Source organism: Mustela lutreola, chromosome 13 (genome assembly GCF_030435805.1).
Source record: "Mustela lutreola isolate mMusLut2 chromosome 13, mMusLut2.pri, whole genome shotgun sequence".
Lineage (NCBI taxonomy): Eukaryota > Metazoa > Chordata > Mammalia > Carnivora > Mustelidae > Mustela > Mustela lutreola.
This window is the reverse complement of record NC_081302.1, coordinates 52,039,020-52,111,108: the sequence shown is the minus strand read 5'-3', so window position 1 is coordinate 52,111,108 and position 72,089 is coordinate 52,039,020. Positions and strand designations below refer to the sequence as shown.

The 72,089-nt window shown below is 38.2% G+C and overlaps 1 long non-coding RNA gene across 1 annotated transcript; it reads left to right on the top strand.

Annotated features, from left to right (window-relative positions):
• Nucleotides 1–19,646: 19,646 nt before the first annotated feature.
• LOC131813581 (uncharacterized) lies at nucleotides 19,647–44,228 on the top strand. The gene is made up of 3 exons (XR_009346880.1): nucleotides 19,647–19,736; nucleotides 32,646–32,694; nucleotides 44,105–44,228. It is a non-coding gene; the product is annotated as an uncharacterized LOC131813581 (long non-coding RNA).
• The last annotated feature ends 27,861 nt before the right edge of the window (nucleotides 44,229–72,089 follow it).

Here is a 72,089-nt window from a genome sequence, read left to right as displayed (position 1 = left end):
AACAAAGTGGAGGAAGATTTGTATTTCCAAGTATCAATACTTGATATAAAGATATAGCAACTGAGACCGTGTGTTTTTTTGGCACAGGACAGATAAATAGGTCACTGGAATAAAGGAAAAAAAAAATACCTCTCATATTTGACAAAGGAGAAGATAGTGGGGAAAGTGGCCTTAATAATTAGTGGTCTGGGCCAATTGGATATTCGCACTAAAAAAAAAAAATGAAACCTGATCCTTATTTCTCACTATACAGAAAAATAATTTCGGGTAGAGTGTAGACTTCAATGGCAAAACAATTAAGTTTTAGAAGATAGTATAGGAAAATACCTTCATTATCTCAGGGATAGGGTAATGGTTTTTAAACAGAGTAACCATATGGGAAAAGATTGATAAGTCTGACTACTTCAGGTCTTTGGAGGAAACCATAAAGGGAGTTAAAAGGCAACTTAAAGAGGGCAAGAACTTATTTGTAATCATATTTATGATGCAGTGTCATAGATATTAATAAGGAATTATAAAAATGGACAAGAGGCTCAAATAGGCATTTCAGAAATTTGATATCCTAATACCTAGCACACATATTAAAAGATGTCAACCTCATTAGTAATCAGGAAAATGAAAGTATGACATATCCCATCTGCTTGCATGGCTTAAAGGAAAAAGACTGAGAATACCAAGTGCGTTAAGGGTGTAAAGCACCAGGAACTGTCTAGCACTGTTGATGGGGATAGGTATATCATTTGAAGAACAGGTTTTTCCTATTTGCTAGGTTGAAGATGTAACTTATGATCACCCCTGATTCTACCACTAGGGATATAACATACAGAAATTCATACCCATGTGCCTCAAAAAACATGCATAAGAATGGTCATAGCAAATTATTCATAGTAGTTCTAATCCAAAGCCCGTCAGTAATAGAATGGATAAATACATTGTGATATAGTCCTAGAACATAATATGTGTGATATGATAGCAGCGAAACCAACAGACTGTAGTCACGGACAAAAACATGATCGTCATAAGCATAACTTCGTATTGAATGGAAGAAGCCAGATACAGAAGGTTCTGTGCTGCATTATTCCATTTATATGTAGTTTAGAAACAAGCGCAAGAGACTATAGTGTTTTGAAATGCGTGCTTATGTGGGAAACCTACAAAGTGAAACTGGCATTGCCCAAGGTGGAGCCCAACTTTAAGTGGGGAGTGGGCATTCAGAGGCGGGAGTATGCAGTGGCCTCCGGAGGTCTTGACAGTCTTTTTATTTTATGGCCTGGGCCGAGTTTAGAGAAATTTTCTTTGTCTCTACCTTTCTTTAATAATGTGGAATTCCACAGTAAAAGTGTCTTCTTTCTTTCCTGTTTTAAAGGAATGTATGTAAAATTCCAGGTCCCTAGTAGGTGCCGCATCCACCAGTAGCTACTTAATAAGCATTCTACCTCCCTCTTCCCCTGATGAGCTCTGCACACCCAGTCTTAAAAAGCAATGAATAGTGTCGGTGTGCATGCACAACATAGACACCATTCCCGCAAGACAAGTTGCGCGGAGCATCCGTAGATTGCAAAGGTGCAAGAGGTTCCCCGGCTGCCTCGTCTGATTGCCTTTTCTGCCTGCACCAGAGTTGTCGCGCCCGGGACTGTGCCTTTACAGAGCCAGAGAGCACATGCTTCATAATTACTGAAACACATGTGCTAAGTCACTTTTTGCTAAGCTGCGATGAGAATTCTCAGTGTTCAATCGTCCTCAAAATTTCTCATCTCTTCCCTAGGGTGAGCTGCTTTGGTTTAACAGCTGCACATGGGGATTGCATTTAAATCATTTAAGGTCTGAAGTTCAGTATCTCCTAAAAGCAGCCACCATTCACCATTCTCTCTGCATTCCTCTGCAGGCACACCTGGATTTCCCCCCCCCCCTTTTTTTCTTTTTAACTTCAAAGTGAGGAATATCCTCCCAAGGGGAAAGAAGGCTTTGGAAACATGTTAACTCTTCAGATCCACAGGGGTACTGCATGGCCCCTTCTGCTTGCTTCTTCCCAAATGGTGAGGCATTCCTTGGCAGTGGCTCTTTTTAGGTCATTAGCCATCCAGTTCACATCCGAGCGTCCAGAGTGGTGACACATGCAGTGGGGCGTGTGGGTAGTGGAAGGTCAAGAGCAGCGGAAGAGAGTCCAGGAAAGTCAGGGCCTATTTTACTTTTAGGCAATGTTGCCCTTATGATAGACCATACAGGCCTTCTCCCTGAAACCTCCGATTGCTCAGTTGTTGGTACAGGTGGCTCAGCTTATCATGAAACCATTAGAGTTATGCCTTAGGATAGTAATTTCCTCAGAATCTCATCACACTGACGCACTTACACTGTGCCACACACGAGGGCCCCCAGAGCCTTTCGTGAAAACACATTTTTGCTGCGAGATGAGAGAAAGCAGCCGCCACTGGTCTTCGTGGCTGAAACTGAAGGGAAATATTTTGGATGCCACAAACAAATTTCACCACTTAAGGATCACACTCCAGCCCTGCTGCTGTTATTTTTTTTTTACTTCCCGTTACCCCAGCTGTGCTGGCAGTAGGCGAGGTGATTGTCAGTTTGCTCAGAATTGAACCGGGAATTGGGGACGATGGAAGGGGTCTTGGAACAACAGAGACAATCGGACTGAGTCGGATTTAGACTTTTAGACGAACAAGTCCTAATTTTCAGAAAATACTGTGTTGAGGGGAATGGCTTTTCCATGCAAGCTGTTTTGATAAGCATTTAATAAGCATTCTAAGTGTCCACTGTGGGTCTGATACTCACTGCTGCTGTATCGGGACTTCTGGAAGGAGGGCTGGTCTGAGGCATGGTGCTGCCTCAGTTATCACTGTGCATGGAGCACCTAGGACAGGAGGGACTGTGCAGTACTAAGCACCACAGGCCCGTGGGAGTTTGGATGGAGATTGTTGGAAAGCAGAGAAGATGCTGGACTCTTCTCTGAAGTGGATCCACAGGTCTTGCTCCTAGCATAGGCAGAGGGCTCATTCCTCTCAGGATCTTGAGAATAGTTTGCCAGTCACTGAAACCCCCCTGCCTTTCTCGTTTGTTTGTTTGTTTTCCACAGAGCCATCTGCAGCTGGTGAAAAATGACCCACTGAAACAGGTGAACATTTCTCACCGCTTTTTCCTCTGACGCCACACAGCTGTGACAGACGGTGTCCCAGCAGGGTCTGTGCTGCTCATCTGCCAAGGGGGAGTGCAGTCATGATGGTCCTGACTTAAGTCTGGGGCTCAGCTTCTGTTTGCTCTAACCACCTCTTACCCCCTCAGTATCTACACCCGGTTGGAACTTGGCAATGGAAGTTATCGACTGAAGGACTGGAGAATCTTTTACTTGCTAATGTTAAAAATCTAAATGGGGCTTGAAGGATTGTCCTTCTAAGACAACCTTTAAGGAGAGGGAATCTAAAGACCAAAAATTTAAGGTCAAGGAGGAGTTAAGACTAGGGCTCCAGGTCCTGTATTTTACTGGTTACCTATGGAATTTGTGGAGGAAACGTCATCTGCTTTGGGGAGAGTTTCCACTTAGTGCTTAGTCCTATTTAATACTCATGGTGGTTACTAGTGTAGACATTTGATCTGTTGTGTTAAAAATCTTCTTAGGCTTCTTTAGATACAGATGCTGTTTTACTCTGTGTTTCCAACCAAACTACCTTATCCAAGAGAAGTACAAGAGGCTGCACAGAGTAATGGAAAAGGCTTTGGGTTTTAGAGCCTGACATACTTAAAGTAGAATTCTGATTTCTTATTTACCAGTTAGGTGTAGGACCTTTACCTATCTTTCAAAGAGCAAAAGTTTTTAATTTTTCTGAAGTTCCATTTATCATTATTTTATAGTTTTTGTTTTCTGTGTCGTGTGTAAGAAATTTTTGTGTAGCCCAAGATCACAAAGATTTTCTTTTATGTTTTCTTCTAGAAGTTAATAGTCTTCCCTCTTATGTTTAGGTCTGTTATCCTTTTGGAGTTAACATTCATATATAACGATTGAGGTTTATGTTTTTTCCCCTACAGCAACCTAGTTGTTCCAAGTCATTTATAGAACAGACAATCTTTTACTCATTTGATTATCTTGGCACCTTTGTTGCAAGTCACTTGACCATACTTGTGTGGGTCTATTTTTGGACTTTCTACTTGTGCCAGTGCCCCACTCTCATGATTATGATAGCTTTGCTGTGAGTCTTGAAAGGAGGTAGTGTAAGTTCTTCAAACTTATTCTTGATTTCATGACTATTTTTGCCTATTCTAGGTGATTTTCCCTGGTCATATAATTTTAAAAATTAGCTTGTCAGTTTCTTCAGTGAAGTCTCTTAGGATATTACTGAGATTAAATCAGACATGTGGATCCGGTTTGTGGAGCATTGCCATCTTGCTGTTATGTGCCTTCTGAATCAGGATGATGTTATATTTAAGTTTAGTTAGGTCTTCTTTCATTTTCATCTGCACTGTTTTGTAGTTTTCAGTGTTCAGTTCTTATACGTTTAGTTCCATTTATTCCTAAATATTTTTATACTGTTGAAAGAGTTAATTTCTTAATGTTTAATTTCTAATTGCTCATTTCTAGTACATAAAACTTGAGTTGATGTTGGCATATTAACCACATTATGTCCTAAGACTCAATTCATTTGTTAGTTCTAGTAGGGTTGTTTTTTTTTTTTTTTTTGGTAATTCTTTAGGGTTTTCTATGAACACAACTGTGTCTTCTATACATACAGTTCACTTTGTTCCTTCCAATATTTATGTTTTCATTACTTTTTCCTGTCTTATTGAACTAACTAGGCTTTCCATTGCAATACTGAAGAGAAGTAGGAGAACAGATATGCTTGCTTTGTTCCTGATCTTTGCTAAAAATGATTGAGCCTTTTGTAATTGAGAGTGAGGTTAGCTGTAGTTTTTCGTAGATGTCTTCAGTATAGAAACATGCCTCCTATTCCTAGTTTTTGAAGTTTTTATCATAATTCTTCTCAACGGCATTTTCTACATCTATTGAAAAGATCATATAGTTTCTCTGTTTTATGTTATTTATGTGGTGAGCTACATTGACCGTCATTTTACCAACCATTCTTACCACTTGACCATGCTGTGTTACATATTTTTTAGTATCATTGGATTATATTTGTTAAATTTTGTTAGAACTTTTGCACTCATGCTCATAATGGAAGTTGATTTATGGTTCTCTATTCTTGCGATGTTTTTGTTTGGTTTTGGTATCTGAGTGATTTTGAACATATCAAAAGATTTGGAAGTATTCCTTTCTGTACTGTTTCTGCATAGAATTGGTATTAGTTTTTCTTAATGTGTGATATAATTCATCAGTAGAGCTATTTAGGCCTGAAGTTTTCTTTGTGGGAAGGTATTTAAATTACAAGTTCAGTTCTTTAATTGATAAAGGGTATTCAAGTTTTCTATTTTCTTCTCGGGTCGAATTTTGTACTTTCTGTATTATAAGGAGTTTATTCAATTTATTTAGGTTATTAAATGTATTAGCATATTAAGTTCATAAAATTCCATTGTTATCCTTTCTTTTTAAAATGTATTTTATTTTTTTTAAAGATTTTATTTATTTATTTGAGAGAAAAATTACAAATAGGCAGAGAGGCAGGCGGGGGAGGAGGGAAGCAGGCTCCCTGCTGAGCAGAGATTCCTTGATGCCGGGCTCAATCCCAGGACCCTGAGATCATGACCTGAGCTGAAGGCAGAGGCTAAACCAACTCTGAGCCACCCAGGCACCCCCATTATTATCCTTTCAATGTATATAGGATCTGTAGTGATATACCATTTTTCAATGTTGATATTTTGTTGTGTTTCTCTCTTTTTTTTTCCATGATTAGTGCATATAAATGCTTATTCCTTTTACATATGTTTGAAGTAACTGGTTTTTGGTGACATAAATTTTTGTATATTATTTTCCTGTTTTCCTTTTTATTGTGTTATTACTTTATCTTTATTATTTTCTCCCTTCTACTTAATTTAGATTCATTTTTCTCTTTGTCTTTTTTTTTAAGATGAAAACTCAGATAATTTTTAGATTTTTATTTCTAACTTAGGCATACAGGTATAAATGTCCCTCTAAACACTACTTAACCGCATCTTATAAATTTTGATATCTTGTACTTTTATATTTCTCTGCAATTTTTGAGATGGTTGTCCTGGGTATTACTATGTATATCATTAACTTCATATATCACTACAAATGATACTATCACTTTCTATGAAATATTTAATATTTTTCTACCTATAGATATATATTCTTTCCCTCATGTTTTAGGATACTCTTATGTAGGAAGCAGAATTATAGCCCCTTAAAATGCCCATTCTCTGTGCATATGTCAACTAATATGACAAAAGATACTTTATAGATGTGTTTGAGAAGAGGACCTTATCTTTGATTATAATAAAAGTAGGCCAGAGCTAATCACATGAGTCCTTAAAAAAAGAGAACCTTTTTCTTCTGGGTCATAGAAATGAGATGGAAGACGGAGGAGAAAAGAGATAAAAAGTGACTTGCCCTGCCATTTCCTGGGAGATGGAGAAAGAGGTTCATGTGGCAAAGGATGAGGATGGCCTCTAAAAGCTAAGAACAACACATAGCTGACAGCCAACAAGGAAATGGGGTCTCGATCCTGAAAATGTAAGGGACTAAATTCTACCAACACCCTAAATGATCAAGGAGGCATAAACTCCCCTAAAGCCTCCAGAAAAAAATAAATCCTGACACCCTGATTTTACCTCCATTAAATTCATCATGGATTTATGACCTATAGAATTGTAAAATAATAAGCTTTTATTATTTAATCCATTAAAAGTTGGTAATTTGTTATGAAATTAACACATTAAAGAACTTCCTTCAGCAGTTATTTTAAGCACATTTATGTTGACAACAAATTCTTTTAGTTTTATTTTGTAAATATGTCTATTTTTCTCTCGTTTTTGAAGAATATTTTCACTGATTGGAGAAATTTTGGCTGACATATTGCTTCAGCTCTTTTAAGATGTTGTTCCAATTTCTTTTGGCCTCCATGGTGTTCATGATAAGTCAGCTGTTAAATTAGATTGTTGTTTCCCTTTATGTGATATCATTTTTTTCTTGCTGATGATTTGCCCTTTGTCTTTAGTTTTCAACATTTGACATAGGCTCTGACATGGGCTTCTCCATTTTTGTTCTGCTTGGTGATCTTTTTTCTTTTTTTAAAGATTTTATTTATTTATTAGACAGAGAGAGAGAGAGAGCGAGCATGCGTGAGAGTTCACAAGCAGGTGCAGGGGTGGAGGGAAAGGGAGAAGCTGAGCAGGGAGCCTGATGTGGGGCTTGATCCCAGGACCCTGAGATCATGACTGGAGTCAATGGCAGATGCTTAACAGACTGAGCCACCCAGGTGCGCTTGCTTGGTCGTCTTTACATATTTTGTATGAGGTGTGATTTATCTTTTTCAAATTTGGGAAATTTTTAGCTATTATTTTTTCAAATATTTTTGTCTTTTCTGGGATTCCAGGTAAACATAAGTTTGACAATTTGATGTTATCTAGGAAGTCCCTAAGGGTAATTCCTATTGATGTCCATTTATTCTCTCTCGTTCATTTACTCTCTCTTCTGTCATATTCGTTTGATTGTTAAGTCCATCTTGTGATTTTTTAAAAAAAATTCATACATTGTATTTTTTAGTTCTCAACTTCTCATTTGACTCTTCTTTATGTTTTCTATTTCTTTACTGGGACATTATATTTTTTCCATTTATTGCAAGCTTATTTTGTTTGGTTTTATTTTGGATAATAATACATGATAGTAATCTGTCATATTAATAATTAATTTATTGTTTCATAATTCCAGCATCTTATTCATTTAAGACTCAAGCTAGGTTGATTTTGTTTTCTGTTGAGAATGTCCTACATTGTCTTGACTCTTCAAATATCAGGTAATTTTGGATCATATCCCAGACAATACGAATGTCAAGTTTTGGATATTCTGGGTTACATTATTTTTTTCTCCAATCAGTGTTGTTTCTTTTATTTTTGGGGGCATTAAAAAAAATCTAGATAGGAAATGAAAACCCTACTTCTGAACTGGTAACTCTGATTTCACTTCATATTTTTCTTCTTTGACTGAGCTGCATTGATATCTGTTAATAAATATTTATGGTCCAGGCCTCAGTTAGACATGTGGAGTAATAAAAATGAAGGATCCTTTCTTTTCCTTTGGGTTTTCACCATTGTTTTCAACAGCCATGTTTCACCTGGCTTCAGGTTTCCTGCTGCATGGGCTCAACTCCTTTGTTGGAGATTAACTGGCCATATAGTTGTGGGTTTATTTCTGGGCTGTCTATTCTGTTCTGTTGATCTATGTGTTTGCTTTTTTTTTTTTTAAATTTTTAATTTTTTATAAACATATATTTTTATCCCCAGGAGTACAGGTCTGTGAATCACCAGGTTTACACACTTCACAGCACTCACCAAAGCACATACCCTCCCCAATGTCCATAATCCCACTCCCTTCTCCCAAACCCCCTCCCCCCAGCAACCCTCAGTTTGTTTTTGCTTTTATACCAGTAGTAACATACTGTTTTGATTACTACAGCTTTGTATTATATCTTGAAATCTGGGATTGTGATACTTCCAGTTTTGTTCTTCCTTTTCCAAGACTGCTTTGGCTAGTTGGGATCTCTTGTGGTTCCATACAAACTTTAGGATTGTTTTTTCTAGTTCTGTGAAAAATGCTTTTGGTATTTTGATAAAGATTGCATTAAATATGTAGATTACTTTGGGTAGTATGGAAATGTTAACAATATTTGTTCTTCTAATCTCTGGGTGTGGAATATATATATATATATATATATATATATATTTTTTTTTTAAGATTTAATTTATTTATTTGACAGACAGAAATCACAAGTAGGCAGAGAGGCAGGCAGAGAGAGAGAGAGAAGCAGGCTCCCTGCTGAGCAGAGAACCCGATGCGGGATTCGATCCTAGGACTCTGGGATCATGACCTGAGCCGAAGGCAGAGGCTTTAACCCACTGAGCCACCCAGGCACTCCCTGGAATATATTTTTATTAGTTTGTGTCATCTTCTGTTACTTTCATCAGTGTTTTATGGTTTTCAGAGTATAGGTCTTTCACCTCCTTTGTTATTCCCAGGTATTTTATTATTTTCAGTGCAATTATAAATGGGATGGCTTTTTTTTTTTTAAGATTTTATTTACTTATCTGAGAGAGAGACAGTGAGAGAGAGTTTGAGAGAGGAGAAGGTCAGAGGGAGAAGCAGACTCGCCGTGGAGATGGGAGCCCAACGAGGGACTTGTTCTGGACTCCGGAATCATGACCTGTGCCAAAGGCAGTTGCTTAAACAACTGGGTCACCCAGGCGCCCTGGGATTGTTTTCTTAATTTCTCTTTGCTACTTCATTATTCTTTGTCTTTTTTTTTTTTACAGTCTGTGTTTTAAAGTCTAGTTTGTCTAAGTATTGCTACCTCAGTTTTTTTTTTTTTTTTCACCTTCTTATGCATGATAGATACTTTTCCATCCCTTCACTTTGAGTTTGCATGTGTCTTTAGGTCTCAAATGAGTCTCTCATAGAGACATATAGATGGGTCTTGCTTTTCCATCCAACCTGTCACCCTGTGTCTTTTGATTGGAGCGTTTAGTCCCTTTACATTCAAATAATTATTGATAGATGTTATTTATTGCCATTTTACTTGTTTTATGATTGTTTATGCAGTTCTTCTGTGCCTTCCTTCTCTTGTTCTCTTCTTGCATGTTTTATTGGCTCACTTTAGTGATATATTTGGATTCCTTTCTCTTGATTTTTTTGTATTTCTGTTACTGGTTTTTGATTTGTGGTTACCATTCGGTTTGTATGTAACATCTTCTGCATATAACAGTCTATATTAAGTTGATGTTTGCTGAAGTTTAAACCTTACATTCTTTACTCCTCTCTTTCCTACATTTTAGATATATGGTATAAAGGATTATGTTCTTTTATTTTGTGACTCCCTTGACTAATTTTTACACATATACTTATTTTTACTGCATTTGTGCTTTCTATTTTTCTTCATTTAATCAATCAATCAATTCAAAGAGTTCCCTTTAACATTTCTTGTAGGGCTGATTAAATGGTGATGAAGTCCTCTAATTTCTGTTTGTCTGGAAAACCCTTTATCTCTCCTTCCATTCTGAATGATAGACTTGATGTATAGAGTATTGGCTGCAGGTGTTTTCCCTTCAGCACTTTGCATATATAATGGGCGCTCTCTTCAAGCCTATAACGTTTCTCCTGAAAAATCCACTAATAGCATTATGAAGTTTCCCTTGTATGTAAATTTTCTTTTCTCTTGCTGCTTTAAAAATTCTGTCTTTATCATTACTTTTTGCCATTTTAATTACTGTGTTTCTTGGTGTGGACCTTGTAGGGTTGATTTTGTTGGGAGCTCTCTGTGCCTTCTGGATCTGGATTTCTCTTTCCTTCCCTAGATTTAGGAAGTTTGTAGCTTTTTTCTTTAATTTATTTCTTTAAATAAATTTTCCACCCCGTTTTCTCTCCCTTCTTCTTTTGGGATCCCTATAAAGTGAATATTTGCTTGATGGTGTTGCTGAGTTCCCCACATCCATTTTCATTTTTATTATTATTTTTCTTTCCTCTGTTCAACTTAATCACTTTCCATACTCTCTGCCTTCTAGGCTGGTGATCCTTTCTTATGCTTTCTCTAGTCTGTTATTGATTCCATCTAGTTTATTTTTTATCTTGACCGTTGAGTTCTTCATCTCCATTTAGTTCTTTTTAATGTTTTTTAATCTCATTGTTAAAGGTTTCACTGAGGTCTTTCTTTAAGTCTAGTGAGTATCTTTGTGACCATTACTTTATCTTCTCCATTGGGCATTTTCCTTATGTCTGTTTCATTTAGGTCTCTTGCTGTAACTTTGTCTTGTGCTTTCATATGGGATGTAGTCTTCTGTCTCCACATTTTTAACTATCTGGGTCTGTTTCTGTATGTTAAAAAAAAAATCCAAAGGGGCACGTGCACCCGAATGTTTATAGCAGCAATGTCCACAATAGCCAAACTATGGAAAGAACCTAGATGCCCATCAACAGATGAATGGATCAAGAAGATGTGGTATATATACACAATGGAATACTATGCAGCCATCAAAAGAAATGAAATCTTGCCATTTGCGACAACATGGATGGAACTAGAGCGTATCATGCTTAGCGAAATAAGTCAAGCAGAGAAAGACAACTATCATATGATCTCCCTGATATGAGGAAGTGGTGATGCAACATGGAGGCTTAAGTGGGTAGAAGAAGAATAAATGAAACAAGATGGGATTGGGAGGGAGACAAACCATAAGTGACTCTTAATCTCACAAAACAAACTGAGGGTTGCCGGGGGGAGGGGGTTTGGGAGAAGGGGGTGGGATTATGGACATTGGGGAGGGTATGTGATTTGGTGAGTGCTGTGAAGTGTGTAAACCTGGTGATTCACAGACCTGTACCCCTGGGGATAAAAATATATGTTTATAAAAAATAAATAATTAAAAAAAAAAGAAAAATAAAAAAAAAAAAAAAGAAAATAAGATTACTAAAAAAAAGAGAGAAAAAAGAAAGAAAGAAAAGATGACAAGATTACAAAAAAACAAAAAAAAAAAAGTCAGCTATGTCTCCTGCTCTTGAAAGTAGTGGCCTTCTGAAGATGTAGTGCCCTGTAGTCCAATGTCCCCTGTTCAGCAGAATCTTAGATTTCAGGGGTGCCTCCTGTGTGTGTCTTGTGTGCCCTACTGTTGTGGCTGAGCCACGTTTGCTTTTAGTTGGTCATCTGCAATGGCTCTCTTTGTCTGTCATAGGCAAGATTTGGTCCCTATGTTGTTAGTGGGCCATCTGGGCCTTGGGATGAGTTGAATCAGATAAGGCATTTTCCAAAGATGCAGTAGCACCTAACTACAGGGCACTTTATCTGTGTTGTCCTGTGAGGAGCTTTGGTTGTGGATGGGGCCTGTAGTCAGACCCGATGTCTGCCCCCCAGTGTACTTCTTGGGCCACAGACTGGTGTGTGTGGCGTTATCTTCCCCTTTCCATGGGGCAGGAGTTGCTTTGGTGTGTGTTGGCCTTTATCAGGGCTGCTTGCACATTGTCAGTCTTGAAGTGCCGCTTTGGATGGGTTCTCGCCAAGAGCATATTGGAGAGGGCAGGTCCATAGGAGACTGTCAGGGCAGGACATGAAGTGTTGGCAAGGTTTGTATTGGTCTGTTGTGGGAGGGGACCTGCAGTCACAGGGGCTCGGGCTGATGAGATTGAATGGGGTGGATCTCCAGAAGCACATAGGGTGGTATGCCTGGTGTTAGCTAGGTTTGCATGGATCTGCTGTGCAAGGAGACCTGTGTGTGTGTAATTACACACAACAAGGAGACCTGTGACCTGTCACAGACTTGGCTGGGGAGACATGTCCGTAGAAGAACATGAGGATAGGTTGTGCCATGAGGAGTTAAGTAGCAAGTGTTGGAACTATCCACTGGTTCCTGCAGGTGTCTATGGGTCTAGGCTGGGGTGTGGGGGAGGGGAATGGTGCCTGCCAGCTCTTTTGTTCCTGCAGAAGTCTCCCAATGATCCCTGCCCTTCTCTCCCCTTTCGACATTCATAGTGTCCCTCCATCCTGTGGACTGTCCCATGGGTTTGATTATCTCCTGATTGTGTCTCTATCCTTCATACCCTCTTCAATATGGCCTCATGTCAACATATTGTTGTGAAGTCTGTTCTGCCAGTCTTCAGGTTATTTTCTGAATTATTTACACTGATTTGGGTGTTATCTAGTTGTATCCTTAGGAGAAGGTGAACTCATGGTCCTCCTACTCCACCATCTTCCCTGCATGTCCTGAAAAGTCACTCTTGGCATCCTCACTGATAAGACTGATTTATCTTGTTGATAAATTCTGTAGAAAGAACTGATCTTGCCGTGCTCTGTGGCTTCTGGGTCCCTCTTATGTAGCTCACAGGTGTTCAAGACACAGGTGTGATCTTCCATTTAAGTAGCTCTGGACTAAATCCCAGTTATTAAGGTCTATCCTACTCTACTTTGAGTGGAGGAATAATTACATCCATTTTTGGAGCAATTTAGGGAGCCCGACTGAAGTCATGGTCCTCAATCAGTTTTATCTATATATTAAGCGCTACAGTAGGGATTGGACCTTATGTCAATTTTTTCATTGGTTCTAAATTCAAGTGGAAGATAAGGTGGCAATAATTGGTGTTCCCAAATCGAAATGAATACATAATAATATGTATTCATAATATACATAATAATATCTTATTTTCTACATGAATTAACTGAAACTTGCAGAGAGTTAGATTTTTTTTTTCCCCATGTTTGCACTGTTAGTAAATGACACAACTTCGATTTGAATCTAGTTGACTGTTTTTTAAAACTTTTCAGTACTTCATACCACAGTGTCTCAACAGAGTGGGAATGGTGAAACTTCACTCTTTGCAAATGAGTTTTGGGTAAACTAATTAGCTGTCACCTAGCAGACAAGTCAGTTTGGGTGTTCTGTCATTCAATGGGCTGAGTATAGGAATCAAAGGAAATAATTTGAACTCTTCGTGGCATCTAAAAAAAACCTTATGAGTTTGGTTGTGAATTACACACAACAAGGCACCTCTCTGTAATGTCTGTAGGGTCTTTCCAGTCCATACATCCACCTTCGGTCAGTTCTTTCATTTGAATGTCAAGAGGGTCATCTGAATTCAAAAAAGAGCGCATGGAAATGGTGGATCTGCTTTTTGCCACTGCTGGTTAACGCTGGATGTTGATAGTTGAAAAGTATTTCTCTTAGAATTAAACTTTAGTCTCCTAGAATTAAATTTCAGAATAATTTATTAGAGTATGTTATGGGTATCATACAATTCATTAGAATATCTTTAATGAAGAGAGTGTAATTAAAGTAGAAAGAACATGCATGCTATAGGCAAATAGCTCAGGTTGTACCTGGATGGCGATAGTTAAGATATTTGACTTCTCTGAACTTTAGCTTCTTCATTCAGAAAATGGGGGGCAATGCTCCCCATGTTATTATTTAAAATATTTTGCTATAGTTTAGGTATTGGATATACATGTGACAAAACAGCTATTTTGTTGTGGAAATTTCGAGCTCAATTTTTATACTTGCCTGCTTTTAAGCCATCTCTGCTGTGTTGAAATTTTTAAGTGACTGTCTCTTCAGGGGTGAATCCATAATGGTACACTCAGGAGTGAATTGCAAACCCAGAAGACAAGCTGTTTGGTTATACGAGATGACAGTGTTTTCCAGAAGCCACTGGGGAATTGTCATGGTGGGAAGGCAGCTTGGTGGAAGGGTTAAGGGTAGGGCAGCTAGAGCCAAGTTTGAAGCTGCCTTGGCAAGTTACTGTCTCTTTGACCTTGCACAAGTGTCTGTTCTCTTTCTGCCTCAGATTCCTTGTCTGTAAGATGAGGATAATACTATCACCCTCCTTATTAGGTTGTTGCAAGGATTAAATAAATTAGTAGATGTAAAGCAGATATATTAACGCTTGGCACATAGTAGGCACTATATAATTGTTAGAGATGATGACGATGAGGAGGAGGAGATGATGGAATATTTATATTGTTTGGTTATAAGTTTTTTGTTTTTGTTTTTTTAAAATTTTATTTGTTTATTTGACAGAAACCATCAGCAGGCAGAGGAAGAGGGAGCAGGGAGCCTGATGTGGGCCTTGATCCCAGGACCCTGGGATCATGACCTGAGCTGAGGGCAGACTCTTAACTGACTGAACCTCCCAGGTGCCCTTAGGGTTTTTTCCTTTCATATATGCTTCAAACGTTCAGCTAGTTTTTCTCGTCAAAAGAGTAGATCATGCGAGAGGCAAGTAAAATAAGAGAAACCTGTGTGTGCCTTTTTAGAGACATCCTTGACTTTTGGCTGGTGGGATCTGAAAGTGAACGAAGTATGGAGCTGTACTGGCCGTGAGGAGAGGCCTGTCCAACTAACGCAAAAGTGTGGCCACAAACAGCTGGTTCAGAAATAGGATTGCTCGTGGAGCTGGCATATTTGTGACAGCTTTAATATTAGTTGAGAAACTCTACTAGCAGAGGGATGAAGGGTCTTTGTTATAGCTCTCTCTACCCCAAAGAGAAGAGCTGGAAAATGAGGCAAAAAGGCTTAAAGGCTTCCCTTCATTTCCGAGGGGTTCAGTTTCTTACTCAGCTTTAAGGTCTTGGGTCTTGTGCAATGCGTGGCCTTGAGACCCAAAAGGAAACCAAAGTCAGCCCTGCTTGTGGAATTAGGCAGCTCAGAGCAGGGGGTGACTCTGCACAGCTAACAACCCTCTCTGAGTAGGTGCTCCCAGGAGCCTTACAGAACCACAAATCCTCTCCGTGAATTGGAGGCAAGTCAGAAACCTACATAGGAATTAATGAACCAAGGCAAACTTCACAGTGGCAGGCTAAGTCAGAGGCCAGGGCAGAGGAACTGGCAGCGGAATTCAGAGAGAGAATAAAAAATTTATGGTAATCATTGGTGAATAGAAATGGAAGCGGAGAGTGTTAGACGTTACCTAACCTAATTCAACCACAATCCATGGTTGCTATAATTGTGAAGGCTTACATCGACTCAAGTCTTCGTCTGAAGACAGGTGCTTATATCACTGTAAAGTCATTTTCTCTTAAACTTGAAAGCAAATGTGAAAAATCTATGTATAGTTGTTTATGTTATTTATTAAAGATTTTCTTTTTCTTCTTATTGGGCAAGAGCTAAATTTAATAGCTGGAGGGAAAAAGTTCTAAAAATCTACAAGTTAGGTTTCATGGAGAGAGAATTTGACAACTTGAAAGGATCATGTTAGGGAGCCTCCCCCCAATTTGGGGCAAATTATTCAGGATATCCTTAGGATAAGAAGAGAATAAACAGTGTGGGAGAAGCAGTGCCTGTTGAAGAAAATAATAATCTTCCTTAGATCTACTGTCTAACCTTTGTTCCTCTGGAGCTTCATCAGAATACCAAGGAGGAAAAGTTGTATGTGTTTTCTCTGTGAGTGTTGTGGGCAGAATGGGTGGGGACAGCTCACTCTGCAGCCTTGCATGTGAGTCCCCTGTATGCCAACTTGTTCGGGTTAGTTCTCCCATTGGTGTGTGTGTGTATGTGTCAGGGTGAAGAGAGTTATATTCCAATGTGGGGGTGCCAATACACAGGGTTTGTGGCTGACCCTTGAATCCACCAACCCTTCCCTTAGATAGCGTTGCCAGGTGGTTCTATGTGAAGTACAAGGCAGAAAAGCTCCAGCTCTCATTTCCGAAGGGTAGTGCATAATGGAGCCTAGAGTGAGCGAGAATGCAGGCACGTAAATCACTGTATTGTTTTTCTTAAGGATTTTATTTACTTATTTGATAGAGACAGCAAGGGAGGGAATGCAAGAAGCGGGAGTGACGCAAGAAGGAGGAGTGAGAGGGGGAGAAGCAGCCTTCCCGCCAAGCAGGGAGCCCTATGCAGGGCTCAATCCTAGGACCCTGGCTGGCATCATGACCTGAGGCAAAGGCAGACGCTTAATGACTGAGCCACCCAGGTACCCCCATAAATCACTTTATAACAGGGTCTCTTATTTCCATGTCCAACTGAAGCATTAGAGAGTTAGCAGCTACATAGCAACAGACACCACAGAAGGAAAGGTTTTTTTCAATATCGAATGCTGGGACAACTAATCAAATATTTAGGGCAAGAAGTAAATGATCTAAGTAATATGTAAACCAAAAATTACTTTCATGTAAATTAAGTAATCATTATTAATTGAGTGTCATGCTGTGTTTTCAGTATATTATTTAATATTCACAACAGCTTTTCAAGATAGGTATCATAACCACTTAAGAAATGGGGACATCTTAGAAAGGGTCACTCAGTGGATAGGGGCAGGGCTAGGATTCCACACAGACCATCCCAGTGAAGAGTGAATGTATTACACACAACAATGGCCTTCCCTTAATGAGGCACGCAGAACAGTGGGGTATGAAGCTGTCAGATGTTTATCCACTTGTGACTGGAAAGAATTTTTGTAAGCATAGACACTGAAGAAACATGAAAGAAAAGATGGACACCAGAAAACCAAACATTAAAAAATAAAATCTAGAATCTTCTGTAATTCCAAATGTAAAGCAAATTTGGCAACCTGGGAAAAATATTTGGATTATGCAAAGACAGACAAAACATTATAGCTCTAATATGTTCAACACTTTTTAAAATCCACAATGAAAATATCTCAGAAAGAATGGACAAGAGTCAATAAAGGACAATTCAGAAAAGAAATGCAAATGGGCAGTATATGTGAGAACACGATCAAACCCAGTGAGTTACAATTTCTCCCCTTTGGATTGGTAATTTGAGAAAGGTGCAGTTAAACAGGTATTTTCATATGCAATTTATAGATTGGTAATTTTTTTAAGTTAGTTTATTTATTTATTTGAGAGAGAGTGAGTGAAAGAAAGCGTTAGGATGAGGAGCAGCAGAGGCAGAGGGAGAAGCAGACTCCCAACCAAGCAGGCAGCCTGATGCAAGGCTAGATCCCAGGAGTCCGGGATCCTGACCTGAGCCAAAGTCAGAAACTTAACCAACTGAGCCACCCAGGCACTCTAAGTTGGTAAATATTTTAAAAAGCCTTTCTGGAAAGCCACTTAGATATTGGGGGAAAGCATGAAAAAGTTAAAATGGTTTAAATTTTGGATTCCACTTCTGGGAATGTCTGTTTTTCTCCATGGAAATAGAATCATGTATGAAGTAGAGTATCAGATAACTAAATTTTAGTGCACAGTCCAGTTTTTTTATATTTGTGATGCCATTGGACAAATTATTTAATCATTCTAACAGTTTTTCACCTGTAAAATGGAAATGATGGTAAGTTTCTGGGAAGATTCTACGGCACAGCGCACTTTAAAGACTTACCTAGTACACGGCAATTATACATTCTAGTAATATTTTTTTGTTTATAGTATTGATGTTATTTTAATCATAGTTTTATTTACCAGTAAAAATAGTGGAGACAAACATTTTGAAAGACAGATAACATGAGAGTAAATCTTCATAATAAATTCTAAAATGAGGCACCTGGGTGGCTTAGTTGGTAAGCATCCAGCTCTTGACTTTGGCTCAGGTCATGATCTCAAGTCCTGAGATCGAACCCTGACTGGGCTCCATGCTGGATGTAGAGCCTGCTTAAGATTCCCCCTCTGCTCAGCCCTCTCCCCCATACTCTCTCTCTCTCTCTGTCTCTCATAAAGCAATTATGTATTTGTTTATAATTTATACTGTACTGGAGGGAAATATACCAGACTGGTAACATTGATAAATATTGGATGCTTGCATTTCTTTATCCTCTTCTCAATTTTCTAGCTTTTCTTAAATCAAAATCTTCCTTTGACTAAGTATTTTTAGGAGGGGAGCAAGGTGACAAGTCAGTCATATCTAGAGCATTCTGGAGCAGAGTTGATGGGATAGGGTGTGCAGCGGAGTGGGGATTCTCTCAGAGGTGTGGGGTGAAGTTAATTCCACCAGGGCTTGGATGGCAGAAGCACACTGTGTGAAATTTGAATCTCTGGAGATCGATTCAATCTTAATGGGAGAGAAGCCAGAACTTTAGTGCCTTTATTTTCCATGAAGGGCTGAAGGAGGCCAAAGGGAAAGGAAAGCAAAATCTCCAAACCCAGGATATCAAGATAGATTGTGAGTAGTCAAGAAAACAGTTTTCCATTCTTACTGTGTGCTCTGTATTCTTAGCTGTGGTGGCGGTTAGATAGTCACAGCATGAGTCCTAGTCTTTCATTCTTAACACATATTGGCATGTTGTGACTTATAAATGTAAAGCATCTAGGGAGCAAAACAAGAATCACACACACACACACACACACACACACACACACACACGCAAATACACACACACACACAAGGATGTGGAATATGAGGGACAGAGGGAAAGAATTGTTTGTATGAGGAGGGTGAGGTGTATTGTTCACTGGGCCAAAAGCTATAGTTAAGTGTGAATGGAAGATTCCAGTTTGGATTGTTTTCAGTTACAGATACTATGGAAACAATATAGTTTGAAATAAGTTAATATGTTTTTCTTTTTTATACACCCTTGGGTGGGGCTGTCCTCTGATTTCCCTGGGTATATCTATTGCCTTAGGAAGGATATAGGCAGGACAGTTAGGGCAGAAACACAAAGAGAAACAGCTTGCCTAGCCAAAGGTTGACTAAAAATGAAGTTTTTTGGGTCCACTGCGAGACAATAGGCTAGGGCTTTCCTGAAAGAGGAAGGTTTTGCAGAATTACAAAAATCTTCCCTTTCCATGTCCAGAGCCCAACCGAGGAGACTCGGAGCACCAGAGCGTAGGATTCCTACAGCATAGGAAGGGTTGAAGATGTGACCTGAGGAAAGGGGGTCCAGGACCAGTGGGATAAAACAGCAGAGGGATAGGGATGTTGAGGTAGATTTGCCCGCATTAAACCCAGAGCCTCGGGCCTGCACAGAGTTTGCAAGAGACCTGGGAGTTCCCACGGGCCTGGCGTTGGGGGTGGAGTCAGTGGTTTAGGACGGTGTTAAGAGCATGTGACCAATAGACAGACTCCGTGTTCAGAGGAGGGAGGAGCCTACGGAGCTCAGGGCATCGCCGCCTGAGGTACACCTGTGAGGCTGTGAGTTTCTCCGACACACCTGGCAAGGGGCCCACGAAGGCCAGGTGAGATGAAGTGGTACCTGGGCTGACGGTCAGGCAGGGGTCATTCCAGCTCCACGCTTCCGTGGCCAGCAGTGCCGGCCTCCCAGGAGCAAAAGTAGACCGACCCCATGATAGGTGGGGACTAGCGCAGCCTAAGCCAGAGACTGCTCACCTTGGGGAGTCACGGTGTCTCCCTGTACCGGTGTAGAGGGAAAGACGGGAGGAAGAGAAAATTCCCCGAGGGGTGATGAACCAGCTCTTAACAGGGATTTTGAATTTCAAATTGGCAGATGATTTACCCATTGGATTAGTGGTTCTCAACCTTGGCTGCACATTGGAATCACCTGGGAAGCTTTTAAAACTCCTTTCGGCCAAGCCCAATTAAATTAGAATCTCTGGAGGTGGGATCCCGGCATTAGTATTTTAAAGAAATCTTCATATGATTAAAAATTGCAGCTGGATTCTAGAACTGTAGCAATGAGGAAAAGGAAACTTGGAGGAGACTTTTTAAATTGGAAGTTATCTTTAATTGGCAAGTTTCGTTTACTTTAGTTCCCGCCCTTTCCCCCTCCCCCACCCCCAATTACTGAAAATCTTGGGTGATCTGAAGCAGCCTGAGATTATTTAGAGAAAAGAAAAAAAATTCTGTATTGGAATTAAAAGTATTTTCAGCCCTGCTCCACATCATAAAAAATAAGAGCTAACACATCGGGTGCTTCTATTTGCCAGGTGTTAGGTTAAGTGCTCTATACATATTAATTCTTTAATACTCATGACAACCTAGGAAGTAGGCACTACTGATACTCCTACTTTTAGATAAGAAGGCAGTCATGGAGAGGTTAAGTAACTTTTCCAGTTGCTCCATTAGTTAAGTGTTGGAGCAGGTATTTTGCACCCAAACAGGTGGTCCGCAAAGCCCGTTCCTCACCCCGCCAGCTGCTGTCTGGCATTGCTCAAACAGCGTGGCCTGTCTTCCTAGGCTCTTTCTGCTTGGCGGAAATAGCTTCTGCCCTCAATTTACAAAACTGACTTAAGTTTTTTGCAACTGTTGCTGTGAAAACTGCAGCATGTACTTCTAATAACCTGCACTTCTAATAATTTTTTAAAAAGATTTGTTTATTAGTGAGAGAGCGTGTGCATGTGCATGCCTGCAGGGGTGGGGCAGAGAGGGAGGCAGAAGGGGAGAAGCAGACTTCCTGCTGAACCTGCAGCCCCATGCAGGCTTGATCCCAGAACCCCGAGATCAGGATCCTGGCCAAAACCAGGAGTCGAATGTTCAACTGATGAACCCCCCAGGTGCCCTCTCTCATAATTTGTATATGCTTATGCCAGTATTTATTAAAAATTGGTCAGGGTTCTAGAAAGAACTGTCACATATCCCGTCCTGGTCATCATTTTAATTTTTCCTGGATATTTTCCTTCTTTTAGAATATCCCTCACTACCTTTATAGGATACTCACCTCAAATGCCGCTGTGTTCTAGAAGCCTTTGCTGGTCCTGCAAAGTGCAGTTCTCCTTGCTCTGTTGACTGACTCTGCTCCTCATCTCTTTCAGACACAGCCCATATTATATAACTACCTCTTGTACTCAATGTCTCTCCCCATTCTACTACTAAGTTCTTGTGGTAAGCTAATCCTAGTTTACCTTCTGTTGGTCAAGAACCATTTTATTTATCTTTGTATCTTTAGAATTATTAACAGGTCTTCTTCATGTTCAAAATCATATTTTAATAAAACATCATGAAAATAGTCATGATTGAGTCTAATATATAGAAGGAAATCATTCCCCCTTAAAACAATAACTACTATATAGAATAAAGTGAGTTTCAAATGAGGTATATTGAATGGAAGCCCCTAACTAAATAAGAAAAGCACAAGTGAATAAGCAAAAATGCATGTTTTTACTTTTCCTTTCTGGAATAACTTGAGATATCTTCAGTTACTTAAAATTGTGCATCTTTTTTTTTTTAAAGATTTTATTTATTTATTTGACAGACAGAGATCACAAGCAGGCAGAGAGGCAGATGGAGAGAGAGGAGGAAGCAGGCTCTGTGCTGAGCAGAGAGCCCGATATGGGGCTCGATCCCAGGACCCTGAGATCATGACCTGAATTGAAGGCAGAGGCTTAATCCACTAAGCCACCCAGGCACCCCAAAAATTGTGCATCTTTTAATAACATGCTTACAACTATTTGTCTTACATTTCTTTATGGGGAAGTTTTGGTTGAGGCTTTTTGTCCTCCCATATTCTCATGACAGGTTCTCCTTTCAGATTTTCACAGGCAGTACTGCAGAACATTACTGGACAAAAACATATTTAAAAAGATTTAGTGGTGAGGCGCCTGGGTGGCTCAGTGAGTTAAAGCCTCTGCCTTTGGCTCAGGTCATGATCTTAGGGTCCTGGGGTTGAGCCCCGCATCGGGCTTTCTGCTCTTCAAGGAGCCTGCTTGCCCTTCTCTCCCCCTCTGCCTGCCTCTCTGCCTACTTGTGATCTGTCTTTCAAATAAATAAATAAAATCTTTTTAAAAAAAAGATTTATTGGTAACCAAAGATATTTTGTTTTTCAAAATTTAAAGGGTTGTGTCTTTAACTGAACTGACATTGTAATTGCTATGGCATATAGATTGTTGGACTTGTGTCTGTGAAAATTTTGAGTTTTTCCTAGGGCACAAATATTATTATGATTTCTAAATAGCCTTTTTCCCAAGTTGTGGGATCCAGGTCTTCCTTTTTTGATTTTATATTTTCTGGATAGATGCACCATAAAGATGTAACAAGAAGATACATCTTTTCCTTTTCTCTTACTTTGCGGCCATTGAAATTAGTGCTAAAAATGTATTAGGTTTAATGATAATTCCTCTGGCTTATGTTTTTTTCAGTGGATAAATTGGCTGGGAAATAATACATTTCAAATGTAGTATCTATATGAACTGACAGGTATTTGGTAAAAAAGCCAGGCCAATAGCCTGAAGGTCAAATTTTTCCTTATAACTTATGGTACAAACCAAGAGTAAGTTATTTAAAATTCTGTAAACCACTGTATCACTTTAAATATTTTTAATCTTCCTCTGAATTCTTTTTGTACTATTGATGTGCCTTTCAGAGATAACTATGCTAAAAAAGAAAAAAAAGTTTGAGAAGTATTTGCCAACTCTCTGAGGAGAGCAAGGGCTCAATGATATATTTTGAATTCTAGTTCAATTACTTTATGATAAGGGATTTTCTTTATTCACAAATGAGTGCTGCTGGTGGAAGGTACAGTTCAACTGTTTATATACTAACATGCAGCAATTATGATGAAACAAAACTCATTCTACAACTCTGTTGTAACTATGGCAACCAGAATTAAATGAATTCTATTAGAAATACAAAAAGCTACCCCAGTAGGACAGAGTAAATATTATCTCTTATTGATTTATGAAGGTTCCAGATGATGAAAAGTGGTTAATATATTTCTGTCATGAAACACATTTGTTAGGGGTTCTTTTTATTGATAGAGCCATTGTCTATTTAAATAATGTCAGCCAGATATCATTAATTTTTACATCTTTTTCCCATCACTTTTGCCTTCATTACAGGAAGCTATCAGCCTTTCCATTGTCATCTGTATTTTATTAGGGTAACAAGGTAGATGCTTGACTTAAGGACCATTTCTGATTATGTTTGTCTAAAATCTGGCTCGACCAAAGATTGTTCATATAAGTGGGTTACACATTTATTTTGAGGGAGAATTAGTTGATTTGGGTATTTTATTTCACTTGCATTTGGTCAAAATATAGAACTCTCTTGGCTGCTTGTGCCTGGTGCTTGCAGTGGGATTTGTTGGAAAAGGGAAATTAAACTTTTAGTAATTTGTTCTGTAAGTAGACTAATTTAAAATTCAATCCAAGTAATAATGTGAGGCTAAAATGGAACCACGTTATGTGGCAAGATTAGAGTTTTTGTGTCCCAGAGGGTTTGGTGTGCAGGTGTCACTGGGGTTCTACATGCAAAATGCCAGCACGTCCTGTACCCACTTCTGCCTTTTCCCTAAAATCAACTTGACACTCGGAGTCTTGATTAAAATGAAAAGGTCACTGGCTCTTTTTTCCCTCCGAAATACTGACAACAGTCAAAGGAATGGAGCGTCTGCCAACCAAGATGAAGGAGACAAGACACACACTAGGCGTTGGTCTTAAGACTTTTGAATTCTGCGTTCCATCATACACATCTTCCTGCCATTGTTCCTGGTCACTTTATGCCTCTGTAAAAATGCTGTTGTGTTGAGTTAGGAAATATGTTTTCTCCAAGGAAAGTGCTCAGTCATAGAAACAAAGCAGAACGTTATGAGAGAGATTTAAAACCTTGAGACATTTAAATAATTTCCTAGTCTTGTCTTCTCTTAACTTCTAAGAACAATGAATTGTACGGTTGAACTCTGAGGTGTGTTATGTATCTTAATAGTTGGGGTTTATTTCGATTGTATGATCCATCTTATCTAGGACTAGCTTTTTCCTGTTATTATAGATATTACAATTCCTGAAATAATCTACAATCAACCGAAGCATTTATCAAAGAAAACAAATTACTTGGAGAACCACAGACTTTCCTTACTCCAGTCCTGATGCAAGACTTCTCTAAAGGTTTTAGCGGGGCCTCAGTCCATTATGTCAAGGTCGTCTCCTAAATGCCACCGCAATCTGATCCTTTCTACCTGCACTTCTAGGGATCTTGGGACTCCAAAGTTTTATAGGCATTTTTATTACACTTCACAGCACTCCCATGTCAGGCTGACATTCTGCTTCGAATCACAACATATGAGAATTGGAGGGGATTTCAGAGATCACCTCATCTAAGCTGTTCATTTTACAGATAAGAAATTGAGGCTCAGAGAGGTGAAGTGAATTGCCCAAGGTCACACAGCTCATTAATAGCACAGCTGGAGTAAGACCTGTGGTCATCCAACTCTTAATCCAGAGCTCTTTCTATTAAACCTCACAACCTCCTGTTTTCTCCTATGTCCAGAGGAAGGCACTTCCAGATCTTCCTTCGGTTGGCATATGAACCTAAAAACAGAAGGAAAGATTACCCATTCCCAAACTAGTGCTTCATCCATTACTGCCCATTACATATCTTCTCACTTCTAAAAGTAAAAAAAAAAAAAAAAAAAAAAAAAAAGTAGTCTGAACATTTTGCTTTTATATTCATTATCTACTCTGTGCCTGTTAGTTGCTCTCGTTTTTTGGTAATGCTTTTACTGATTAACTTGGTCTCTGCAATATAAAATGGTGAAATGCATTATCCTGGGTAAATGTGATGTTATTAATGTGTTTTATTCTAGTTATGGGTCATTATTTCCGATAGATGTAATCGTCCCAGCACTGAGACCTAGCAGGTGGTCTCACTAGAAGTTATAACAGTTTTCTTAATGGTCTGGTAAGAATGTCATTTGCAGGGCAGCAAGGGCAAAGAGAAATTGGTCCCAGAGCTAGCCTGCTTCTGCACTCATTCCCAAGCTTGAGCAAGCAAAAGTAAATACATATTTTCTTACTGATCAGTTGGGTATTTTTTTCCTGCCTATTCATTTTCAGTAAAAGTGATGAGGACCCATGTATATTTATTACTATTTACAGCCTTCCCACTGCCCCCCACACACTGATAATATTGCAAATGACCTGGCAGTGCTTTGCTTTTCTGAATCTTAGAGGAAACAAACCTTTTTGCCTCCCGAGAAGAACCCCCACCCGATCAAGCAATGACTTATGATTAAATGCAGTTGACCAGGCAAAAGGGAGACCACTGGGAAGCAGAAATCAAGAGACAATGTTTCCTTTAGAGGTATCTTCCTCTTGAGAGAATGCATGGTATCGTTATGATCAGACAACTATGAATCATGTATTTAAGTGTTAATACCTTCATCTACCTATGAGGCTTCCACACCAGGAATTATTGTAAAATTTAGATGATAGTGTATATGATCATCTTCAATTTTTCTTTGCACAGAGCATGATCACAGTTGAATGAGTCAATGTATAATCATTATCATCCATGCTCAAATGAAATGAACTGTCCACATTGAGGAAGGGGTCTAGTGATGATAAGCATGTTTCTGGTCTATTTCGGGTGCCCTCTCATGTGTGCTTGTGTGTGTTTGTACATGTGTGTATGCTGGAAACAGAGAGAGGGCAATAGGCACACGGACACATGGAGAGACATAGAGTCTGTCCAAGGGTGTATGTACGGAGCACTTGTTAATTTAAATAGTTTAGCTTCTATAAAGTACCAGGTTAGTAATTTATGTACTTTGAGGACTCATCATTGCTGTGATTGAATTTTGTTCATTCTCAGAGGAATGTGTGTTTCTCCTTCCACATTTTAACTCCTTTGAAATCAAGAGTATCTTCTAGCTGATGGTGCACAGGGCAGTTTTGCATGGATGTCATTGCCTGTACCTGGGTGAATTTTGTGGCATGACTGGAAAAGTGCAGCTCATCAGTATGTCAGTCAACATATCATTGAAGGACTGATTGAAGAGGGAGTAGGGGGTTGTTAGTTTGAAGCCTTTCCAAGAAAGCGCCAATATGAAATCTTCAAGAATGAGTACAACTAGCTTAGAAAGAAATCCTGGAGACAATAGGGGAGCACTGTTTTAAGAAATGCTGCATACCACACTCATGTCTGAGCAAAGAACTGGTTCAGAAGAGCCAATTTCTTCATACAAAGAACTTTTGAAAGTACCTAAACCAATTTATTTCTTTTACGCTTTCCCTTTTGTTGTATGAACAAGAATGCAATGAGAAAAGAAAAATATATGTCTACTTACGTTTTAAAGGGACTTTTTCAATGAATTTAAAATAAAAATCCTATAAGACAGGAAAAGAGTTTAATTGGCAATGTTTTCTTGAACTGAATAATAGTGTATCTTAAAATCAGTGGCATTTTAGGTTCAATAAAATATGACATTTAGTCATCATGTCATAGAACTAAATATATCTAATGCCAAGAGGCTTGGGGAATTAGTCTAGCTTCTCCAATTTTGTATTTGAGGGATTAAGGCTCAAAGAAACAAAATGAGTTACCAATAATTACATAGCTCTCAAGTATATGACCGTGACAAGCTAGACTTTGAAGTCACCACTGATGACCATTGTGAACGAGGCTTATTTAGTGGTTATAACATGACATCATTTTTGTCCACACAGTGAGGCTGCTTCTTTCTTCTTAGTATGTAAGAATACTGTATGATCTAACAATGTAAAGTGATAAAGTATTTCTTATATTTGAGAGACTCCCAGGAGGAATAAAAATATGATGTTTCCAACAATATATTTTAAGTTCTTTAGGGTATGGCAGTAGTTCTTAGTATTTTAGGAAATACTATTTCTGGGAGGAAAAAAAGGATAATATTCCTTTAATATTTAGAGAATTCCAGATAAACAACAGAAGCAAAACTCAGAGCCCCTGAGAGTAAAATAATGAGTAAAATAATGTAATTTAACTTCATTTCCACTCTGCTGATGGGTATTTATGAATATTACTGTGGACATTCCCATCACTTTTCACCATTGTCATACATCAGAATTGCTCATGCATTTCCCCCTTTATTATTGTTGTTGTTGTTGTTATTATTATTATTATTATTATTATTTATGAAGACTTTGTTATAGAGTGAGAGAGAGAGAGGATGAGTGGGATGAAGGACAGAGGGAGAGGCAGACTCCCCGCTGAGCAGAAAGCCTGATGTGGGGCTTGATCCCAGGACTCTGGGGTCATGACCTGAGCCAAAGGCAGATGCTTGACCGATTGAGCCACCCAGGTGCCCCTGTATTTTCCCTTTTTAATACTTATTTTAATTTTTAGCAATAACAATGCACTCTGTGTAAATATTTCTGAAATAAATAGTTCTGAGGCTTAGAATGAAAAGTAGCAGTCTGTTCTCCTTTACTTTGAACTCTAGTTATACTCCCTAGAGACAAACATTGAATTCTTTTGCCTTTCCCTTCGCATTTCTAAATGATATCTATCAAGCAATAGGGGAAGACATGACTTCTTTCTTGTACAACCATATGTTTCTTAAACAGCTTTATTGAGGTATAATTGACCTGCAATAAATTGTACAAATTTTAAATGTCCAAATCCATAGGTCTTGGCAGAAGCACTGACTTATAAAACCATCACCACAAGCAAGATAGTGCTTACATTATTTCCACTCAAAATTTCTTTGTGTCCCCTTGTAATTCCACTGTGCCACCTCTCCCTGCAACTCCCCCTGCCTGCTCTGTATGCTTTCTATTGCTATAAATCACCTAGCATTTTCTAAAATTTACACAAATGGAATCATATTGTAGGTACTTCTTTTTTCCTGGTTTCTTTCACATATCATAATTATTTTGAGATTCATCTGTGCTTTTTTGCAAGTATGCATAGTTTATTCCTTTTTATTGCTGATTAGTATTCCATTTATAGATGCATGGTAGGTAGCTTGTTAATTTATTTACCTGTTGATGGATGTTTGGGTTGTTTCTAGTTTTTGGCTGTCATGAACAAAGCCGTTAATAGTTGTGTGAAAGTCTTTCTATGGAAATATGTTTTCATTTCTCTTGCATAAATATCTACAAGTGGATGGTAGTATGTTTAATTTTTAAAGAAACCGCTGAATTGCATTTCAGGGTAGTCGCACTATTTTATTTTATTTATTTATTTTTAAAGATTTTATTTATTTATTTGACAAACAGAGATCACAAGTAGGCAGAGAGGCAGGAAAGGAAGCAAGCTCCCTGCCCAGCAGAGAGTCCGATGCGGGGCTCAATCCCAGGACCCTGGGATCATGACCTGAGCCTAAAGCAGAGGCTTTAAACCACTGAGCCACCCAGGCACCCCAAGGTTGCACTAATTTACAATGCATCTCCAGTGTATGAGTGTTTCAACCTTTCCATATCTTGCTTTAATCATAGATATTCTAACAGATATGTGGATGTGTTTAATTAGGATTTTGATTTCCTTTTATCGAGTTGCTAATGATATGAAACAGAATAAATACTATGATAAGAGTGAGACACTCTGGCTGCAGAATTTGAGGGGGGTAGAGATAAATACTATCTTAGAGAAATATTTAAAAAATTAATAAATACAACAAAATACCCACAATGAGCAAAGTATCAAAATCTTAAATAAAGACTGTATAGCATACTGATTTTTCCTTTTGCTTCGGATTCCAGTATGACTTGGCACTGCCCTGATGTCAGGGACTTTTTTTCATGTACTTATTTATTATCTGTATATTCACCTTATGAGGTAACTATTCAAATCTTTTGCTCTAATTTTTCTTGTAAGATTGTTTTTGTTATTGAGTTTGAGAATACTAGGCCTTCTTATGTATGTGTTTGCAATATTTTCTCCTAGTCTGTGGTTTGTTTTTTTCTTAACAGTGCTTTCAAAGAGAGGGATTTCTTAATTTAATGAAAATCAAATGCTTGATTTTGTCATTTAACTTTATGGGTTGTGCTTTTGGTGTTGAAAGAAAACTTTGCTTAATCAAAAATCTCAAAAATTTCCTGTTGGAAATTTTATAGCTTTAGGTTTTACAGTAAGGTATGTGATGCATTTTGAGGGTCAATTTTTGTCTGGATCAAAGCTTTTTTTTTTTTTTTTTCTTTTCTTTTCTTTTTAATTTTTTTTCCAAAACCTATGACTATCCAATTGTTCAGTACCATTTGTTGAAAAGACTGTCCTTTCTTTACTGAATTGCCTTTGTGAATTGCCTTTGAAAATCTGCTCTTTCACAGAATTTTGTTATTCTCCTTAAAAGATGTTTTGGCTATTTTAGTCCTTTATCATTCCATGTGAATTTTAGAATCAGCTTGTCAATTTCTACAGAAAAGTCTGCTCAGTTTTGACTGAAATTACATAAAATCTATAGATCAACTGACAGAAAATGATAATCATAACTATAGTGAATCCTCTGATCCGTGAACGTGGTTTATCTCTCGATTTATAAAGGCATTCTTAAATTCTCTAAGGAAAGTTTTTCAGTTTTTAGTGTGTATATTTTATATATCTTTTGTCAGATTTATCGCTATAAATTTAATAATGCTCACTGTTGTAAATGTGTTTTTTTAAAGTAACTGCAACTTCTGGTTGTTCCTAGAACATAGAAATGCAATTGATTTCTGTATTTTGATCTTGTATTCTATGATCTTGCTAGACTAATTTATTAGTTCTAGTACCTTTGTGATAGAGTCCATATAATTTTTTTCCATAGATGGTCATGTTGTCTTTATATTTATTTATTTATGTGAGAAAGAGAGGGAAAGAGAAAGAGAGTGTGCCCACATGCATATGAGTGGGAGGGGAGGAGCAGCGGGGCATGGCATGGGCAGAGAGAGAGAGAGAGAGAATCCCAAGCAGGCTCTATGCCCAGTGTGTAGCCCATTGCAAGGCTCCATCTCACAATCCTGAGATCATGAGCTGAGCCAAAATCAAGAGTGGGACACTTAATTGATTAAGCAACTCTGGCAACCCAGGTCATCTTGTCTTTAAATAAAGAAAAATTTCCTCTGTCCTATCTATTTTTAAATTTCTTTTGAAAGATTACCAGTATGGAACAAAATAAAGATTACAAGTGTGAAGAATCTTCAGTACAGAGTTGAATAGCAGTGGCCTAGTGAACATTCTTGGTTTATTTAAGTTCTGAGAGGGAAATTATTCATACTTTCACTACTAAATATGCTGCTAGTTGTAGTGTTGTGGGAATTCCTCTGTCCTCTTCTGTTTCTAGTTTGCTAAGAAGTTTTAATTAGGCATGCCTATTGGATTTTTTCAATTTTTTGTATTTGATCATATTCTTTTTCATTTTTAATTTTATGTGGTCAGTTACATTGATTGCTTTTCTATTCCTGGGATAAACTCCACTTGGTTATGATGTGCTACATTTTCTATATATTGTTGATTAGATTTCCTAAAGTTTAAAAATAATTTTTTCATTTATACACATGAAAATTATAGTTCTGTAGTTTTCTTTTAACATCTTTGTCCAATTTGGGTACCAGAATATGCTAGCCTCATAGAATGATTTGGGAATTGTTCCCTCTTCCTTTACTTTTCTAGAAATTTGAATAAAATTGTATTACTATTATTTCTTAAAGGTTAACTAGAATTCACTAGGGAGGCTATATGGGCATGGAGGTTTTTGTGGGACCTTTTAACTTCAAATTCAATCTTTAAAAAGTGATACAGGACTATTCAGGTTTTCTCTTTCTCTTTTAGTTAGCTTTAGTACTTTGTGTCCCTGAAGTTGTTTATATATTTCATATGCAGTGTAACATTGCTTTATTTATTTATTTATTTACTTAAGTTGGGCATGGAATCCAACATGGAGCCTGAACTCACAACCGTGAGATCAAGACCTGAGCTGAGATCAAGAGTCAGATGCTTAACCAACTGAGCCACCCAGGCAGCACACAGTTTTCTTGAAATGCTTTTAGAATATATAGCGTTGCTACTTCTTTCACTTTTCACATGGGCAATTTATACCTTCTGTCTTTCGTTTCTGGCCATTATGTTTAGGTATATATCAATTTTATGGCACTCCTCAAAAAAGGGTTTTTCTGTTTTCTATTTAATCTATTTCTTCTCTGGTCCTTATTGTTTGTTTTCTTATTTTGTTTTTAATTTGTTCTCTTTAGTTTTTTAAGGTGAAAATTAAGTCATTGATTTGAGACCTTCCTTCTGTTGTAATGTAGTTATTTAGTGTTATTAAATAAATGTTATTGGCATTTAGTAGTACTTTGGCTACATCCCCAAGTTTCGATATGTTATGTTTTCATTTGACTTCAGTTCAAAATACTTTGTCATTTCATTTTTTACTCATTGGTTATTTAGAGAGATAATTATCTATTTCTAAATTTAAGGATTGGCCACATATTGATTTGCTATTGATTTCTAATTTAATGATGTTTTTATAAAGAACATACATGATTTACACATTTCAAATTATGGCCCACAGGTTGGTTCAGTTTAGTAAATATCCCATGTGTATTACAGGAATGGATATTCTCCTGTGGTTAGGTGGAGTTATTAGGTCAAGTTGATTGATAGTGTTTTTCAAGCATTCTTTATACTTAATGATTTTTTGTCTATTTATTCTTTCAATAATTGAGAATGGTCTGGAAATCTCTGACCATAACTGAGGAATCTAGACTGTTTTCATCCCTATTATTTCAATATAACATACTTACTATTCAAGGCCTGGGGAAGAGAAAGTTTGGAGAACCCAGCCACTCTTAAAACTATGGACCAGAAATGGCCTTTCTAGTTACTTACCATTGGCAAGAAATAATTACCTGGCCCCAAGCAAAGGGATCTGGGGGAGGGAGGGACACATGTTGTGTTTGATAAGTAATAACCATATTTTCTACAACAAATTTTACTTAGAATGAGAGTTGAAAATATTTCCAGGCTTATTATGCCTTAGTATATAGAAATGACTCGCTAGACCCTTCCATATCATAAAGACAAGTTTTAGACTTGTCTCATATCACAGAATGCATTTCTTGGACATAACAAGGGACTTGTTTATCACTTTTAAAATATAACTGTATATCTAATTTCAGGAAAACTTTGGGATAGGACGGGGTCATCCTTGTCTAAAGAAATAATAGAGTAATGAACAATTTTCTGCCATTATGTGCCAGTTTGCTAGTTGTAATATATAAATAGTTTCATGTAATCTTTAAGGAAACTATTTTTTATCCTAATTTCCAAGATTATGGCACTGAAGTGTAGAGATATGAGTAATTAATACATGGACAAATAAGTAAAAAATTAGCAGAACTGTTTCTTAGATACTCATATTAATGAATATGATGAATATTAATGAATAAGGAATATGATGCCAGAGTTCATTCTGTGGGTTTTCTATGTTTCTACTAAGATACATCTGTTCTTTTCTCCAGATTCTGTCAAGTGGATTCTGGGGAAAAAGTGTGAAAACAAGTTCAAATGGTGAGTGGCAGTTGTGTTTCACTTGAAATGATAAACAAACATAATAAGAGATGACTTAGGTATCCCCATGAAATAATTATAAAGTTACATGATCCATTATAATCGTATTAAGATAGCTATCTTCAACTCTTTGGAGAACTCTCATGGAGAAAGAAATTATAGTGCTTAAGTATAGCCCAGCGGGAGGCCATATACAATCAGTTTTTATAGCACAACGATTGAAACACACACATGTAAATGCACATCTATGTGTTTATATACATACATATATATAAATTAGGATATATGAAGTATCTGTTATATACATGCATGTGAGTATATAGGCATATAAACATATTTACATGCATGTGTGTACGTATGTGTTTTCCATGTTTAGTAGATTCTTGGGTTTCTTAATATCCACACTGCTCTGTGGGGAAAAGAATATATCCCTGAGGAATCAGTATCTTGGAGGTTAAGAGCTCATTCTTCCAACATCCAGTGGAGGGTGTCTTGCCAGGGGGAACCGGAATTCTGTTTTCCCAGTTGCAGGTGCAGAATGCCTCACCTGTGAAGTATGGTTATTATGTTTCTGTTACAAAGGTGAAAGACCTATAAACTCAAGAAACCTAAGGCGTAAGGGAGTTCCTAAGATCTTTCATGTAAGCGACAGAAACATAATTATCGCTCTTCAAAGGTGAGATTGGATTTATTTTTATTTCATTGTGAAAGTAGTGTGTAAAAAGAGTGAAATAATATGAGACACAAATTAACCTCACTAACATGAGTGGAAAAATCAGCAGGGATGAATTAAGTGCTATTGTAAATTGAACTCGAATCTCTTTTCAGTGTTTAGAAAAGTTTTGTTTAACGTTCATTTCATTTTTAAGCAATCACCTCAAGCTTCTGGTGCTTGAAAAGTTTAAATACAGTAAGATAGCTTTTTTAGCTTGGTAGACATGTCAGAACAAGGAAGTGTTAAAAATGACAGGAGAAATCTGCCTTCTTGAACATTTTAGTTTTGATTTCTAAACTTTCTATCACATACATCTTTTCGAAGTATTTAATTTCTTTTTTTCCTTCTGAGTTGACATGTTATTCTCTTCTTCGTAGCTCGTTCAGATGTTCCCCCCTGTTTCTGGTCTGTGCAATTAGCACTTGCGCAAGGTCATGTTTGGTACTTTGCGATTTTTATATCCATGAATAGAATGAAAATCTGTGTCTGCTCTTTCAGGCTCTGAGAGTTTACACTTGATTTCAGGGCTTGACAGTCACCTTTTAGCTATTTTGTTTTCGAAAGGTAACGCCAAACAAAGATCAAGTCTAGAATAGAATTAGTGATAAACGCTGTATAGATTCTAAGGCAAATAAAAGCAATTTAGGGAATATTTTCTTTAGGGGAGTATCAAAGATATTTTATTAATGGGATATTCGTGATCTTTTTAAAAAGTCCTTTACTGTGATAATTATGTGAGATAACACGAAATTTGTATTGCATTTGTTTGAATAGTATCTGTCTCCAATTTCTATCTCTGTCTGCATGTCATCTCATTTCTGTCTCTGTTCTTGGAAAATGTGTTAGTACATAGTGCCCTTCAAAGCAATTCAATGACTACAATCATATTAACCAATCCGGGATAAGAATTTGACTTGTTAGTACATAGTGCCCTTCAAAGCAATTCCATGACTACAATCATATTAACCAGTCCGGGATAAGAATTTGACTACCTCTGCAACCTATGTAGTACTGACATTTTCAAAGGGCTGAAGTTCATGTCCAAACTAATGGAGGTGTGAAGAAAGATGCACACATTTGTAGCCACAGGATATGCTCTGTATTGTTGAATTGATGCTTTTTAAATTTAGTTAGGGTCATGGTCATATTTTCAGTAATACTTTTCAGTAATGCTTTTCTGTCATTAGTAAATAGGATGAAAGACAATTGCTCAAGTGGAGGTATTTTGGTGCTTCCTCTGTTTTTCAAAGACGAAAATAATTTTCAGACCCTAAGGATTGGAAACTCCTAAAGACTGAAGCTTTCAGTGGAAACCAAAAGTAGGAAGTAAAGGTGCAGCTTCTAAAGACTGATGTGGTGATTAATGGAAGTCATGCATGTCTGTATTATGATCTGTAGATTTGCAGATTGTCCAGCCATTGATGGCATGTTTAGGGAGATATGTTTAACCAATAGCTTGCTTTCATAAATACTGCAATTCATAGCCTTGGCCCTTGGACATACTTGTGTGAAGTAACTGACCAATGCATTATGCAGTTAAAGCTTCCTGGGTTAACCCTTTGTTCCTCCCTGCTCTCTGCAGCTCCCTCAGCAGGCAGCACAGTTGCTGCGAGGTCCTTACCCCTAGTGTGTCCGATATACACACCAGAATTTGTTCAGCTGCCTCTTCGCCCTTTCTGCTCATGCTTGAAGCTTGATCTGGGTTTTCTCCTCTCCCAGGCAATGCCTTGCTTATTCTCCTGACCACAGGATCCTCTGTCCATTGTTGGCAACAGCTGCACACACTGTCCATACTTGTGGGAGGAAATGAGAGTAGATGATCCCCCGTTTATATAAGAACACTATGTGCAAAGTAAGAGATGTTTCCCTGACCAACCAGATGTGTGTACAACACGGATGCTCTGAAGAAAGGAAAAATTCTGTGGTATTTTTTTTTTTTTTTGAAGTTTGGGAAAACACAGCAATCTGACATATCTCATCGCTCCTCTAAAGGGAGTATAGGCAATAAGAACTGAAGCTCTGACTGATCCCTGAGAATTGAACAAACTAATGAGAGCTAAGTCACAGAAGGATCTCGACAAGAAGCCAAGCTAAACTAGGAGTTACTAGAGGAGTCCTTACAAATTTATGGTGCCTATCTAATCAGATCAGAATTAAGGGGTTTCTGAGAAATTGCCTTGAAATATTCATTTGTAAGTGGGAAGAAAACTAGGACAGAGAAATAGAAGATGGTGGCAGGATGTTTTCTGAGTATGGTTAGTCAAGGTGAGATTTCCCAGGGGAGAAATTCTCCTTTTAGTTCCTGAGTGATGACCATGTACCGATTCAGTTTCTCAAATTATGCACCCGGATTTTTGTAGTGTGATTGGGGATATAGTCTTTTTCCTCAGTTATTTTGTTAGCCTGACAGCTCTGAGCATTAGAGGAGCCCCGTGATGCTAAAGGGAAGTAAAGGACACTGTTATTTGTCTAGCACCTGTTATGTGCCAGCACTGTGCTAGTACCAGAAATTTCCCTGATCCCACTGTTCACAATAGCTCTGTAAGTGAGATATTACTCTCACTGTTTGAATGAGCTTCAGAAGAAATGAGTATGTTTCTGGTGGAGTTACTCAGTTCTACCATGAGAGTGAGATCAGGTTGATAATAAAGTCCATCAGAACTCATTTTAACACAACATATGTGATGTGTGCTATGGGCTGAGCTTCTCTGTGGTTTTATTTTGTTTTGACCTAGAAAGTTAGTAGGTAAACCTCACTCTAACTTTGTAATCAAGACCTTGCAAGTTTTATGACTTAAAACATTATTATTATTATTATTATTATTTTTTACAAATCAATAACTCCAAGTTTAAAAGTAAAAGATGTTATAAAAGATATATATATATATATATATATATATATTTTCTCTCTCTCTCTCTCTCTATATATATATGTATAAATATATATATATATATATATATATATATATATATATATATAAAGCATCCTTATTTGCTTTTTATAGATGAGCAAGATATCAGAGGAGAGTGGTAAGGTCATTGCCTTCTGATATAATGGGTTCCATGTGAATTTTACTTCTGGTTATGTATATCTTAGCGATTTTACCTCTTCGTCCTCCCATCCCCCTAACTGAAATGGAGGTGCTTGTACAAATCCTGGGCTCTGAAAGCTGGAGATTGGCAGGTGGGTGTGCTCTGTGGTTTTCTCCATCTTTCTGAGTGTGTGGGCCTAGTTCCCAGCCTGGAGCTGCTCAGCTTAAGTTCAGTGAGGTTTTTTCCCCTTGACTTCACATAAAACACCAGATGTGAGCTGCTTGAATTAAAGTGGGTTGGAAGTAGAGAAAGACAGAAATAATATCTTAGCCAAATCACATCTTTTTCTCAAATCTTTGGATTTGTTCTGTGTGTTTTGTGTTTTTGGCATTAGTATATCTCTTTCCACTCAAATAACTGGAGTGTGCCTCACTGCTGAGGAGTTGGACGCTTCGACTTTACTTTCCTTCTACTAGTCTTGAGGAAAAGAAAATCCTGTGTGTTGGCCCCTTTGATACTCTTTCAGAATTTTTGGCTACTTCAGGAACAGAATAAGCACAGTAAGCCTTTCCTCTTGCTCCTGCCTGTGCAGGTGCTTGCTAATCTCTGTGAGGTATGCAAATGATGTAGGTGATTCCTCTTACCCTCTAAATCATCTGGGGGCAATGTTAGGTTTCTGAGATTTGTTTTGGAACAGAAAAATGCTACACACAAGTCCACTAGACTCTGTATTTCTGGAAGGGGTAGCAGCTTGAGGATGGAAGGGATGGCTATTTTCCTTGCCCTCTTTGCAAGTGCAGGGGAGCCTCCTATGACGTCTTTGCTCTGCCAGATGGAGGTCTTAGGTGAGGGGGAGCATGTAGGGAAAGATGGCTTTGGGTGTGCTCTCTCAAGAAACTTACATTTCAACTCCTCTGTTTACTTGATTAGGAGGCATGCTCCCTGCCTTTCCAACCCTGATTCTTTAAGAGGCTATCCATTTGGTATTTCCATTTGCTGACTATTTTCTCACTCTAGAACTGAGGTGCCATGGATAGATGGGAAGGTTCTATTTTATGAGATAAGAACTTCTAATTTGGGGAAAAGAAAAAAGAAATGACCTTTAGTAAGTTTTTGTGTCATGGACTGGATGTTTATATCTCCCCAAATTCGTATGTTGAATCCTAATTCCTGATGTGATGGTGTTGGGATGTAGGGCCTTTGCGAGGTCATCAGGTGGAGAGGGCATAGTCTTCATGAATTGGATTAGTGGCCTTATTAGTGACCTGTGAGAGATCTAATGCTCTGTCCACCATGTGAGTACACAGTGAAGAGATAGCTCTCTAGCAAGTGGGGCCTCACTACACATGGGATCTGCCTTGAATCTGCCAGTACCTTCCTCTTTATCTTCTCAGCCTCCACAAGTGTGAGAAAGAAATGTTTATTGTTTAAGCCAGCTGCTATATGATATTTTTGTTAAAATAGCTCAAACAAATTAAAGCACTTCCTTGGTTGGAGAGACTAAAGTCGTTTTTTGTTTTTGTTTTTGTTTTTAATAGTTGTAACCATTCCAGGCCACCAAGGTATCATAACTTAGCCCACTTGCTGGGTAAAGCACAAAGATTTATAACATTAGCTAATCAGAGTAATTAAAAAATTACTTTGAATTTGGAAAATACTTTCCAAATTATAAAAAAAACCCTCATAAACATTTTCTCATTTTATACATGGGCATGCATACAAATACATAAATATGAACATAACTGCATGGCAATGGCTCCCAGGGGAACACAGCATACCTCTGAAGTAGAATCCATTAGGTTGCTTGGAAATCTGTGTGGCTTCCAAAGAAGCTACCTGGGTTGACTAGTGGAATCTATCTCAAATACCAAATCTTTCCCTAGATAAACACCTATAATTCCCATTACTCCTGGTATTTTAGTGTAACCAAGGGTAAGAATTTTGGGAAGGAGCTTTGCCTAGAGGAAGTGAAAGGTGATGATCAAGACAGTAATCCAGCCCATTGAGAGTTGGGGATGAGTTGTCAAGGGCAGTCCTTGGCTCTGATTTCATGGATAAGAAGAATAAAATGCAGTTTGTGTTTATTTTTCTCCTTGGCAAGACAAATAAGACAGAAAGAAAATAACTTTCGGACTAAAGCAGAATCTTAATAATAAGCCACGATAACAATAAATTGGAAGCAGAGTTTAATTATTGTTTTTCTTTGCATGATTCGCTCTTTGCCTTCTTTGTAAACTTCCTAGAACTTAGTTTTGATTCTTCGTTTATCCTTCATCTGCCGATGTTATTTACATCCACAATTGTGATGTGTTTACCATATTATTAAAATAGAACTGGATTTTAATTAGATATCAATTCAGGATCACAGCTTCAAGCTATTTGCCAGCACTGATGGTGATCAATAGAAGATGTTGAACAAAGAAGATAAACAGATTTTCTGAATAGTCAAATATTTTTCATTTCCCTCCCTTCTTCCTTCTCCTGTTTCCCTGCCCTCCTGTTCCCCTCTCGACTAGTTCCCTCATTCCCCTTCCCCATCCCTCCACCTGCTTAATTTTTCATATGCTGCATATATTTAATTTCCTGTGTGCTTTTCACTCATTCTATAGCATGCATTCAAACACGGGGAACCGGAGATGTTGACTGCCAGATCATCACGTTTGCTAATTCACAAATCTACTTCCAGTTGCCAGTTCCTTTGGATAAGGCATCTTTGAAACAGTTTCTATTATATGCTTGTTTCAGAATTATAAAATGTTATTTGCTTGATTGTGTATTTATTTTACAACAATTAATTCACCCTGATCTTTTATTTGGAAAAACCACTGCCTGCAAGAAGTAAACAGTTCTAAGTATTCTAGAATATTATACCTAATTATCCCTTTATTTTTGTAATTGTACACCATTCCTTTCCAAGTTTAGCATTTTGGTTGATTTAACTCTTGCAGAAATTAAATCTCTTTGTGAAAAATGTTGCTTAGAAAAATACAGGATTGTGGATTTGAAAGAACTATACCGAACTGGACATATGCTTCATTGAATGAGATCTTTGCCTGTACATTATAACAAGGTCATGTTGGATTAGGTGATATGCACTAATTTACTTCTTTTGCTTATGTATGCATGTATTCTTTTTGCAAAATTATCTGAATATAAGAAGAATTGAAAAGCAATTCAGTATTACCTACTGGCAGTAGTCCACCATTCCATAAAGCCATGAATCTGATCACATTCACTTATAGCCTAAATGTATAAATTTCCACAAAATTTAGTGAAATAGTAATTCACGTTGTGTATTCAGTGATAAGAGAAATTTCTGTATTGTGTTTTTCCACATATAAACATGTATGTTTATGTATACATATATTACATATGTATCACCTGTGTATGGTCATTATGCTGCTAAAATGGTCCTGGATTTTTAATTTTCTTCTCCTTCTTAGGAACATGTGTCCATTAAAGTTTCCCGTATTTGTCCACTTTTATCTTTTTCTGACTGAACTTTCTTCTTCCTTCTCTTCTCTGTCCTTTGCTTGCTTAGGAAGATTATTCCCATATACCTCTGCCTATATACCAGTAATTTCCTGAGCAAATTGTTAATTAAATCTTTGAACTCCTTAGACTTGTTCTTTTGACCTCAGGGCATGTGAACTCTCTCTTTAAGGAACTCACCATTTTACACATCACTTGCCCTTCAGCTGGGCACATGGCCTATGCTAATAATTTTCCTTCAACAAGCAATGAACACTTGATTATTGACTTCATGATTTCTGCTCTTCACTAGCCTATGTCTGATATGGCCATTTTGCTCCACTACTTACCCTCGAATACAGTGACTTATTCTCTCCTGTCTTCCATCTCCTTCCTTTTCTCTTGGGGAGAATATTGGGAAGCATGTTTTTATAATATTTTTATGGATGTTAAGGGGAGACTGCCCTATGATGCAGGGAGTAGTGCTGTGTGGACTATAGCTGATGTGTATGCATAGAGATTATTCATGAACTTTCTTGATAAGTAAACTTGTGACTTGCCTCACTATACTCAGTGTACTGGCCAGTATAGCTCAGGTGTGTTTTAATGGTTTGTGGAATGAGGGAAAGTATGAAGGAAATAGGTATGTGTATATCATTCTCAATGGGGAAAAGCTTAGAGACTTTCCCTTAAGATCAGGGACATGACAGGGATACCCACTCTCACCACTCTTGTTCAACATAGTACTAGAAGTCCTAGCAACAGCAATCACACAACAAAAAGAAATAAAGCATATTCAAACTGGCAGAGAAGTCAAACTCTCTCTCTTCGCAGATGATACTTTATGTGGAAACCCCAAAAGACTCCACCCCCAAATTACTAGAACTCATATACCAATTCGGTAATGTGGCAGGATACAAAATCAATGCATAGAAATCAGTTGCTTTCTTATATGCTAAAAATGTACTGAAGAAAGAGAAATTAGTGAACCAATTCTATTTACAGTAGCACCAAAACCTGTAAGATACCTTGAAGTAAACCTACCAAAGAGTTAAAAGATCTATACCCTAGGAACTATAAAACACTCATGAAAGAAATTGACGAGACACAAAAAGATGGAAAAATATTCCATGCTCATGGATTGGAAGAAATGTCTTTGCTACCCATAACAATCTATATTTCAATGCCATCCTGATGAAAATAACAATGGCATTTTTCAAAGAGCTGGAACAAACCTAAAATTTATATGGAACCATAAAAGACTCCGAATTGCCAAGGAAATGTTGAAAAAGAAAAACAAAGCTGGGGGCATCACGTTGCCTGATTTCAAGCTATATTACAAAGCTGTGATCAGCAAGACAGCATGGTACTAGCACAAAAACAAACACATAGATCAGTGGAACAGAATAGAGAGCCCAGATATGGACTCTCAGCTCTCTGATCAACCAGTCTTCAACAAAGCAGGAAAAAATATCCAATGGAAAAAAGACTGTCTCTTCAATAAATGGTGCTGGGAAAATTGGATAACTATATACAGAAGAATGAAGCTCGACCATTCTCTTACACTGTACATAAAGATAAACTCAAAGCGGATGAAAGAACACAGTGTGAGACAGGAATCCATCAAAATCCTAGAGGAGAACATAGGTAGTAACCTCTTTGACATTAACCACAGCAACTTCTTTCAAGACACATTTCCAAAGGCCACGGAAACAAAAGTGATAATGAACTTTTGGGACTTTGTCAAGACAAAAACTTCTGCACAGCAAAGGAAACAGTCAACAAAACAAAGAGGCAACACACAGAATGGGAGAAGGTATTTGCAATTGACACTACAGTGGGCTGATACTCAAGATATATAAAGAACTTCTCAACTCAATACCCAAAGAACAAATAACCAACTCAAAAAATGGGCAGAAGACATGAACAGACACTTCTCCAAAGAAGACATACAAATGGCTAACAGACATATGAAAAAATGTTCATCATCTTTAGCTACCAGGGAAATTCAAATCAAAACCACATTGAGATACCACCTTACACCAGTTAGAATGGCAAAAATTGACAAGGCAAGAAACACCAAGTGTTGGAGAAGTTGTGGAGAATGGGGAACCCTCTAATACTGTTGATGGGAATGCAAGGTGGTGCAGCCACTTTGGAAAACAGCGTGGAGGTTCTTAAAAAAACTAAAAATAGAGCTTATGAACCTGCAATTGCACTACTGGGCATTTACCCCAAAGATACAGATGTAGTGCAAAGAAGGGCCATATGCATCCCAATGCTCATAGCAGCATTGTCCAGAATAGCAAAACTGTGGAAAGACCTGAGATGCCCTTCGACAGACAAATGGATAAAGAAGATGTGGTCCATATACACAATGGAATATTGCTCAGCCATCAGAAAGGATGAACATCCAACTTTTGCATCAACATGGATGGGATTGGAGGAGATTGTGCTAAGTGAAATAAGTCAAGCAGAGAAAGTCAGTTATCTTACGGTTTCACTTATTTGTGGAGCATAAGAAATGGCAGGGAGGACACTAGAAGAAGGAAGGGAAAAATGGAGAGTTGGGGGAATTGGAGTGGGAGATGAACCATGAGAGACTGTGGACTCCAGGAAACAAACTTGAGGGTGTTGGAGGAGAGGGGGGTGGGGGGAATGGGTGAGACTGATGATGGGTATTAAGGAGGGCACATATTGCAGGGAACACTGGGTTTTATACACAAACAATGAATCATGGAATACTACATCAAAAACTAATGATGTGCTGTATAGTGACTAAATTAATATAATAAAAAAAGAAATAGGTACATGTAATCCAAGAGATACAACACCAATGCTTTACTAATAGTCCAGTGTCTATCTATGTTTAGCAAAGAAAAATGGTGGAATTAAAAAAAAGTAGAAATCGAGGAGTCATATGAACAAAAGGAAAAAAATCTTACTGAGGAGAGCAAAACCCGGAGATTAGAAGACAAGAAAGAAAGGGCACACTGACTGAGTGAGGTTGTTCAAAAATTAATTCAAAAAATAAATCATAGAGGCTCACATTGGAAGTCTTGTAGACAATTTGTCTTGCTACTGTAACCTTTGGAATCATAACTAAATTATATATAATATTTAAAAATCAATAAATAGTGCAAACCAGACAGAGGAGGGGTTGAATGGCAGAGGGAACTATGGAAGGCAAGCAGAATAGAGCCTTCAAACAGTATTAATGAGACAGATGACCAAACAAAATAAATGGTCCACTTGCTACCTAGAAGAGCTTTGGGGTAGAAGTTACAAAACCTGCTGCTGTTCTTTACTTGATTTTGCTGGCTCAAGGAGCGGACCTTCTGCAATCCTAAACTTTCTCTGTCTAGCCACCTCGACTGTTTGTCTCCCCCACACACTTCTGGTGATGTAGGTAAGCACTCACACTCTCCTTGAGGAAAATCTCACAACCCTTGCAGATGCAGGATTCTATCGAACATTGATTAAACTTTAATCAAAGATAAATTTTCTCTTTCTAAAAATTTTTTTAGAATGGAGGAAGAGTTACCAATGAGAATGGTAAAATGCTGCTGAAATCCTTAGGGGAAATGCTCCTGGGTCACTCATTCACAGCAAGGGTTCGGTACATTCAGTGTTCATTTGTTGCAGAAGTTGGCTAGTTTGGTTGATGGTCCACAGTTGCCATTTGGGATAGAACACCTTATGAATAAAACACAACTTGTTTTTGGTATATTGGCATATTTTTTTGTCAAAATTAAAAGCAGGCATATTGGCATATTTTTTGGGTCAAAATCAGAAATGTCTGTGAGTGAGAAGTAATCACCTTATGAAATGAGTCACAAGTAGAAGGTTTATATTGCCATTTAGGGAAGGGGAAGAAGCTTTATATGTGTATGATCTCTCCATATGCCACCTGTTCACAAACATTACACACATACAAACTCACACACACACACACACACACACACGCACACATGCATACCTACCCAGGCATCCACGTTTCTGGGTATTTAAATAGTCAGGTAGCTTTTCTCTAAACACAGAAAGATAAACTTCCCAAGTAGGTGTTGACTTTTATTGGTTGACATTTAAGAGGCTTGTGTCAGGTAAGGAAGTGTTTTGTCGAGGAGCTGATTGAGCCATTTAGTGTGACTGCTTAGAAAATTAATTTTGCTCTTTTTTTTTTTTTAACAGAAAGAACTGTTTCCTACATGAGACACTTTTCCTCCCACCTCTCCTCTACAACCTGTAGCTTTAAGTGAAATTAATACTGGACAGACCATCAATCGTTATCTGTGGGCACGAGGAAACAGGTAAATCATGGTATTATGAAACTTAAAAAGTTATCCATTAACTCCAGGTAAGTAGACAGTCACACCCTTCTCATAGGATCATTAATTAAGATACTTATGGAGGGTAGATCTTTATTTGACATCTCTAACTTGTTTTCAGGCTGTTTATAGAGAGAGGGTTGGGGTGGGAGAGGGAGAGAGAAAGGGACTATAAACAGTTTAATTGTAGTCATATAAGAAAAATAAAAACATTTTCATCTTTTCACACTTGAAATACTCTGTCCCCAAGCAGAGTAATTGTCTTACTTTATTCAAAGCAAAACAAAGTAAAAGGTTGGTACCTTAATCTCCTAGATCCATATTGTGGATAAATTGACATGTCACAGCTTTCCAAAACCAGGGTTATCCTCTTACCAGTGAAATAACCCAAGGTAAAATATATGGTTTGATATTTCAGAGAAAATCTTATTATAAACTTGGGATCATTGAGATTGAGGATATTTGGCTTTAAATAAACATCTTTCTGCCTCACATGGGAGATAAAATCACATCTGCGAGTTGGCTTGCCTGCTTGGGGTTATTGCTGTTTCAAAACATTGTCCTTACAAGTCTGACTTGCTACTTAGAATGCTTATCATTAGAGTCACTTTTTTTCTTTTTTTAATTAAAACTCCAGAAGGCCCTCTTTAAATACAAATATGTGCCCTGGGAGAACTGATTTCATGAATTCCCTCGTATTGCCATAAAGAAACTACACCAAAGGATGGAAATGCCACACAAGTGCCAGAGAAAGGAATTTGTTGGGCAGAGTGGTGGGTACAAAAGTATCTCACTCGTCCTCTAACACATCCCCATAGGTTATTATTCCCATTTTATGGATTATGAAAATGTGAGATTAAATAATTTGCCCCAAATTATGCTGTCAGTGAATCTGTTCTCTTTCTTTCATGTCTCTGTATAATGAGTGCCAGCTTTTTAAAATAAGGGTATGGTGAAAAAGAAGGCTTTGTTTGTTTTGGAATCTTATTAGCATACCGACACCCTGCAGAGAAAATGTACACAGTTGAGATGGAGCATTGGGTTCAAGCAGCCTCTGTAGTATTTGGAGCTGTGCTCTTGTCAGGGCGGCTGAAGACGCTGCTCTTCATGATGGCTCTTGTTTTAGAATGTGAGGGGGTGGAGGCAGGGAGTGAAAGGTGACTGGGAGGTAAGAGTCACACGAGTTTACCTGAGAAGTGCAAAGTGTTCGTGGGAGGTTAATGGAGAACCCTAGTTCACCTGCGACGTTATGTTGTAAGAAGGGTGGAGACAGCCGGCGGAACCCAACTCCTCAAGGCAGCGTGCTTCTGCTTTTGGAGAAGGAGCAGTTCTAGAAACAAAGTGGGGTTTACAGAGAATGTCGATGCAATAATACTTTTCATGTCCAAGGCGGTGGCAATTGTTTTTTGATAATTTGTGTTAAAGAGGAATTTGAATTTCTCAAAAGAGAAGGCTGAGAGGATGACTTAATTACTATCTTCAAGTATATAAGGGATTGTTACAGTATTTGGAAGATGACAACCAGCTGTTCTCTGTTTCCAAAGAGAAACAAGAGAAAATGGATTTGCAAAGTGGCAAGGATTTAGACTAGAGACAAGAAAGAACTTGATTATTATGTATTTTCTTCACCACGGGGCTGTTAGTTGCTGAAAGAAGGAACTGTGTGTCTGGGGGTCGTGGGGTGGGGTGGGGGGAATCTGCGGACTTTTTAGAGTGAGTGTCATCTGGTCAGCCCACTCCTCCCTCTGGGCCAAAGGTACAGAGTATTGAGGACTTATTAGGAGCACGTTTGAGATGGCTTTGGCACTACATGACTTTATGATTTCTTCCTCTTTAATACTTAGAAGTCTATTGTTTAAAAACTAATTCCCAGTAAAAATTAGTTTTTTTCAAATCTGATCATGACATTGATAATAGAATTTAATGCTTATCTTTTTCCTCACTAAGATTTAATTTCTCACTAAGACTCAATTACAGAAAAATGCTGTAGGAGTCTTAAATTATTAGTGAACTTCCAAGTATGTCTTCTATCCTGCCACCTGGTCTTCAATGATATGGGATTAATATGTTGATAAAGAACGTGCTTATAATATTAGACCTTTTTTGTTTGTTTGACTAGGGTTCCTGATGAATTTTAGGGTGAGATTTTCTTTGTACATTGAAACTAACAGCTGTAATTCTTCTACCTAGAGAGGAAAAGATTCAGGATGGTGTTTGATGATTCTGACAGGGTCTTGTGTGTTTTTAAGCCCTAATTGATAAACTATAATTTGATGCAAAATCACTCTGGGTGAGTCCGTATAGACAAAGAGTAACTTTGGCACTCCAGACAAAATAACCAATCTGGATCTTTTTATAGAAGGTTCTTAACCTTCTTCAGAAACCATGTTGAAATCAAAACACAGAATCTTTTGTTATCTTAAACTTACCCTTTCTCCATTCATTCTTTTTTTAAAGATTTTATTTATTTATTTGACAGAGATCACAAGTAGGCAGAGGCAGGCAGAGGGGGGCAGGAAGCAGGCTCCCTGCTGAGCAAAGAGCCTGATGCTGGGCTCGATCCCAGGGTCCTGGGATTATGACCTGAGCTGAAGGCAGAGGCTTTAACCCACTGAGCCACCCAGGTGCCCCACTCCATTCATTTTTTAATACTTCCCTTTTTTTCTGGATTAATAAAGTTACATAACATTTAAATACATTTGACAATGCATTTAGTATATATGTATATTTATATTTTAAATAGCAGGAGATATTCATAGGTAAACTCTTTCCTGATTACCTTTGGCAGCTTAAGTTTTTGAAACCCTAGATGATGGTAGGAGTTTACTTCTTAGAGAATAGGATTTTTACCTTGTTTGGCAGCTTTGTTTGCATTGTTAACTAAAAAATGTGAAAAATAAGGTATCATCTACTTCACTACTATTGTTTATAGCTATTCGTATATTACTATATATATGAAGAGACGAGGCAATGTCATTTTATAAATACGGTGATGTTATTTATTTTGTCATAAGGAAAACTTTCATTTCACTTGACACTATAAAATGGCCCTCTGTGCACGTCGAGATGCCGATATGAGTTGTTTACCTGTCTGCTAATAGCAATTAGATTTCTTGTTAATGACCAGTTTGTAATTGAATGCTGCTAGCTAGTCATTAAAACTCAAGAGATCAGAGGAGACAATTTCTCAGGCTTGTGGCATCTTGCTCCAGAGGCTTTAAAAATAGTTCCATATATATATATATATATATTTTTTTTTTTTTTTTTTTTTTTTTTTTCCTCCTGAATTTGCTACTGGAGTAGAAAGGGAGGCAGTCAATGCTGTTTTGCTCCGTATACATACTTCATTAAAATAGGTTCGCTCCTTATAGAATTTCTATTTTAAGAGAGCTAATAGAGACATTAGTTTATGGTGTGTACTGAAAACAAGGAGGACACCCAAAATGTTTTAAGATTTAACTATACATACTTATACTAAAGTTCTCTAATGTCTGTCTTAGAATGGAACTCATTTGGGGAGGGAACTTGACTTTGCTAACACTTTCTACCCTCTTTTCTTAGCAAGTTTGATTTTTTACACCCTAAGATGGCTATTTGAAATTGTGATTTTCCCCCTCAATTTCTACCAGTTCCCTCCCTCTCACAATATACATAAAAAGGAGATTGAGGCAATAAAAGGAGATAAACCTCATCTTTTCATCTTCGAGTCCAGTGGTAGAACAGAGTAGGAACATTGAGGAGATTCCCTCCCTGAAGGACACTGGAGAAATCACAGTGAGAACCCTTCCTCCCGGTTTGAGTTTTATAGCGCTCTGCTGTTTCCCACCCTTTGGCCGATGTTTGGACAGCTGGAACATACCAGCAGCTCTTGTTAGTAATTGTGCCCTGGCTCTCAAACACCTGAATTTAACCCACTTTGCTGTTAGGCAAACTCTACATTTGGGGTACACAAGAGTACATTCACTATTCTATTTCATGAGTGTTCCTAAATGGATACATACGTACGTACACACACAAGTACGCAAGCATACACCTACCAGAACATCGTTCATAGGGCTTTTGAATTTCTCCAGGCATTAGGTGATGTTTTCAGAACCTGATGAGAAAATTTCTCATTCTCCTCCAGTCAATAAAGTGATGAATTTTCCTGAGTCTTCTCAAGGGCTGATTGCTAGGCAGAATAAATTCTTTAAAACTTTTTTGCCCTTTAACTTTATTAAATGCCTGACATTTAACAACATTAGCTGATGGCAGAAGATGAGTCCTGCTCCGTGTGCTGTATCCTGGAACATGATGCAAGACATAAAAAGAAATCTGGACGGAAATGTTGCCATTAGTTTGGAAGTTGCTGTTTAATCTGAGTTATTTTGGGGAGGAAAATGACTCACAGAAGCTAAGTGTTCCTACAGATTGTGATATTGTAGGAGGCTGGCATGGCTCTTCATTAATCTTATTTCAATTAGAACTCTTCACAGCCTGCAATTAGAATGTTGCTGCTGTGATGAATCCATACTGTACATGTAGCCGAGACTGTTTTCTAATGAAGAGAAACAGGCCGCTTGGCATTTTAAAGACAAATTTCCATTTTGGGTAATTCAGTAAATGCTTAGGCTTTGCCTGTTCTCTCTACACTCTTAGAATCGTTCCCTTGAAGCCATCGAAAGTTCTTGATTAATCCTAATTGTGTCAAACATAACTCTCCCACATCTTCTAGAATGTGTCTTAACTGTGATGGAACGCCCCCATAATAATGTGACACTTGTATATAGGTTAGCCTAGGAGCTCTGCAGCCTTGCTTTTAAAGGGCCAGATAATAAGTATTTACACCCATGGGCAGTATGGTCTCTGTCACCACAGCACAGCTCTGCCACTGCAGCCAGTGGACAGTACATCAGCAACAGGGTGTGTCTGTGTTTCCATACAGGTTTATTTACAAAATAGATACCTGGCAAGTGAGACATGGTTTTTGACATCTAACCTATACCACCTCTGTTTATCCATTTTCTGGAGCTTGGGGGATCTGGGAAAGATGTTATCACTTTCAAATGTTCCACCTAAATTGTCTGTGTTCTTTATTCAAACTTATGCTTATAATACTGCTTTTAATATTTTTTAATACTTCTAATATTTCTATCTTTTGGGAGATTATAGATTTGTATTTTGATACATATATTCTTTTTCTTTTAAAGATATACTTATTTTTTTTTTGAGAGAGAGAGAGAGAATGGGGAAAGGAACAGAGGGAGAGAGAGAGAGAGAGAGAAAATCTCAAGCAGATTCTGTGCTCTGCACAGAGCCTGATGTGGGGGTTCAGTCTCCAGACCCTGACATCATGACCCTGACATCATGACCTGAGCTAAAATCAAGAGTGGGGGGCTCGCCAAATGAGCCACCCAGGTGCATATATTCTTTCATGTCTGCTTCCCACTGATGCAGTGAACCAATTTGGACAAATTGTTTTCCTCATTTTCCTTTCATAATTTCCATCACTACAGAATGACTTTTTGAAAGCATTAGAAATGTCAAGATGTGACAACATGAACATTACTTTTTCTTTCAAATATTCAAGTGATTGGCAAATATTGCCTGTGCCAAGCACCTTGGTAGACATCATAAAAGACAATTTACATCCTCGTTCTTGAATAGAAACACAGAAATCGACTCTCGAAGACAGCATGGGCCAGAGATCGTGTATTCCAGGGTCTCATTTCAAACTTGCAACTTTTTTGAAGAGGCTAGACTTGCAGTCCTTCAACAGTAAACATTATAAAGCTGTTTTAAATAAGGATTCAATATGGAAGTTCACGTGCTAAGGACTGTAAGGACAACTTCTCCATTAGCATTAATTATCTGTGATACACCAGGCACGAGGCTTTGTGCTGGAATAGAAGAGGACGAAGACGGCAGCTCACAGGGGCAGACATGTGTTTGAGGCAAGGAAGACAAAAGAGAGAAAGTGTAATACAGTCAGCACAGGTCAAGAAAGATTTTCTAGGGGTGGCATTTGACCTGAGTCTTGCTGATCATACAGAGAGAGCCTGAAGAGATGGTCTGTACAGAAAAGACAAGAAAAGCAGTTGCAAGTTAATCTTACTCTTACCCGAATGCAGTAACAATATCTGCCCCCACCATGTAGTAAAATAAGCAGTAGACTAGGATTTGTAGAGCTTTATGAGCATGTAAAGTTTATGTTAGCACTAACATCAACTTGAGTAGAGACAGTAAGGAGTATTGGAGAACATTAATTTCAGACTGAGGTAGAGCTAGACATATCCTGTTTTTACCACTCAGTTACCGTGTCCCCTCAGGCAAGTTATCAAACCTCTGAGGGTCAGTTTCTTCATTTGTGAAGGGGACTATTTATAACTGTCACTTGGGCTGTTTTTATGTGCAAATATCTACATAAGGGCTTCAAGATGACACGATGGCTGCAGCAGTTCTAGCCATTGCACCCAGGTGTGACAATGTCAAGCAGGAGAAGAAAGATAATAATCTCATATGGCTTGCTTTACAGGGAAGATGCTTTCCCAGAAGCATCTCACTGGATTTTCTTTTATATCTCATTGGTCAGAATTGATCGCTTGCCCATTCCTGAACCAGTCATTGTCAGGGAGTGTTGGATAGACCTTGGGCCACCCAGGGGAGGCAAAGGAGGAGTCATGATCCCCTGAAGCACATGGCTCTGTGGGAAGGGCAGGGAACTTGCACAAAAACAGAATTTTGGTAGGAAAGAATGGGGAAAAGAACCAGTAGTGTCATTGTCTTTATGGGGATTAAAAAGGATCATGTTGAAAAGGGCGTAGGTTAGCTATTGGTATACAGAAGGCACTTAATAAATGATAGCTAAAACCATTGTTAATTTTATCACTTCAACTCTTAGAGATTCAGTTGTATTTTATTAACCATCGAATGTTCTTTAAGTTTTCTGCATTAATATAATACGCCAGTTTTGCTTCTTGGGATTGGGAGGGAGACAAACCATAAGTGACTCTTAATCTCACAAAACAAACAGGGTTGTTGCGGAGAGGGGGTTTGGGAGAAGGGGGTGGGATTATGCTTCTTTGTTTTTTTATATGTGATCTTTCCTAAACTAAGTTTTATTGAAGTAGAATTTAAATAGAGGAAAATTTTTGGATCTTGCATACATGATATTTGATGGATTTAGACACATGAATGCATTCTTATGGCTACCACCCCAGTAGAACATTTCTGTTACCCCAAAGAATTCCCTCATGTCACTTTGCAGCCCCTTCTTAAACTTCGTATGAATGAAATTATTCAGTATGCTGTCTTTTGTCTCTAACTTTTTTCACTAAATACAGTGCTTCTTTACTTCATCCATGTTGTTGTTTGTATTAGTAATCATCTCTTTTAATTACTGAGGAGTATTCTATTACATTGATATGTTATTCTTTATGTAGGAGTTAATAGACATTTGGACTATTTCTTTCTTTCTTTTCTTTTCTTTCTTTTTTTTTTTTTTTTTTGGTCCCTTGTGAACAAAGTTTTTGTGTAAGTTTGTGTTCATCCATTTTTTTTTTTAAAGATTTTATTTATTTACTTCAGAGAGAGAGTGAGAGAGAAAGAAAGCAAGAGCAAGCACAAGCTGGGGTGGGGAGGAGAGTGGGCCTGATGTGGAACTGGATCCCAGGACCCTGAGATCATGACCTGAGCTGAAGGCAGATGCTTAACTGACTGAGCCACCCGGGTGCCCCTGTGTTCATCCATTTTTATAGAAATACACTATCATTTCTTTTTTAAATACACCAGAAGTATTGTTACTGGCCCATAACTGAGGCTTGGTAAGAAACTACCAAATCATTTTCCAGGGTGATTGTACCATTGTGTATTTCCATGAACAATGAGTAAGAAAGACAGTTCTTACACATCATCACCGACCCTTGGTATTATCAGTCTTTTTGTCACTTGAGTGGGTGTGAAGTGAAATCTCATTGTGATTTTAATTTGCATTTCTCTGATGAAGAATGATGCTCATCCTCTTTCATATGCCTGTTGTCATTTATCCTCTTTTGTGAAGTGTCTTTTCAAGCCTTTGCCCATTTATTTGTATTTTCTTATTATTATTGATTTAATACCATCTCTTATATAATTCTTGATACAAGACCTTTCAAAGATGTCTGTGTTATTTTTTCTGTGGCTTTTGTTTGTTTATTTGCTTGTTTGTTTTCTTAACAGTGCCTTTTGATGAGCTGAAGTTTTTAATTTGAAGAATTCTTATTTATATATATTTCTTCTGTTTACTCAGTATTTTTTGTATCTATTACAAGGATGCTGTGCTAATCTTCGGTATGTTTTCAGGAATTTTTATAACTTTTTTCTTCCAACTTACTTCTTGGTTAAAGATCTATTCACATTTTCTCTTTCTTGAGACAGTTTTAGAAATTCTTTTCTAGAAAAGTATCTTTTTATTGAGGATTCTACATGTTAATTTATACATGTTCCCACAAATACAATTTGTCTTAATACAGAAGTAAAATTGTGTATGTGCATTTATTTGAATATATGTATTTTTTTAAGATTTTATTTATTTGACAGAGATCACAAGTAGGCGAGAGGCAGGTAGAGGGAGGTTGGGGCGAAGCAGGCTCCCTGCTGAGCCTGATATGGGCCTCGATTCCAGGACCCTGGGACCATGACCTGAGCCAAAGGCAGAGGCTTTAACCCACGGAGCCACCCAGGTGCCCTGTGTGTGTGCATTTTAAGAAGATGCCATGTATCTTTTTCTTTCGCATTCCCTCTCCCTGCATGAACATACCCCGTATTAATAATCTAATAGTTATCTATCTTCTGTCTTTCTGTCCATCCATCCAACCATCCATCCACCTACTGTTGAATAGCATTCATTCTAACAGATGAATCATATCTTGGTGGAGAAAATTTGAATTGCTGTCTTCTTAATTTGTATCTGGTATTCTATTCTTTTTTCTGGGTACCAGTATTATAGGGGAGTAATCTGATGCTGTTCTAATACTTTTTGTGCCATATCTCTCACTTTTTTACTTTTATACTTTCATTTTTCTCTGAAGACATTTTCTTCCTCGTTTTGTCATTAATGATTTGGAAGCCATGCAACTTCTTTATACTGTATTTATTATTACCTTTCAGTGAAAAACTTTTCTGAATTTGGGTTTTTCTAATTTTAATCGGCCAAATGGCTATTTTACATACACAGTGTAAGGTAGAAAATTTGTATACTTTCTTCTCCTCTTACTTCTTATGGCCTACCCCTTAATTTTTGGTAGGTAAGTTTAGTTTTTCCTATTTTTATGGTTATTGGCTTTTTAAAAAGCCTTATAATTCAAATGTTTTGCCAAGATAGATCTAGAAAGGAGTATTCTATCTTGAATTCTTCAAGGAATAAGTCTTTTCAACTTGCAAATACAATTCTTTATTTTACTGGTAGATATGTTTTTTGTACTATTTACATGTTCATTGCTTCTTGCTTCTCTTTTGAAATTCATTGTATTGTGCACTTTATCTCCTGGATCAGTCCTCTAAGCCTCTCACCTTTCCTTTTTTTTTTTTTTTTTCCATAAATATGATATATTTTAATTAGTAAGTTAACAGACTATATTGTTAGCCCTTTTTTTAAAATAATTTTTTATTTTTTATAAACATATATATATATTTTTTTTTCATTTTAAAAATAACTATGACTTTTATTCCTTCTTGGTTAGGCCTCGTTGTGGGCATTTCCAATAATTTGATATGCATGCTGCTTCCCTAAGGAATGCAAAAACAATAGACACACAGTGTTTGCAGAGCATTTTAGAAGTACTCCAAGCTATGCACACAATTAACTTTATATTCTGTATGTACCTCATGCTTAATAGCTATGCTTGTACTTCTAACATATATTTTTATCCCCAGGGATACAGGTCTGTGAATCACCAGGTCCACACACTTCACAGCACTCACCAAAGCACATACCCTCCCCAATGTCCATAATCCCACCCCCTTCTCCCAAACCCCCTCCCCCCAGCAACCCTCAGTTTGCTTTGTGAGATTAAGAGTCACCTATGTTTTGTCTCCCTCCCAATCCCATCCTCTTTCATTTATTCTTCTCGTACCCACTTAAGCCCCCATGTTGCATCACCACTTCCTCATATTAGGGAGATCATATGATAGTTGTCTTTCTCTGCTTGACTTATTTCGCTAAGCATGATACGCTCTAGTTCCATCCATGTTGTCGCAAATGGCAAGATTTCATTTCTTTTGATGGCTGCATAGTATTCCATTGTGTATATATACCACATCTTCTTGATCCATTCATCTGTTGATGGACATCTAGGATCTTTCCATAGTTTGGCTATTGTGGACATTGCTGCTATAAACATTCGAGTACACATGCCCCTTTGGATCACTACGTTTGTATCTTTAGGGTAAATACCCAATAGTGCAATTGCTGGGTCATAGGGCAGTTCTATTTTCAACATTTTGAGGAACCTCCATGCTGTTTTCCAGAGAGGTTGCACCAGCTTGCATTCCCACCAACAGTGTAGGAGGGTTCCCCTTTCTCCGCATCCTCGCCAGCATCTGTCATTTCCTGACTTGTTTATTTTAGCCATTCTGACTGGTGTGAGGTGATATCTCATTGTGATTTTGATTTGTATTTCCCTGATGCTGAGTGATATGGAGCACTTTTTCATGTGTCTGTTGGTCATCTGGATGTCTTCTTTGCAGAAATGTCTGTTCATGTCCTCTGCCCATTTCTTGATTGGATTATTTGTTCTTTGGGTGTTGAGTTTGCTAAGTTCTTTATAGATTCTGGACACTAGTCCTTTATCTGATATGTCGTTTGCAAATATCTTCTCCCATTCTGTCAGTTGTCTTTTGATTTTGTTAACTGTTTCCTTTGCTGTGCAAAAGCTTTTGATCTTGATGAAATCCCAATAGTTCATTTTTGCCCTTGCTTCCCTTGCCTTTGGCGTTGTTCCTAGGAAGATGTTGCTGCGGCAGAGGTCGAAGAGGTTGCTGCCTGTGTTCTCCTCAAGGATTTTGATGGATTCCTTTCGCACATTGAGGTCCTTCATCCATTTTGAGTCTATTTTCGTGTGTGGTGTAAGGAAATGGTCCAATTTCATTTTTCTGCATGTGGCTGTCCAATTTTCCCAGCACCACTTATTGAAGAGGCTGTCTTTTTTCCATTGGACATTCTTTCCTGCTTTGTCGAAGATTAGTTGACCATAGAGTTGAGGATCTATTTCTGGCCTCTCTATTCTGTTCCATTGATCTATGGGTCTGTTTTTGTGCCAGTACCATGCTGTCTTGATGATGACAGCTTTGTAATAGAGCTTGAAGTCCGGAATTGTGATGCCACCAACGTTGGCTTTCTTTTTCAATATCCCTTTGGCTGTTCGAGGTCTTTTCTGGTTCCATATAAATTTTAGAATTATTTGTTCCATTTCTTTGAATAGGATGGATGGTACTTTGATAGGAATTGCATTAAATGTGTAGATTGCTTTAGGTAGCATAGACATTTTCACAATATTTATTCTTCCAATCCAGGAGCATGGAACATTTTTCCATTTCTTTGTGTCTTCCTCAATTTCTTTCATGAGTACTTTATAGTTTTCTGAGTATAGATTCTGTGTCTCTTTGGTTAGGTTTATTCCTAGGTATCTTATGGTTTTGGGTGCAATTGTAAATGGGATTGACTCCTTTTTTCCCTTTCTTCTGTCTTGCTGTTGGTGTAGAGAAATGCAACTGATTTCTGTGCATTGATTTTATATCCTGACACTTTACTGAATTCCTGTATAAGTTCTAGCAGTTTTGGAGTGGAGTCTTTTGGGTTTTCCACATATAGTATCATATCATCTGCGAAGAGTGATAATTTGACTTCTTCTTTGCCGATTTGGATGCCTTTAATTTCCTTTTGTTGTCTGATTGCTGAAGCTAGGACCTCTAGTACTATGTTGAATAGCAGTGGTGATAATGGACATCCCTGCCGTGTTCCTGACCTTAGCGGAAAAGGTTTCAGTTTTTCTCCATTGAGAATGATATTTGCGGTGGGTTTTTCATAGATGGCTTTGATGATATTGAGGTATGTGCCCTCTATCCCTACACTTTGAAGAGTTTTGATCAGGAAGGGATGCTGTACTTTGTCAAATGCTTTTTCAGTATCTATTGAGAGTATCATTTGGTTCTTGTTCTTTCTTTTATTGATGTGTTGTATCACATTGACTGATTTGCGGATGTTGAACCAACCTTGCAGCCCTGGAATAAATCCTACTTGGTCGTGGTGAATAATCTTTTTAATGTACTGTTGAATCCTATTGGCTAGTATTTTGTTGAGTATTTTCGCATCTGTGTTCATCAAGGATATTGGTCTATAGCTCTCTTTTTTGATGGGATCCTTGTCTGGTTTTGGGATCAAGGTGATGCTGGCCTCATAAAATGAGTTTGGAAGTTTTCCTTCCATTTCTATTTTTTGGAACTGTTTCAGGAGAATAGGAATTAGTTCTTCTTTAAATGTTTGGTAGAATTCCCCCGGGAAGCCGTCTGGCCCTGGGCTTTTGTTTGTTTGGAGATTTTTAATGACTGTTTCAATCTCCTTACTGGTTATGGGTCTGTTCAGGCTTTCTCTTTCTTCCTGGTTCAGTTGTGGTAGTTTATATGTTTCTAGGAATGCATCCATTTCTTCCAGATTGTCAAATTTATTGCTGTAGAGTTGCTCATAGTATGTTCTTATAATAGTTTGTATTTCTTTGGTGTTAGTTGTGATCTCTCCTCTTTCATTCATGATTTTATTTATTTGGGTCCTTTCTCTTTTCTTTTTGATAAGTCAGGCCAGGGGTTTATCAATTTTATTAATTCTTTCAAAGAACCAGCTCCTAGTTTCGTTGATTTGTTCTATTGTTTTTTTGGTTTCTATTTCATTGTTTTCTGCTCTGATCTTTATGATTTCTCTTCTCCTGCTGGGCTTAGGGTTTCTTTCTTGTTCTTTCTCCAGCTCCTTTAGGTGTAGGGTTAGATTGTGTACCTGAGACCTTTCTTGTTTCTTGAGAAAGGCTTGTACCGCTATATATTTTCCTCTCAGGACTGCCTTTGTTGTGTCCCACAGATTTTGAACCGTTGTATTTTCATTATCATTTGTTTCCATGATTTTTTTCAATTCTTCTTTAATTTCCCGGTTGACCCATTCATTCTTTAGAAGGATGCTGTTTAGTCTCCATGTATTTCGGTTCTTTCCAAACTTCCTTTTGTGGTTGAGTTCTAGCTTTAGAGCATTGTGGTCTGAAAATATGCAGGGAATGATCCCAATCTTTTGATACCGGTTGAGTCCTGATTTAGGACTGAGGATGTGATCTATTCTGGAGAATGTTCCATGTGCACTAGAGAAGAATGTGTATTCTGTTGCTTTGGGATGAAATGTTCTGAATATATCTGTGATGTCCATCTGGTCCAGTGTGTCGTTTAAGGCCTTTATTTCCTTGCTGATCTTTTGCTTGGATGATCTGTCCATTTCAGTGAGGGGAGTGTTAAAGTCCCCTACTATGATTGTATTATTGTTGATGTGTTTCTTTGATGTTGTTATTAATTGGTTTATATAGTTGGCTGCTCCCACGTTGGGGGCATAGATATTTAAAATTGTTAAATCTTCTTGTTGGACAGACCCTTTGAGTATGATATAGTGTCCTTCCTCATCTCTTATCATAGTCTTTGGCTTAAAATCTAATTGATCTGATATAAGGATTGCCACTCCTGCTTTCTTCTGATGTCCATTAGCATGGTAAATTCTTTTCCACCCCCTCACTTTAAATCTGGAGGTGTCTTCGGGCTTAAAATGAGTTTCTTGGAGGCAACATATAGATGGGTTTTGTTTTTTTATCCATTCTGATACCCTGTGTCTTTTGACAGGGGTATTTAGCCCATTAACATTCAGGGTAACTATTGAGAGATATGAATTTAGTGTCATTGTATTGCCTGTAAGGTGACTGTTACTGTATATGGTCTCTGTTCCTTTCTGATCTACCACTTGTAGGCTCTCTCTTTGCTTAGAGGACCCCTTTCAATATTTCCTGTAGAGCTGGTTTGGTGTTTGCAAATTCTTCCAGTTGTTGTTTGTCCTGGAAGTTTTTAATCTCTCCTTCTATTTTCAATGATAGCCTAGCTGGATATAGTATTCTGGGCTGCATGTTTTTCTCATTTAGTGCTCTGAAAATATCATGCCAGCTCTTTCTGGCCTGCCAGGTCTCTGTGGACAAGTCAGCTGCCAATCTAATATTTTTACCATTGTATGTTACAGACTTCTTTTCCTGGGCTGCTTTCAGGATTTTCTCTTTGTCACTGAGACTTGTAAATTTTACTATTAGGTGATGGGGTGTGGGCCTATTCTTATTGATTTTGAGGGGCGTTCTCTGAACCTCCTGAATTTTGATGCTCGTTCCCTTTGCCATATTGGGGAAATTCTCCCCAATAATTCTCTCTAGTATACCTTCTGCTCCCCTCTCTCTTTCTTCTTCTTCTGGAATCCCAATTATTCTAATGTTGTTTCGTCTTATGGTGTCACTTATCTCTCGAATTCTCCCCTCGTGGTCCAGTAGCTGTTTGTCCCTCTTTTGCTCAGCTTCTTTATTCTCTGTCATTTGTTCTTCTATATCACTAATTCTTTCTTCTGCCTCATTTATCCTAGCAGTGAGAGCCTCCATTTTTTATTACACCTCATTAATAGCTTTTTTGATTTCAACTTGGTTAGATTTTATTTCTTTTATTTCTCCAGAAAGGGCTTTTATATCTCTTGAGAGGGTTTCTCTAATATCTTCCATGCCTTTTTCGAGCCCGGCTAGAACCTTGAGAATTGTCATTCTGAACTCTAAATCTGACATATTACCAATGTCTGTATTGATTAGGTCCCTAGCCTTCGGTACTGCCTCTTGTTCTTTTTTTTGTGTTGAATTTTTCCGTCTTGTCATTTTGTCCAGATAAGAGTATATGAAGGGGCAAGTAAAATACTAAAAGGGTGGCCACAACCTCAGGAAAATATGCTTTAACCAAATTAGAAGAGATCCAAAATCGTGAGGGGGGAGAAAGGGGATAAAAAGAGGTTCAAAAAGGAAGAAAGAAAAAAAAAAAGAAAAAAGAAAAAAAAAGAAAAAAGAAAAAAAAAGAAAAGAATTTTAAAAAAAGAAAACACCTAAGAAAAATATAAAAAAGAAAAAATATATATATTAGATAAACTAGTAAAAAATCGTTAAAAAAGAAAAAGGTAACAGTTAAAAAAAAATTTTACCCGAAGGCGAGAAAAAAAACAAAAAATGAAAAAGAAAAAAAATTAAATTAACTGCAAGACTAAAAAAAATCACAGGGAAAAAGCCATGAGTTCCGTGCTTTGCTTTCTCCTCCTCTAGAATTCTGCTGCTCTCCTTGGTATTGAAACCGCACTCTTTGGTAGGTGAACTTGGTCTGGGCTGGATTTCTTGTTGATCTTCTGGGGGAGGGGCCTGTTGTAGTGATTCTCAAGTGTCTTTGCCCCAGGCGGAATTACACCGCCCTTACCCGGGGCCAGAGTGAGTAATCCACTCGGGTTTGCTTTCAGGAGCTTTTGTTCACTGAGCGCTTTCCGTAGAGTTCCGGAGGACGGGAATACAAATGGCGGTCTCCTGGTCTCTGGCCCGGAGGAGCCAAGAGCCCAGGGCCCCACTCCTCAGTGCGTCTTCAGAGAACCGCACCCAGTTACTCCCGTCTGCCTGACTTCCGGCCACGCTCCGAGCTCACCGAGCCTGCGACCGGTTCAAGGTCACCCCGAGCTGCGAGCTTACTGTCGGCTCTGTCTCTGTAGCCGGCTTTCCCGTTCCAATACCCGCAAGCTCTGCGACACTCAGACACCCCCGATCCTTCTGTGACCCTGCGGGACCTGAGGCCACGCTGACCCCGTGTGGGCTTTGCACCGGGTAGCCTCTGGAGCGATGTCCCTCAGCGGAACAGACTTTTAAACGTCCTGATTTTGTGCGTGGTTGCTCCGCCACTTGCCGGGAGCCGGCCCCTCCCCCCGGGGTCTATCTTCCCGTCGCTTTGGATTCACTTCTCCGCCGGTCCTACCTTTCAGAAAGTGGTTGTTTTTCTGTTTCCAGAATTGCTGTTCTTCTTCTCTTCGATCTGCCGATGGATTTTCAGGTGTTTGCAATCTTTAGATAAGCTATCTAGCTGATCTCTGGCTAGCTGAAGTAGTCTCAGCCTGCTACTTCTCCGCCATCTTGACTCTTCCCGCCTCTCACCTTTTCTCACATCATTTTTATTACCAGCATTATCCCATTCGTGCTTTTAAGCTGTTTTTTGGAACTTGATTTTTTACCCCTAATTCGTGTGTGTGTGTGTGCTTGTGTGCACACGTGAGCGTGTGAGTGCTTGTGAATGTGTGTGTATGTATGTTTTGAAGGGTGGGTAGTATAGAGATATTCTTTTTGTGTAGACAGCTTCAAGCTTGCTCTGTCATTTCAGTGGAATATTTCCCACTTCTTATTTTTTAAATATTTTATTTATTTATTTGAGAGAGAGAGAAAGAGAGAGAGAGAGTGAGCATGAGCAGGGGAAGGGGCAGAGAGGGAGGGAGAAGGAGGGATCCAAGCCGAGTGCAGAGTCCCATGTGGGGCTCCATCTGAGACCCTGAGATCATGACTGGAGTTGTTACCTAGAGTCATATGCTTAACCAGCTGAGCCACCCAGGTGCCCCATGAATATTTTCCCCATCTGTGATTAGGCACACAGAACCCTACATTCCAAGAGTAGCCAGGAACATTTCTGGATTGGCAGCTTAGAGTGTATTAGCCTTATAATCTTGCTAAATTATTTTCTTATGTCTTTAAATACTCCCCTACCCTAATGAGTCTTAAGTCATGACCCATCAACTTCAGTAAAAAGAAAGTTAACTACAAAGGAGAATTCTCCAACACCCAAAGCACCAGTTTCCATACTACTCATATTTCCTTCTTGGTGGTCAGCACATCAGCTTCAGTTATGATTCATTCTGTATGAATATTCAAATAATGAAGTTCATTTTGACTCTCAGTGCTTTAGTGTCACTGGGTTGTATGATCACAACAGGTTATGTCAAGTGGGTCATGTCCCTTCTCTCTTTGTTAGAGGATCAGGATATTCTTGGGAGGTTGGATGACTAAACTAAAGTCATACATCAGTTAAACAAGGGATTCCATTTAGAACTCACAGCTTTCCTGATAATCAGTGTGTGAGGTTCGTGCAGAATGTTAATGTAGCTCTTAAATACGGATGACATAATTTTTAGTCTTCCGTGCTGTGTGCTGGACAGATTCATTATTGGACAGAATATATAATAAGATTTGAATAAGTATCCTAACTAAGAGAAACAAACTATTTTCTTTTCATGTTGGGGGTCTGGTAATATTTAGCAATATTTAGTCTTTGGGATACTGAATCACTAATAGTTTGTTGTTTGTTTTGAATATTTGCTCCCACACATTGTACTGTGAATACTTTCTCATTATTTATTTGTGACTAAAGTCATTAATTGACTTACGTTTTTAGCATTTTAATTGGCAAATAATGTTCCCATACATTTTAAAGCTTTTTTTTCTACGCTGAACCAATAAATTTAGTGCTAATTGACACAAGTAAACTTAACGCAAAGCATATTTCTAATCTTAAAGAGAATTTATATCCCACACCATTTAGATATGATGTGTTCATAGCCCAAATTCTTGTTTGTAACTATTAGTGGTATATTTAAGAAATAGCACATTGAGCAAAAGATTCCATAAGTTGTAAACAGGAGGCTCAGGCTCATAAGACCTTATATGTTGTAAGGACTTATACGTTGTAAGGAAACCTCCCCTATTGGATGATAGAATCTGGCTGTAGATTGTAGTGATCATTTGAATTTCAGAGGGGGGAAAAAGGCATTAATAGGAAATTATTCAACAGCTCCAAGATCTTAAATTCTGTTATCAGTGGTAGTGGATAACTAAAATGTGGTGGACATTTAGTAACTAACAGTAGGCAATGGTTAGAAACAATGAATTGGAAGTACATATAGCACAATGGTCTGTTCCTAAAAGGTAGATTTTAGGAAGAGGAGTAAGAACTCGAACTGTGTCCTTACTGTTTAGGGAACTTAAAACCACATTCATGCACACTGAAGCACGTGTATGATGAATGGGCAAAGAAAATGTATATATTCAAGACCATATATTGGTCACATTTGAATGAATTCCTGTGTTGAGGATAGGAAATGGAGAATAAGGAGAAAACATCTTTTAAAAAATTAAAAGAGTATCAGGGAAAGGTATTGTATGGACTTAAGGCGACAGTATACCAATAGCTGAGGATTATGAGAATTATGATGAATTCAACCCTCTTCACAAGTCTACAGAAATTATAAATTAATTGTTGCCCTGCTGGGAAGACTACTGACTGGAGAGTCAGTAAACTCAATCCTAGCATATGTTCTGCCATATTTGCCTTGCTGCCAGCTAGTGGAATAGAGTTGACCAAGCCACATCAAGTAGTGGACCTGAATTTTCTTCTCTGTAAATTCAGGTATTTGAAAATATGTTCCACAAGGTTTCTTCTAGCTTTAAGCTTTGACACACACACATATGTGTGTGTGTGTGTGTGTGTGTGTGTGTTCATTTATTTGCACATTCAATGGGGGTTACACACATATGTATGATTACTGGAAGTGATGTATTTAATTATAATGAAAAACTTATTGGACGGAAGTCTGGTCCTCTCTTGGTCAGTATTAGAAAAAGGGCTTTCCTGTGCTGTATCTGATGGAAATCCTGCTGATGTGTATTTTGGGTGCCTGCACCTTGGGGGTCATCTTGTGACGGCAGTAGAACCAGCGTTGTTGAGGTAAATTATGGTTATGCCCAAGGATCAGGCGCTTCTCATCCTAAACATTGGATGGAGCCAAAGGCTGGATTAGAACTTCAGAAATTGTTTACCATCCCAAGTATGCTGTCAGAACAAATTTGCCTCCTGGATGCCTTTCTGGTACCTTGCTCACCACTCTGTCACTCACGCTTGGTGTCAGACTCTGGCTTTTCTTTGTCTGCTTGGCACTTTGATTTGCTGCTGCCACTGCCTCTGTGTGGTTCTGGCATTGGGGGATGCTTCATTGACGTATTTGGTGGTGGTTGGTTGCTGCTGTGTACTCCCTAAAAGCTTCTATTAAAAAAGGGCCAGACTCTGATCCCGTACCTTGTAATCCTTTCCTGCCACCACCCCACCTGATTTCACTTTGGCATCCTAGCCTCTCTCGGGTTACGGGATTTATAATAGGCACTTGTTAAGAACGACAAAAGTCTCCTGTTTTAGTCCAGATCTTGGATTGAACTAAATTACACCAACAATTCACATTTTTATGTTTCCACAGCACCAATGTCTTTACTTTTTTGGTAGAAGAAAAACATGTTGGGTGTATAGCTGGTACTAGACCTAAATAAGTCTTTTTAGATAAGATTTTCTCATACTCACATTTTCTTATAATTTTGAAGGGCTTTAAATACATATGCCATGACAACTTTGAATAAAATCTTGGGGAGTTTTTCTTTCCTTCTTGACAGCTTTTTTATGAAAAATCTGTTCTCCCCGTTATCAGGAGACTTCTGATTTTAGCAACACAGAAGACTCATTTAACATAACCCTCTTCCTAGTAGCAATAAAAATCTAAATGCATATGAACAAAATGGAATATATACAGAATTTAGATATGTAAACACTGAGCTTGGAAAAAAAGAAAAGGGAAACCCAAATGCCCACACCAGTGATTAAAGCCAGAGCAGTAAGCATCCCAGCTGATGTCACAGCAAACTGGGACCTAACACTCCTGGTTATAGGAGCTCAGGGGCTGAGTTTCTAACAACCATATGGGGACGGGAGGTAGGAGCCTTGGCTTGTGTAAGATGTGGAGCTTGAATTAAGACTCTTGCATAAGACTGGCTCCTGAAAGTGCTGCCTGCTCACTGAGGTTCTGTGTACTCTCTTTGAAGCTCTGGGGGTGGGACAAAATTTCCCACGAGCTAACAAAGCCACTAGTGGTGCTATGTGTGGATATTTTGACATGATGTGGAATTCCCCAAGCCAGGAAATTTATTATAAAAATTAGTCTAGTTCTTTGGGGTGACTGGGTGGTGTTGTCAGTTGAGCATCCAACTCTTGGTTTTGGCTGAGGTTGTGATCTCAGGGTCATGAGATTGAGCCTGGCCTCCGCCTCAGGCTCCATGCTTGACCAGGGAGTCTGCTTAAGATTCTCTTTCTCCCTTCCTCTCTTCCCCTCCCTACTGTGCTCTAAAGTAAATAAATAAATCTTAAGGGAAAAAAATTAGTCCCACACTGGTAAAACCCATGGATCTCCCTCAAGATGCAAATGTATCACTCCTCTGTCAGGATTTTTCTACAACCCGGCTAGTACAGAACTCCTAGAGTTAAAACAGCCCCTGGTAAAAGTTATAAACCATAGGAGGAAGTAATCCACTGTGGAGATCCAGAAGTAACCTACTAAGAATTTGGGTAAAAAAATCTGAAGGACATTATAAAACACAGATGCTTAAAATGACTTAAGGAATAAAGAAGGAATAGAAACCCAAATAAAAGAACAAAATACAGTGAGGTTTAAAAGTTAGAAAGGGCTAAAAGGGGAAGGAAGTTTCCGAGCCCAATATATTTAAAATATTTTATGTTCTCCCTCATGAGTTGTCATGTCCTGTGTGTATTTATATTTCTTTTTTTTTTAAGATTTTATTTATTTACTTTACAGAAATCACAAGTAGGTGGAGAGGCAGGCAGAGAGAGAAAGAGGGGAAAGCAGTCTCCCCACTGAGCAGAGAGCCTGATGCAGGGGCTTGATCCCAGGACCCCGGGATCACGACCTGAGCCAAAGGCAGGGGCTTCAACCCCCTGAGCCACCCAGGTGCTCCTGTATTTTTATTTCTATCATACATATATACACACACACACACACACACACACATACACACACGCACACATACACACACTTATAATTTAGTATATAATTTAATATGGTTAATAACTACATAACTATAAAAAAATATATGTATATGTACCTATCTCGTCTCACTTCGGGTCAAGCCTATTCTAACAAATGCCATTAAAACCAAATCCATGGAATGCCTGTGCGGCTCAGTCAGTGAAGCAATCCAACTCTTGATTTCGACTTAGGTCATGATCTCAGGTTCCTGGGATCCAGCCCTGTGTTGGGCTCCACACTCAGTGGGGAGTTTATGTCTCTTCTTCTCCCTCTCCTTCTGCCCCTCTGTGTCCCTCTCTCTCTAAAATAAATATACCTTTAAAAAAATCTTTTAGGGCGCCTGGGTGGCTCAGTGGGTTAAGCCGCTGCCTTCGGCTCAGGTCATGATCTCAGGGTCCTGGGATCGAGTCCCACATCGGGCTCTCTGCTCAGCAGGGAGCCTGTTTCCCTCTCTCTCTCTCTGCCTGCCTCTCCATCTACTTGTGATTTCTCTCTGTCAAATAAATAAATAAAATCTTTAAAAAAAAAAAATCTTTTAAAAGACCCCCAAATCCATAATTGAAGCAAATTTCAATTCCATCCAATGATGACCAGTTTTTAAAAATTCTCGTCATAAAGGTTGTTACTTGTAGTTATGAGAAGTTTTTTAGACTAGTCCATTCTTTTCAAAGATTCAGGTGTTCTACATCGATTTCTCTTGGGTAAATAGGTTTCACTTAAAGTAGTGTTTAATCAAAGGCTCTATATTTACATTCTGTAATACTACAACATAATGAAGTATTCACCTCCTTGCAGATTTGAAGTACACGATGTTTTAAGATAAACTGTATCATGGACAAGAAAAACTTTTTAAGACCCCCCTCATCTGAAACACTGCCTTTAATGGTCTTTTAGGGAGTGTTCTTGTATTTTATTTCACATTCAACTCTTTCATTCTAAATTCAGTGCTGTGATTACTACTTGTCTCAGTTGAATTTCAATGCTAGCCTTTCCAATTATTTCCTAAATGCTCAATTCCTTACTTATGTGCAGTAAATTTCTCATACCTTATAGAATTCCAATCAACATTCCTCAGGGCATTTTGCATTCTTTCAAAGTCTTCTTTCCCAAAGTCAGAAATGCTTGCGTTCTTTCTCTTCATAAGCGGCATACTCTCTTGAGCATTTCAAATCAAATAATAAGTTGATAACTAGATTTGAGATGCTCCCCAATTCCAATCTGATTTATCATACTTGGCTGAATTTTTAAGGAAACATCCAGGAGAAAAAAATAAATAAAATAAATACCCCCCCCCAAAAAAAAACCCCTTTTCTCCATAAAGACTATGCGAAGAAACTCAAAGGAACAAAAACCAGAACTTTTATTCTTGAGGACAAAACTTCTATTCTTTTCTATAATTAAATTGCCATTATCCCAATCGATATCAGTGTAATTAAAATCTTTTGTGGTCGATATTCCAGCCCGTCCATGATTGTTCACTGTTAGTCTTAAGAAAACTCACTCTCTTCAGTTTCTCTACAAGTTGTTTGTACATGAAAAAGTGCTATGTTCAAAATCGGGTGGATCCTAGCTTTTGAGGAAGAAAAAGAGATGGAGAATGAGAGTGAGGGAGGAATGCAGGAAGGAAAGAAGAAAGAGAGAGGAGGTCGGTGGAGGAAGAGACAGGGAGAGAGAGATTTTAATATTGCAATTAACAGACTGGTTTGACCACTACTACATTCCTGGATACTTGTTTGATTCATTGCATATTTTTTTTCTGAGTAAACATGAAAAATGTTTTAATCTATAAGGTATTTCATATATCACACTTATGTTAAAAAACATCAATACTCAAGTGTATGTTCAGGGCTAGGGAAGTGAAACTAACATAAAGAAAATAAATCTAATTCCTGCCTACAAGATACTTCAGCTCTTGACTCTTGTCAAGATAAAATATCAATAGATAAAGCAAAACAGTACACCAGTTGATTGATCAGGATGTCACACAACAGAATTAGTATGTGTTATTTTTTCCTTGCTATTTAAGGACTTGTTTATTTAAACCTCTGTGTTGGGTTTGTGTATCACATAACCGTTCTTGGTTTATAGTTGGAAGACACAAGCTTGTGGCCAGAGATCTATTCTATCTATCTATCTATCTATCTATGCCTGGATATCTATATATAGATATATATACATATAGATAGATAGATAAAACATGAAGTGAGGGTGTTTCTTCCTAGTGCTATTTTCTTATGGATTTTAATTTTGAAGTACCAATCTGGAACATAAACCATGCTGATTAATATTTACTAAGACTGGAGATGCCACCTTACGTGATCCAGGATCTGGTCATGGTTTGGTAGTCCAGAGCCTCATTCAGTTTTGTCTTTGTGCCCAGAGATGTCCAGTCTCAAGAGAAATGATTCTGGTGGTTGAAACATATGGCATCTTTTGGTATTTGATAGTTTACAGTGTGGAGTGAAAAGTGAAAACAGAACTTCCAAACAGAAAGGAAAGCATGTGTCCATGGGTCGGTGAATCCTTTCTCCAGGATGAAAGCCTATCTAGGAAGTCAAGTTATGATCAAAAGGCTATTTTGTGAGCCCGGTATCAGAACAAAGGAAGTTTGGTCAACTGTTATAGCTGTTGAGTTGACTGACCAGAACGTGAGTTCAACTCCTCAGAGTTGAACTAGACACCTCTATCGCTACAATCCCTGGTCCTGTCTGGCCTTGCTGTTTGGGAGGGGTTTTTCCCCATGTGCCTTGGGTTTGGAGTTGCTGATGCTCGTTAGTATCGAACCCCCTCAACATGCGGCACAACTCAACCATTAGGGGTACAGTTTTACTTGTCTAATTTCAGATATAGAATCTGCCTTTAAATATGGTGGGCATCTCACCATCAGCCTCTATATACTGTATACTAAAATATTATGAATTAACTTTTCATGAATGGCCATCTTTCATGCTCTACTGAAATGGTAGTTCCTTGAGTGTAAAAATGTAGCATATTATGAAGTCTTCATAATTCTTTTCAGTGGGCACACCATAACCTTGCTATCAGGACAGAACTTTGCACATGGAGAAAGGAGCATGTATTTCCTGAGCAATTGTTGTGGACTGCTATCTTACCTCATTCATATATATATATATATATATATATATATATATATATATATATACGCGCACACACATATATATTATCTTATATATAAATATTTAATACTTTGTGGTATTATGATCCTCATTTTATTTTTTCATTTTTAAAGATTTTATTTATTTATTTGACAGAGAGAAATCACAATTAGGCAAAGAGAGAGGCAGAGAGAGGGGTGAAGCAGGCTCCCCGCTGAGCAGAGAGCCTGACGCAGGGCTTGATCCCAGGACCCTGAGATCATGACCTGAATCAAAGGCAGAGGATTAACCCAGGAACCCCTGTTTCTCATTTTATAAACAAGGAAATTAAAGCTAAGGGAAATTAAATACATTGTTCAAGTTTGCAGCTAGTACATTGACAAAGCCAGAATTTAAATCTGTGATTCTTTGACTTCTAAGTCCGTGTGTATATGTGTGTGTGTAGAGTTGTGAGACAGATAAATTGCCTTAGGTTGCCTTCTGATAAATATACTATGTTGTCACATATAATATATGGTCAGTAAAGGTGTTGTTTGATTTATGATCAAAAAGTAATATTTATCACTTAATCATTTTCTTATAGCTCCCACATATTTTCATTTGCTCTTTATAGAGATTTGGGAAATGGGGTGGATTTTAATTGTTTCAATCATTTAATGTTTGGCAATGTGAGCATATAGTAACTGCTCAATAAACATTTCACATGGAAAGGTGAAGGGAATTATAGGGGAATTTTGATTCCCAGCTAGACTTATGAGGTATAACTAGTTAAAGGTCAGTCAGTCCTTCTCTGTTCTCTTTATTCAAAATGTGAATAGTATTAAATCATATCTAATATAAAGTTATTGCTACCTACATGAAAAGGATCTAGAGAAAACATTTGCTATTTAAAGTGATTCATGGCAAATGTATTAGAAAAATAAGAGACACTTTATTATTAAAACACACACACAAATTAACCCTTCGTGGGATGAGATTTTTCCTTGTAAAGTGGGCAGGTGGATGTAGACACCTGTATCACTCCGGGTAGTTTCAGACCACGCAACCTAGAAAGCACAAGGTGAGAACCATTCGCACTGGCAGTGGACCCACTGTACGAGAGATGTTGTGCTGTGCTCTACTAACCAGGGTGCTGAGAATGGAGTGAAGCAAACCACAGGTTTGTTGTACAGTGAAAGGGTTCTTAACGATTGGAGAGCAGTCTTAGAAAAGCACTTCTGTTGCCAGTGTAGCTGACACCCACAGGGAGCCTTTCTGCCTAGTCCTTGGCACCCTAGCTGAGATGTTAGTGTAGGTACAAGTGTACAGTCCCAGACGAGACCCTGTGATGGCTGGAGATTGCATGGAGCCCTCCTCCTACACCATTTTATACCGCATTCCTTAGACCATTGTCCACCGCCCCTCCCAAAGCCCTGTCTGCTGACCTTCAAGCAGTCCTGTGAAATTCTCTTTGAGTAATACACAGTTCCTTATCTAATGAGATATTCATGCAATACATTCATATGAGTTTTACTAGTTCTCATTTGCAATGTTATTTTTGCAGAAGTACATATTATGTAGACTGTGCCCAATACAGATTTTGGTTTCTGCATGTGATGAAGTGGCACGTTTATTACCTATACCCAATGCCCTGTTCTAGAGTCCTCTTGCCTTGCTGCTCTTAAGACAGTTGATCAATTACTAAGGGTTGTTTTCAAATTATCATGGTATAGTTCTTTAATTCTGATTTTTTGTTCATCTTCCTATTAGGCCTGTTAAAGGTCATTTAAAAATATTCTGCATTCTAGAGAGAATTGATGAAAAAAGTTGGTTATAGATTTTGACTCTCCTTACAATTTGTCAAATTTTAATTAACATTACTCATATAATACAAAATTCCAAACATCTCCTCCCCCGCCACCAAGTGCTATCACGTTGATCTTAGGTTTACTAGGAAAGGCCCACAAATTAGTATTTTTAATCCAGTGATTTGGGTATGTTTTATGCAGCTGTTATTATTGAAGAACTTACATAATTTAAGTTGTGAAAAAGCTAACATTTATTGACTACTGTGTAGAGATTAACCTGTCACATATATCACCTTTATAAACAGATCCAGCTCTGGGAGGCAGATATTAATATTTCCATCTAGTAGACAAAGGCATGGAACTTGAGGCATGTTAGACAACTTGTACGAGCCTGACTCCAAGGCATGTTAGACAACTTGTACGAGCCTGACTCCTTGCACTATTTCTGTATATATTTGTGTATGTGCTTTCTAAACATTATTTATAAAAATGAACATGGCATATATTCTCTAGAGATTGATGCTTGCTCTAATTTTGTCCTCATGTTCTATGCATTTATGACTTTTCTAAAGAAGATTTATTTGAGAGAGAGAAAGAGAGAGAGAGAGAGAGAGAGAGAGCGAGCATGAGCAGTGGGAAACAGCAGAGGGAGAAGCAGACACCCTGTTCAGCAGGGAGCCCTACTCAGGGCTGGATCCCAGGACACCGAGATCATAACCTGAGGTGAAGGCAGTCAGTTAACTGACTGAGCCACCCAGGTGCCCTGAGTTTGTGACATTTTGATACATAGTTTGAACCTCTGATTCTTCTTGAATACATTCATCACCCACGATTACTATGAGATTGCTACTTCAATTATCTTCCACAAATTCTCTCCCTTGCATCCTGTTACTTTTACTCCCCTCTCTCAGCATCTTCTCTGCCTTCTTTTTTTTTTTTTTAATTGTGTTATGTTAGTCAAGATACAGTACATCATTAGTGTTTTGACATTGTGCTCCATGATTCATTGTTTGCATAGAACACCCAGTGCTCCATGCAATCTGTGCCCTCCTTAATACTCATCACCAGGCTCACCTATCCCCCAATCCCCCTCCCTTCTAAAACTCTCAGTTTGTTTCCTGGAGTCCATAGTCTCTCATGGTTCATCTCCCACTCTGATTTCTCCCTCCTTTACTTTTCCCTTCCTTCTCCTATTGTCCTCCGTGTTTTTCCTTATGTTCCACAAATAAGTGAAATAATATGATAATTGACTTTCTTTGACTTACTTCACTTAACATAATCTCCTCTACTCCCATCCATGTTGATGCAAAAGTTGGATATTCATCCTTTCTGATGGCTGAATAATATTCCATTGTGCATATGGACCACATCTTCTTTATCCATTCATCTGTTAAAGGGCATCTAGGCTCTTTTCCACATGTGAGCTATTGTGGACATTGCTGCAATGAACATAGGGGTGCATATGGCCCTCCTATCACTACATGTGTATCTTCGAGGAACTGCCCAGTAGTGCAATTGCAGGGTCATAGAGTAGCTCTTTTTGAGGAACCTCCACGATGTTTTCCAAAGTGGCTGCACCAACTTGCATTCCCATCAACAGTGTAAGAGGGGTCCCCGTTCTCCACATCCTCTCCAACATTCGTCGTTTCTTGCCTTGTTGATTTTTGCCTTTCTAACTAGTGTAAGGTGGTGTCTCAATGTGATTTTGATTTGAATCTCCCTGATGGATGATGATGACAACACTTTTTCATGTGTCTGTTAGTTATCTGTATGACTTCTTTGGAGAAGTGTCTGCTCACGTCTTCTGCCCATTTTTTGACTTGATTATCTGTTTTTTTGGGTGTTAAGTTTGAGAAGTTCTTTATGGGAGAAGATATTTGCAAATACACTCTTATTTCGAATAAGCACTTCCAAAAATTCGTACTACTGGTTTTTAAAAATTTTAATCCTGAGTTC